Consider the following 72,089-nt stretch of genomic DNA (forward strand, 5'->3'; position numbering starts at 1 on the left):
TATAGAACCGAGGTGGCAAGTGACTTTTTGTGGCTGGCTAGTAGCTTGCAACTTGACATTTGCATCTGTGTTTTTGTGTGTGTGTTTGTCTCATTACAGCCTGATATTCTGAACTGACACATTTCGAGTTGAACACTGAATTTGTGACCCCAAAATATTATTTTAATTGAAGTGAGAAAAAATGACAAAACATGACACTTTTTTGACTATTCACAAAAAAGATTTATTAAGAAAGTGATTTATTTAATTTCATCTATAATTAACTGAAAGGAAAACGTTGGATTCTGTTGGAGGCCCTTACGAAACAGCTCTGGGACTTTCCTAAAAAGATATAAGACAAAACAAGTTAGAACATCTGGTGGAAGAACCTCTGGCAGAAGCCAGTTTTTCATGTTAGAAACATTCCACCAGTAGACCTTGGTTTGGTAAATGCATGAATAGTCATTTTTGATTTAAAACCACAGGAAATGGCTCACCTTCAAGTGAAAGCGTATTCCTAACATACATTCACCCCCCCCCCCCCCCCCCCCGATGATGCCGGAGGCCTCAAGGGGTTCTTACCAGGTTTTATGGGGGATGGAGTAGTGGATCTTGGATGGAAGAAACCCATTGAAGGGAGAGGTGTAGGCTCCCATGTTGTCAAAGATTAGCCAGTCGCCTACTTTCTGTTCCGGCAGCTCCACGCCATCCGAAATCTTATCCACACAATCACAGGTAGGCCCCCAGAGGCTGCTGACATGTACTGGCTGACAAGTGGAGGGCTTCTGCAGAGGAGACATGATGTGTCTGGGTCAGGTAGATGAACAAGGAACAGGAGCCAGACTGACCCAGGTAAGTACCAAATAAACAGGCTGCTTTATTCCTCCTAGTTACAGCATAGCAGGTTAGAGGGGGAAGAAAAGGTTACATGCATTCACTCTAGCAGGTTAGAGGTGGGAGAGAAGGTTACATGCATCCACTCTGGCAGGTTTGAGTTGGGAGAGAAGGTTTCCGGCATCCACTCTGGCAGGTTAGATGTGGGAGAGAAGGTTACATGCATCCACTCTAGCAGGTTAGAGGTGGGAGAGAAGGTTACATGCATCCACGCTGGCAGGTTAGAGGTGGGAGAGAAGATCACATGCATTCACTCTGGCACGTTTGAGGTTGGAGAGAAGGTTGCATGTATCCACTCTAGCAGGTTAGAGGTGGGAGAGAAGGTTGCATACATCCACTCAAGCAGGATAGAGGTGGGAGAGAAGGTTACATGCATCCACGCTGGCAGGTTAGAGGTGGGAGGGAAGGTTACATGCATCCATTGTAGCAGGTTAGATGTGGGAGAGAAGGATGCATGCATCCACTCTAGCAGGTTAGAGGTGGGAGAGAAGGTGACATGCATCCACTCAAGCAGGATAGAGGTGGGAGAGAAGGTTACATGCATCCACCCTAGCAGGTTAGAGGTGGGAGAGAAGGTTACGTGCATCCAACTGGCAGGTTAGAGGTGCGAGAGAAGGTTACATTCATCCACTGTAGCAGGTTAGAGGTGGGAGAGATGGTTACATGCATCCACTCTAGCAGGTTAGATGTGGGAGAAGGTTACCTGCATCCACTCTAGTAGGTTAGATGTGGGAGAGAAGGTTACATGCATCCACTCTAGCAGGTTAGAGGTGGGAGAGAAGGTTACGTGCATCCATTCTGGCAGGTTAGAGGTGGGAGAGACGGTTACATGCATCCAGTCGAGCAGGTTAGATGTGGGAGAAGGTTACCTGCATCCACTCTAGCAAGTTAGATGTGGGATAGAAGGTTACATGCATCCACTCTAGTAGGATAGATGTGGGAGAGAAGGTTACATGCATCCACTCTAGCAGGTTAGAGGTGGGAGAGAAGGTTATGTGCATTCACTCTGGCAGGTTAGAGGTGGGAGAGAAGGCTACATTCATCCACTCTAGCAGGTTAGAGGTGGGAGAGACGGTTACATGTATCCACTCGAGCAGGTTTGATATGGGAGAGAAGGTTGCATGCATCCACTCTAGCAGGTTAGATAAGGGAGAGAAGGTTACATGCATCCACTCTAGCAAGTTAGAGGTCCAGAGAAGGTTGCATGCATCCACTCTAGCAGTTTAGATGTGGGAGAGAAGGTTACATGCATCCACTCCAGCAGGTTAGAGGTGGGAGAGGTTACATGCATACACTCTAGCAGGTTAGATGTGGGAGAGAAGGTTACATGCATCCACTCCAGCAGGTTAGAGGTGGGAGAGGTTACATGCATACACTCTAGTAGGTTAGATGTGGGGGAGAAGTTACATGCATCCACTCTAGCAGGTTAGAGGTGGGAGAGAAGGTTATGTGCATCCACACTGGCAGGTTAGAGGTGGGAGAGAAGGTTGCATGCATCCACTCTAGCAGGTTCGATGTGGGATAGAAGGTTACGTGCATCCACTCTAGTAGGTTAGTTGTGGGAGAGAAGGTTACATGCATCCACTCTAGCAGGTTAGAGGTGGGAGAGAAGGTTATATGCATCTGCATCCACTCAAGCAGGTTATGTGTGGGAGAGAAGGTTACATGCATCCACTCTAGCAGGTTAGAGGTGGGAGTGAAGGTTACATGCATCCACTCTAGCAGGTTAGATGTGGGAGAGAAGGTTGCATGCATCCGCTCTAGCTGGTTAGAGGTGGGAGAGAAGGTTACATGCATCCAATCTAGCAGGTTAGAGGGGGGAGAGAAGGTTGCATGCATCCACTCTAGCAGGTTAGAGGTGGGAGAAGGTTACATGCATCCACTCTAGCAGGTTAGACGTGGGATAGAAGGTAACATGCATCCACTCTAGCAGGTTAGACGTGGGAGAGAAGGTTGCATGCATCCACTCCAGCAGGTAAGAGGTGGGAGAGAAGGTTGCATGCATCCACTCTAGCAGGTTAGAGGTGGGAGAGGAGGTGAAATGCATCCACTCCAGCAGGTTAGAGGTGGGAGAGAAGGTTGCATGCATCCACTCTAGCAGGTTAGAGGTGTGTGTGAAGGTTACATGCATCCACTCTAGCAGGTTAGAGGTGGGAGAGAAGGTTGCATGCATCCACTCTAGCACGTTAGAGGTGGGAGAGAAGGTTACGTGCATCCACTCTGGCAGGTTAGAGGTGGGATAGAAGGTTATATGCATCCACTCTAGTAGGTTAGATGTGGGAGAGATTGTTACATGCATCCACTCTAGCAGGTTAGAGGTGGGAGAGAAGGTTATGTGCATCCATACTGGCAGGTTAGCGGTGGGAGAGAAGGTTGCATGCATCCACTCTAGCAGGTTAGAGGTGGGAGAGAAGGTTATATGCATCTGCATCCACTCTAGCAGGTTATGTGTGGGAGAGAAGGTTACATGCATCCACTCTAGCAGGTTAGAGGTGGGAGTGAAGGTTACATGCATCCACTCTAGCAGGTTAGATGTGGGAGAGAAGGTTGCATGCATCCGCTCTAGCTGGTTAGAGGTGGGAGAGAAGGTTACATGCATCCAATCTAGCAGGTTAGAGGTGGGAGAAGGTTACATGCATCCATTCTAGCAGGTTAGACGTGGGATAGAAGGTAACATGCATCCACTCTAGCAGGTTAGACGTGGGAGAGAAGGTTACATGCATCCACTCTAGCAGGCTAAAGGTGGGAGAGAAGGTTGCATGCATCCACTCCAGCAGGTTAGAGGTGGGAGAGAAGGTTGCATGCATCCACCCTAGCAGGTTAGAGGTGGGAGAGGAGGTGAAATGCATCCACTCCAGCAGGTTAGAGGTGGGAGAGAAGGTTGCATGCATCCACTCTAGCAGGTTAGAGGTGGGAGAGGAGGTGAAATGCATCCACTCTAGCAGGTTAGATGTGGGAGAGAAGGTTGCATGCATCCGCTCTAGCTGGTTAGATGTGGGAGAGAAGGTTACATGCATCCACTCTAGAGGTTAGAGGTGGGAGAGAAGGTTACATGCATCCAATCTAGCAGGTTAGAGGGGGAGAGAAGGTTGCATGCATCCACTCTAGCAGGTTAGAGGTGGGAGAAGGTTACATGCATCCACTCTAGCAGGTTAGACATGGGATAGAAGGTAACATGCATCCACTCTAGCAGGTTAGACGTGGGAGAGAAGGTTACATGCATCCACTCTAGCAGGTTGAAGGTGGGAGAGAAGGTTGCATGCATCCACTCCAGCAGGTTAGAGGTGGGAGAGAAGGTTGCATGCATCCACTCTAGCAGGTTAGAGGTGGGAGAGGAGGTGAAATGCATCCACTCTAGCAGGTTAGAGGTGGGAGAGAAGGTTGCATGCATCCATTCTAGCAAGTTAGAGGTGGGAGGGAAGGTTACATGCATCCACTCCAGCAGGTTAGTGGTGGGAGAGAAGGTTGCATGCATCCACTCTAGCAGGTTAGAGATGGGAGAGAAGGTGACATGCATCCACTCTATCAGGTTAGAGGTGGGAGAAGGTAACATGCATCCACTTTAGCAGGTTAGTCGTGGGATCAAAGGTTACATGCATCCACTCTAGCAGGTTAGAGGTCGGAGACAAGGTTACGTGCATCCACTCTGGCAGGTTAGAGGTGGGAGAGAAGGTTTTATGCATCCACTCTAGCAGGTTAGAGGTGGGAGAAAAGGTGACATTCATCCACTCTAGCAGGTTAGAGGTGGAAGAGAAGGTTACATGCATCCACTCTAGCAGGTTAGAGGTGGGAGGGAAGGTTACATGCATGCACTCTAGCAGGTTAGAGGTCGGAGACAAGGTTACGTGCATCCACTCTGGCAGGTTAGAGGTGGGAGAGAAGGTTACATGCATCCACTATAGCAGGTTAGATGTGGGAGAGAAGGTTGCATGCATCCACTCTAGCAGGTTAGAGGTGGGAGAGGAGGTGAAATGCATCCACTCCAGCAGGTTAGAGGTGGGAGAGAAGGTTGCATGCATCCACTCTAGCAGGTTAGAGGTGGGAGAGGAGGTGAAATGCATCCACTCCAGCAGGTTAGAGGTGGGAGAGAAGGTTGCATGCATCCACTCTAGCAGGTTAGAGGTGGGAGAGGAGGTGAAATGCATCCACTCTAGCAGGTTAGATGTGGGAGAGAAGGTTGCATGCATCCGCTCTAGCTGGTTAGATGTGGGAGAGAAGGTTACATGCATCCACTCTAGAGGTTAGAGGTGGGAGAGAAGGTTACATGCATCCAATCTAGCGGGTTAGAGGGGGAGAGAAGGTTGCATGCATCCGCTCTAGCAGGTTAGAGGTGGGAGAAGGTTACATGCATCCACTCTAGCAGGTTAGACATGGGATAGAAGGTAACATGCATCCACTCTAGCAGGTTAGACGTGGGAGAGAAGGTTACATGCATCCACTCTAGCAGGTTGAAGGTGGGAGAGAAGGTTGCATGCATCCACTCCAGCAGGTTAGAGGTGGGAGAGAAGGTTGCATGCATCCACTCTAGCAGGTTAGAGGTGGGAGAGGAGGTGTAATGCATCCACTCTAGCAGGTTAGAGGTGGGAGAGAAGGTTGCATGCATCCATTCTAGCAAGTTAGAGGTGGGAGGGAAGGTTACATGCATCCACTCCAGCAGGTTAGTGGTGGGAGAGAAGGTTGCATGCATCCACTCTAGCAGGTTAGAGATGGGAGAGAAGGTGACATGCATCCACTCTATCAGGTTAGAGGTGGGAGAAGGTAACATGCATCCACTCTAGCAGGTTAGTCGTGGGATCGAAGGTTACATGCATCCACTCTAGCAGGTTAGAGGTTGGAGACAAGGTTACGTGCATCCACTCTGGCAGGTTAGAGGTGGGAGAGAAGGTTTTATGCATCCACTCTAGCAGGTTAGAGGTGGGAGAGAAGGTGACATTCATCCACTCTAGCAGGTTAGAGGTGGAAGAGAAGGTTACATGCATCCACTCTAGCAGGTTAGAGGTGGGAGGGAAGGTTACATGCATGCACTCTAGCAGGTTAGACGTGGGAGAGAAGGCTACATGCATCCACTCTAGCAGGTTAGAGGTGGGAGAGAAGGTTACATGCATCCACTATAGCAGGTTAGATGTGGGAGAGAAGGTTGCATGCATCCACTCTAGCAGGTTAGAGGTGGGAGAGGAGGTGAAATGCATCCACTCTAGCAGGTTAGAGGTGGGAGAGAAGGTTGCATGCATCCACTCTAGCAGGTTAGAGGTGGGAGAGGAGCTGAAATGCATCCACTCTAGCAGGTTAGATGTGGGAGAGAAGGTTGCATGCATCCGCTCTAGCTGGTTAGATGTGGGAGAGAAGGTTACATGCATCCACTCTAGAGGTTAGAGGTGGGAGAGAAGGTTACATGCATCCAATCTAGCAGGTTAGAGGGGGAGAGAAGGTTGCATGCATCCACTCTAGCAGGTTAGAGGTGGGTGAAGGTTACATGCATCCACTCTAGCAGGTTAGACGTGGGATAGAAGGTAACATGCATCCACTCTAGCAGGTTAGATGTGGGAGAGAAGGTTACATGCATCCACTCTAGCAGGTTAAAGGTGGGAGAAAAGGTTGCATGCATCCACTCCAGCAGGTTAGAGGTGGGAGAGAAGGTTGCATGCATCCACTCTAGCAGGTTAGAGGTGGGAGAGGAGGTGAAATGCATCCACTCTAGCAGGTTAGAGGTGGGAGAGAAGGTTGCATGCATCCATTCTAGCAAGTTAGAGGTGGGAGGGAAGGTTACATGCATCCACTCCAGAAGGTTAGAGGTGGGAGAGAAGGTTGCATGCATCCACTCTAGCAGGTTAGAGATGGGAGAGAAGGTGACATGCATCCACTCTATCAGGTTAGAGGTGGGAGAAGGTAACATGCATCCACTCTAGCAGGTTAGTCGTGGGATCGAAGGTTATATGCATCCACTCTAGCAGGTTAGAGGTCAGAGACAAGGTTACGTGCATCCACTCTGGCAGGTTAGAGGTGGGAGAGAAGGTTTTATGCATCCACTCTAGCAGGTTAGAGGTGGGAGAGAAGGTGACATTCATCCACTCTAGCAGGTTAGAGGTGGAAGAGAAGGTTACATGCATCCACTCTAGCAGGTTAGAGGTGGGAGGGAAGGTTACATGCATGCACTCTAGCAGGTTAGACATGGGATAGAAGGTTACATGCATCCACTCTAGTAGGTTAGATGTGGGAGAAAAGGCTACATGCATCCACTCTCGCAGGTTAGAGGTGGGAGAGAAGGTTATGTGCAACCACACTGGCAGGTTAGAGGTGGGAGAGAAGGGTACATGCATCCACATAGCAGGTTAGATGTGGGAGAGAAGGTTGCATGCATCCACTCTAGCAGGTTAGAGGTGGGAGAAAAGGTTACATGCATCTACTCTAGCAGGTTAGAGGTGGGAGAAGGTAACAGGCATGCACTCTAGCAGGTTAGACGTGGGATAGAAGGTTACATGAATCCACTCTAGTCGGTTAGATGTGGGAGAGAAGGTTACATGCATCCACTCTAGCAGGTTAGAGGTGGGAGAGAAGGTTATGTGCATCCACTCTGGCAGGTTAGAGGTGGAGAGAAGGTTGCATGCATCCACTCCAGCAGGTTAGAGGTGGGAGAGAAGGTTGCATGCATCCACTCTAGCAGGTTAGAGGTGGGAGAGAAGGTGAAATGCATCCACTCTAGCAGGTTAGAGGTGGGAGAGAAGGTTGCATGCATCCACTCTAGCAGGTTAGAGGTGGGAGAGAAGGTTACATGCATCCACTCTAGCAGGTTAGAGGTGGGAGAGAAGGTTGCATGCATCCACTCCAGCAGGTTAGAGATGGGAGAGAAGGTGACATGCATCCACTCTAGCAGGTTAGAGGTGGGAGAAGGTAACATGCATCCACTCTAGCAGGTTAGACGTGGGATAGAAGGTTACATGCATCCAATCTTGTAGGTTAGAGGTGGGAGACAAGGTTACGTGCATACACTCTGGCAGGTTAGAGGTGGGAGAGAAGGTTACATGCATCTACTCTAGCAGGTTAGAGGTGGGAGGGAAGGTTACATGCATCCACTCTAGCAGGTTAGAGGTGGGAGAGAAGGTTACATGCATCCACTCTAGCAGGTTAGAGGTGGGAGAGAAGGTTGCATGCATATACTCTAGCAGGTTAGAGGTGGGAGAGAAGGTTACATGCATCCACTCTAGCAGGTTAAAGGCGGGAGAGAAGGTTGCATGCATCCACTCCAGCAGGTTAGAGATGGGAGAGAAAGTGACATGCATCCACTCTAGCAGGTTAGAGATGGGAGAAGGTAACATGCATCCACTCTAGCAGGTTCGACATGGGATAGAAGGTTACATGCATCCAATCTTGTAGGTTAGATGTGGGAGAGAAGGTTACATGCATCCACTCTAGCAGGTTAGAGGTGGGAGACAAGGTTACATGCATACACTCTGGCAGGTTAGAGGTGGGAGAGAAGGTTGCATGCATCCACTGTAGCAGGTTAGAGGTGGGAGAGAAGGTGACATGCATCCACTCTAGCAGGTTAGATGTGGGAGAGAAAGTTACATGCATCCACTCTAGCAGGTTAGAGATGGAAGAGAAGGTTACATGCATCCACTCTAACAGGTTAGAGGTGGGAGAGAAGGTTACATGCATCCACTCTAGCAGATTAGAGGTGGGAGAAGGTTATATGCATCCACACCAGCAGGTTAGAGGTGGGAGAGAAGGTTACATGCATGCACTCTAGCAGGTTAGACGTGGGATAGAAGGTTACATGCATCCACTCTAGCAGTTTAGAGGTGGAAGAGAAGGTTACATGCATCCACTCTAACAGGTTAGAGGTGGGAGAGAAGGTTACATGCATCCACTCTAGCAGGTTAGAGGTGGAAGAGAAAGTTACATGCATCCACTCTAACAGGTTAGAGGTGGGAGAGAAGGTTACATGCATCCACTCTAGCAGGTTAGAGGTGATCCACTCTAGCAGGTTAGAGGTGGGAGAGAAGGTTACATGCATCCACTCTAGCAGGTTAGAGGTGGGAGAGAAGGTTGCATGCATACACTCTAGCAGGTTAGAGGTGGGGAAGGTTACATGCATCCACTCTAGCAGGTTAGAGGTGGGAGAGAAGGTTACATGCATGCACTCTAGCAGGTTAGACGTGGGATAGAAGGTTACATGCATCCACTCTAGCAGGTTAGAGGTGGGAGAGAAGGTGACATGCATCCACTCTAGCAGGTTAGAGGTGGGAGACAAGGTTACATGCATCCACTCTAGCAGGTTAGAGGTGTGTGAGAAGGTTACATGCATCCACTCTAGCAGGTTAGAGGTGGGAGAGAAGGTTGCATGCATCCACTATAGTTCCCATCTATGCTTCCAGGTCTTTAACTGACTTTCCTTGAACCTCCAGGTCTCCCTTGTTCCACATACCTCATAGCATTCTACGAGGCCTCTCACTGCACACATACATACACATACACTTAGGTCACCACACGATCTCAGCTTTTAGCTACTTGCACATAGTGCGTAGTGAGGCAAAGTCTGATGGTACAGGCTGGGTGATGGGGCAGGGCAGTGCATGAGGACCAGGTACCATTAGCCATTCTCTGATGCAGTCTTTGAACGAGGTACGTGAAGGTGCCCCAGGATCGCCATTACATTAGGCTGAAGCCGGATTTCTGACCCTGTAACACCTGCGAGGAAGTCCAATGCCTGCGGCTGGCTACGGAGGGTCCCGGGTGCTGTCACCCGCTGTGATGTTGGACCCAGTGGAGATTCAATGGGGGAACCCCTAGACCTCAACGACCAATCCATATGTAAAGGATAAGAGCTGTCACAACAAAGACACCAAACCCCTAAAACAAGAGCAGGATAGGGACCCTCACCCCATAATGTGGTGGGGCACAGAAACGTAGAGCCGCCGTGTATGTGATTCAGGAAATAGCCACTCAAGTCCGGGTATCTGGAACTCATTCCTAAAACCCCATTTATTCACTATAAAACATAACACAGATACATGAAGAGATGGCTAATCACCATCATTTGGCATCTTATGATAACCAAAGCTGGCCTATTTATTTATTTATGGTAGAAGGGGCCTTATGTAAAGAGAAAAGTTCTACATGCTCGGATAAATTTTCTCACCACCAACCCTCTCCCCAAGAAGAGCTATCCATGAATTCATTCACATTAAATCACCGAGACTCAGACTCCAGCTCCAGCTCCATACATTTAATTTTAATATGATATCTTCAAACGGATTAAGAACAAACGATGCCACATAACCAATCATGATCCAAAGACTATAAATTAATGATCAACGTTCTTTGCTTTCAGGGATCTTAATCGACGGGCGCTTGGTCTTGTTAATAAGTCTCTAGCTGAGATGCCTGGTGATGATTTACAGGTAGAGATGGAAACATCAGAAACCAAACCTAGGATCTAGTGGGGGTCCCACAGGAGGCAGACTCTAAATGCATGGTCTGGTGGAGAAACAGCAGCAAAGAAGTGCCCACTGGCCTGACCCTGGACTGCCTGCCATGAGGTGAGGCGACCTTTGGTGTGTGCAGAGGGAAAGGCCATATGTGAGCGTAAGACCTCGCGGCAGCACAGCTCTGTTGGGAGCAGTGTGAATTTAGACTCCTGGCTGCACAGTCGCGGGAGGATAGTTAAGGGGCAATGCGCTCACCTTGGAAGCAGGATGACGCAGAGCAACATAGGTTCAAACCCCGGGTCCGTGCTTAGAAACCTCTGGGTATTAAGCGTGTTATAAATAACCAATTACAATTACAGATCTCCCAGGTGGTGCCAAAACCATGCTCTGATTACTGAATCTGATCCAGAGCTGTTTTTGATAATGCACCGTGGGACCTAGGGCCAATTTTAAAATGGGATAATTAAGACTACAAGTCCCAGAAAGCAAAAGAAAAAATAGGACTAAATGCACTACTCACACAACGTATGGGTAGAAGAGTTATGGCTGCCCCACGCCAGACAGGTGCCTGTAAAAAAGATAAGCATGCTCTACTGGCGGATGGAAGGCCTTGCAGAAGTGTACTGCTGCTGCATGGCTTCAGGTGGCACCCTCTGTAGCGTGCTAGACCCCACCCCCCCTCAAACTGAATGCGTATAACTTGTCAGGCTGATCAATTGTTCTAGTATTGCAAAAATCAGAATTGTAGTGCTTTGAAGGCCAAACAGGCACATTGTAGGGAAATATATATATTTATAGGGTCAGAATGCCTTACGCAGCACAGGTTATCTCAGGTCCTATACATATATTCTGAGTATCAAAAATATAGGCTGAAAACTGACCAGAGAATTAGTACTGCTTAAAAAGCAGAGTGGTCAGCCATTTCAATTGGGACAAGGTCAGGCAGATTTTAAAACGGTTGCTAGAAATACAAAATGGTAGAATTTCACAAAGCCATGCTGAAATAGTTAAATAATGTTCTCATAGCAGTTCATTGAAAGTTCACTGCTCAATGCTAACCAAGAAAGACATGCCCAGACATGTTTTGTGGAACTAATGAGTGGCACTCAAGCCAACCAACCCTGGACAGGAGAAGGGTTCGCCTTTAGTTATCAGACCCAATCGGACTGCATTGTGTAATAAATTATAAAATTACATCAGCCTTGAAACAGTATATAAGGAACTGATGTTAAAGAGAGTGCTGGGTGCTGTTGGGGTTTCTGCTGTCTGATTCCTGGTATCCTGTGAAGCAATAAAAGATGTTGTTGAAATCCAGCCTGAGTGCCTGCCTACCTCCCTGCTTGGTGTCCAGTCTATGTTCCCCGGTCCAGAGGTGCCAAAAGCTCAGAGAGGGCATTGGGCCCTTCTCTTCATTTGGCTGAACACGATGGAGACCCTGAGGATTGTCCTTCCAGGATCAAAGAATCATCCAGACAAAGGCACATGCTGACAGACATGGACCCTGGCAAGAATGGAAGGGTAAGTAAATGAATCTGCAGTGTGCCCCCATCCTTGCCAGGGGGGGGTCTTCTATGGCTGTTGGCATGTGTGATGATGGCGGGCATGCATTGGCACCTGTGGATTGGGGTATGTGTATGGGGAATGGGGTAAAGAGGGGGAGAATTAAAGAAATATTATTAAGGTGTCATTAAAAAGTAGGAAATATTTGTGTGTGTGCTTGCACCTTTTTCTGCGCCAATAGTTTCTTTCTCATTTCACCATTTTGTGTTCCCAGTTTGGGTAAATAAAGATTCCAATCCAGCATGTGCATAGGATATTTTTTATTTGTGGTTATTTTTGCCCTTTTGGATGACATGTGTTTCAGTCAGCTTCCCTGGCTCTTGCCCATCCAGCTGGGAAGCTGCCTGTTGGCGAAGACCTTCAAGAGTAGGACACTCTCTTTGACCTCTGCTGCAGTCTGCCCTACAGAGCCCACCTTCTGCCAGTAAAGACTGCAGTTCAGGATGGTCTGCAGGATCCAGATCTCCAACATGAGCAAGGTCCTCTTCCAGCTCTGATTCCTCAGCAGCTGAATCAACCAGACAAGGTTGCTCCTCACACTCAGCCTCAGCTGGTGGAGGGATCACAGGTGTGATCTTGGACAGTCCTCTCTGGGATGTCCTTGTTGGTAGCACAGGAGTGCTGCCTGGTTTCTTTTTAGAGGTTCTAGGTTTCATCTTTTCCTCTTTCTTTTTGGAAATTGCGGACAGTAAGTCCTGTGGACTGGGAGTTATAGTTTCCTCTATAATCTCCTCTGGAGATCCCCTTAAGGGCATTCCTTGTCTGCTCCTGTTTCCTTTTGCTGGGAGGCCTGGGGGTGCTTGATACAACTCTGAGAGTTTTGAAGTCATTCCCTAACAGGACTCTTCCAGGTACTTCACTCTGCACACTTCCAGGTATCTTGAGAGTCATGTCATTGCACTCGATTGGAGCTTGTAACGATGGAAGCATTTGGACAGGGCCTCCAGCATGCTTAGTTAAGATTTTGGTGCCCTAGCAACATCCTCAATCTTGAAAAAAGATTCCTCAACCACAGTTATGCTGGCCCCAGTGTCTCTGATGGCAGGGGTCTCCCGACCATTCACAAGAACACTGTCTTTATAATACTCTTTAGTATTATCTGGGATAGAGTTGTACACATCTAAATTCTGTTGTTCCCACAGACCCAGGGACACCGACGAAACACTGGCTGAGACATTCATGGGTTCCTCAGCCAGTAAGTGAATGTTTCCACTTGCTATTGGTACTTCATCCACAGGGGAGAAGGCTTAGGAGACAGTGTGGGCTCCTGATGTTTTACCCTTGCATCTGGGATCCCCTTTCACATGGTCAGTTGGCCCACAAGCATAACATTTTCCAAATGTATTGATGAATGGGAGTTTGTTCTGACACCCTTCTGGTTTGTCTCCAGTAGGTCCACTAGCCTGATTCGGTTTTCCCTATGGCTTATCCTTGTATGTTTGTGGCCATCTTTTGGATTGGAGGTATTAGAATTCTCTTTACTGTCTTTCTTGTGCTGCTTCCCCTCATCCTTCTTCTGGGTTGCCCCAGAGTCCTTGTGAATAGCCCTGTTGGCAACCCACAAGTCAGCAGCCCTTGCTAACTTGTTAGGATCAATTTCCTTAGAGTTAGCCAAGTGCTGTCTCAGCTCAGGAGAGTAGGCATCATAAATAGACTCCAACATAAACAGATTTCTCATACATTCATAAGTGTTAACTCTGTAAACCTTAACCCACTCATCTGAGTTGTTCAAACGTTCAGTCACCCAGGTAACCCAAGGGGTACCATCATGCTTTTGAGGGTTCTAAACCACTTAGGATACTGAGAAGGGGTCTTCCCAAATCTAGCTATCACAGTTGCGTACTCCTTTTTGCCTATATCCCCTAACTCCGTTACCACATCAGTTGCAACAGGGGGTAGTCTAGAAAAAGCCAAGGGATCAGCTGATTCCCTGTAATGTCTTGAATCCCATGGTTATACTCAAAAGAAGCCAAACAATCCAAAATATCAAGCTTAACCTCATACATACTTACTGCATCTTCGGGCATGCAAGGACTATTGGGACTGGAAGACCTAGAGGACTCTGGGAGAGAACCAGTTTCAATAGACAACTTTTTCATTTCTAATGCATGGATCAGTTCCATTTCCCTGAGCCTAAGCTCTTGATGCTTTGTTTCAGTTTGAGCTTGGATCCTTTTAAATTCTTACTCCAGTCTCATCTTTTCAAGTGAGACAAATTCAGGACATAAATTTGAACCTGATGGGGTCCCTGTGGTCAAAGGTTGAGGCCTGTGAGCAGGTAGAGGTAAGACAGGGCCTGCATTCCGAGACCCTTCTGCCTCATCCACAATATTAGAGCTGGGCTCCGACATATTATCATCCTCATCAACATTTTCCACATTTGCTGCAGGGGGGTGGAGGGGGTTTCAGACCCACTCCCCAGACTTCGGTATTCTAACAACTTTTCTATCAATTCAACCTTTTGCCTTTTACAGTGAGACTCCTAGCTTTACACATATCTCTCAATTGATCAACAGTTAAAGTAACTTGGGTCTCCTGTCTGTAGCTTTCCATATCAGTCATGATAAAACAATTGCTTCTCTAGTGTTGCTTAGACTTGTTAAGATTATATGAACAAAAGTAAAAGTAGCACTCTAAATGTAACAAGTATACTTTATCCCCCCGCTGTACCCCAGTGTTAGGCAGAATCACCTGCAGTACCCTTGTGGAACACTACAGGAAATTAGGACTACAAGTGTAAGCACAATTTCACCTTTGGCACAAGCCTGTACTACACAGTAAAGTGGTAGCGATGGCTGAGCAGCCAGACTTATCTCAAGAGTTTAAGTGAGCAGTAGAACAAGTTACACATAGAACCAATATTTCAGTGATTCAAATATACACTTACTCAAGGTTTCTTGGTAAAAGAATATACATTTATTTACACATTGACCTAGAAAACATTACACTAGCACAAGCAGCTCAATAGATTAGCTCCAAAATGAAGTGGGAGCAAAATGGCACTTCAAATACTTAGAAAAGGGAGGAAAAGATAAGGTTATAAGAATAGGCAGCCCAAATACATTAATAGGCAGGGCAAAGGGTTTCAGTTAAATACAACCAGCAATTCTTCTCAACAAGCCTGGGCCAAAGTTAATGGTTCAGAGTCTTTTGTCTAGGAGAGCACAGTTGTGGTATATAACGGTTAAGTCTCTGCCACGGATTTTCAAAGGATTTGGCTAGGCAAAACGTTTGACGAATGTTTAGAGAAGGACGAACCTTCGAAGTTGAGGAAAGTTTCACGCACTTTCTCGATGGCCGAAAATATTTCCGGACCGTGTTTGCACAGTACCTTTTTAAACGGAGAAAGCTGTAGCAGAGGCAGTTGTTCCTGGCAGGTCCAAGCAGGTCTCGCAGTTCCTGAGCTTCAGTCGTGGGTGCAAGAAGGAGAACGTTGAGAGGTTACTGCACTGCCCAGGGATGAAGCCAAATCTCTAGAAAGACGTCGCTTTAAGGTGTGAGTGCCTTAAAGACCACTAACTGGTTTCCTTCCCACTGTCTATCCAGTTTTCAAGCAGCACTCTGCTGAAAATTCGACCAGGAGGGGACCGTGTCCAGGTGGCTTGCGAGTTGGTTGTTCCCACCAAACTCAAGGGAAGAAGTTAACCTTGAAGGGCTTCTCTGTCGATTGGAGTTTCAGGCAATTCAGACCTGCAGCAGGGCTTCACCGGTTGTCCAGGAGTTGCAGCAGTCCTCTTCCTTCAGCTCATCTTCGGTTCTTTCGTTCCAGTGATTGACTCTTCTTTCCAAGTCCCAGAGACCTGCTTTTAAACAGTTTCCCCCCATTCATTCAGCCTGGCTGTCACTCACGCAGCAGGGTGCTGTCCTTGCCGGACAGTCAGACAGAGTGCATTCAGGTCTCCTAGGAGACTAAGCACAGGGTGTTTCAGGCACCTCCCTCACATTCTGTCCACCCAGACACTCTGGCACAGAAGAGGGCTTCAATACAGAAGCCCGCCAAAGGGCACAAACAAAAGAATGACTTTTCCTAAAAGAAATGGCGAAAAAAGTTGACCGGAGTCTGTTTTTACAGATAGGTTTTAGGCGCCATATTGAAAAACATGGTTACCCTTGATTTTGGGCTACCGTTGTTAGCGGTCGCGAAAAATCGTGGCAGTTGATCTAAACCACTGCCACCAGCCATTTAGAGCAGGAAAAGGTAACATGTTACTGTTACATGAGTGTTTTGAAGATAAGCAACCCCTCCAGCACTCTATAGGAAGATAGCGTGTGCTGTGTCAGTAAATTTAAAAAGGCTAGTAAAGCCAATTTACCTTTACAGGCTCTGGGAGGCAGTAGTCAGTCCCAGAGAAGGTATTTAAACCTTGGGGAGCCTGAAAGACACCCCTGTGCCACTGCACTGAAGATGCTGTGTGACACACATAAAAAGATGATGCCACTGGAGTTGTTTTAAGACTCCATAACCAAAGAACACAAAAGAAAACACACACAAAATATATGGAAGAGTGGGAAAGAAATGGCTCACACTCTTCCCAGGTAAAACATGAAATCCCAGAAATCCAGCAAAGTTGCTGGGGGGTCTCAAAAGGTAAGGGAAATTAGCACATTCTTGAGAATTCTCCCTAACATGCGGGTAAAGTATAACAGAACCCTGAACTGTAAACAGCTGTCCTAGGGCTTCATTTACTATTTTTTATAAACATTCTGCCTTTTGCAGTGCAGCCCATAGCATACAGCTGAGCCCCATGAAGAACTCAGCTGTCGCATAGTCACTGGTATAGCAGCCATCTTTGTGCCTGAACAAAATGCCTTGCCTGGTTTTATTTTGTTTTAAACTAGTCATCTCTGCTAGTAATTGCATAGTCACCTAATTTCTAACTAATATTCATATGCAATGTAATGCTCTTTATTTTCGTGTTTGCAAAGACTATGGGCTTCCGAAGGGCCTTCCACCCCACAGTGCTTGGAGGCCATAACAATGGCAGTAGGCGCTATACAAAAATAAACAACAGAACATACCATGTATCCAAGGCAACTAGAGAAGTGGCTACATTTATCCAAGATGCAGAACCAGTGTAGGCATGCTTTCTACCACAGAACGCTGCAGAGACGGTGGTCACCTTTATCCAAGATGACCTGGGACTACAACCAGTTCAGGCATGCTTCCCACCCCTGCATGGCCCAGAAGTTGTAGTCATAGGTATCCAAGATGACCAGGGATCAGAAACAGTGCACGCATGTTTTCCACCACTGCATGGTGTAGAAGTGGTGGTCACATGTATCTAAGGTGATCAGAGACAGGAATGGCTGCATGTCATAGAGGTGGTGGTCAAATATATCTAAGGTAACCAGAGACTAAAACCAGTCCCGGCATGCCTTCCACCACTGTATGGCATAGAGGTGGTGGACACCTGTATCCAAGATGACCAGGGACTACAACCAGTTCAGGCATGCTTCCGACCACTGCATGACATAGAGGTAGTGCCCACATGTACCCAAGATGATAAGAGACTGGAACCAGTGCAGGCATAGAGGTGGTGGTCACCTGTATCCAAGATGACCAGGGACTACAACCAGTTCAGGTATGCTTCCCACCACTGCATGGCCCAGAAGTGGTAGTCATAGGTATCCAAGATGACCAGGTATAAGAAACAGTGCAGGCACGTTTTCCACCACTGCATGGCGTAGAGGTGGTGGTCACATGTATCTAAGGTGACCAGAGACTAGAACTACTGCATGGCATAGAGGTGGTGTTCACATGTATCTAAGGTGACCAGAGACTAGAACCAGTGCAGGCAAAGAGGTGGTGGTCACCTGTTTCCAAGATGACCAGAGATTATAAACAGTGCAGGCATGTCTTCCACACTGCACGGCGTAGAGGTGGTGGGCACCTGTTTCCAAGATGACCAGAGATTATAAACAATGCAGGGATGCTTTCCACCACTGCATGGCCCAGAAGTGGCAGTCATAGGTATCCAAGATGACCAGGGATCAGAACCAGTGCAGGCATGTTTTCCACCACTGTATGGCATAGAGGTGGTGGTCACATGTATCTAAGATGACCATAGTCTAGAACCAGTGCAGGCATAGAGGTGGTGGTCACCTGTTTCCAAGATTACCGTAGACTAAAACAGTGCAGGCATGTCTTCCACACTGCATGGCGTAGAGGTGGTGGTCACCTGTTTCCAAGATGACCATGGACTAAAAACAGTGCAGGCATGCCTTCCACACTGCATGGCCTAGAGGTGGTGGTCACCTGTTTCCAAGATGACCATAGACAAGAAACAGTGCAGGCATGCCTTCCACACTGCATGGCCTAGAGGTGGTGGTCACCTGTTTCCAAGATGACCAGAGACTAGAAACAGTGCAGGCATGCCTTCCACACTGCATGACGTAGAGGTTGTGGTCACCTGTTTCAAAGATGACCAGAGACTAGAAACAGTGCAGGCATGCCTTCCACACTGCATGGCGTAGAGGTGGTGGTCACCTGTTTCCAAGATGACCAGAGACTAGAACCAGCGCAGGCATGCCTTCCACACTGCATGGCGTAGAGGTGGTGGTCACCTGTTTCCAAGAGACCAGAGACTAGAAACAGTGCAGGAATGCTTCCTACCACTGCATGACGTAGAGGTACTGGCCACATGTACCCACGATGACAAGAGACTAGAACCATTGCAGGCATAGAGATGGTGATCACCTGTTTCCAAGATGACCAGAGACTAGAAACAGTGCAGGCATGCCTTCCACACTGCATGGCGTAGAGGTGGTGGTCACCTGTTTCCAAGATGACCAGAGACTAGAAACAGTGCAGGCATGCCTTCCACACTGCATGGCCTAGAGGTGGTGGTCACCTGTTTCCAAGATGACCAGAGACTAGAAACAGTGCAGGCATGCCTTCCACACTGCATGACGTAGAGGTTGTGGTCACCTATTTCCAAGATGACCAGAGACTAGAAACAGTGCAGGCATGCCTTCCACACTGCATGGCGTAGAGGTGGTGGTCACCTGTTTCCAAGAGACCAGAAACTAGAAACAGTGCAGGAATGCTTCCTACCACTGCATGACGTAGAGGTACTGGCCACATGTACCCAAGATGACAAGAGACTAGAACCATTGCAGGCATCGAGATGGCGGTCACCTGTATCCAAGATGACCAGGGACTACAACCAGTTCAGGCATGCTTCCCACCACTGCATGGCCCAGAAGTGACAGTTATAGGTATCCAAGATGACCAGGGATCAGAAACAGTGCAGGCATGTTTTCCACCACTGCATGGCGTAGAGGTGGTGGTCACATGTATCTAAGGCGACCAGAGACTAGAACTAGTGCAGGCATAGAGGTTTTGGTCACCTGTTTCCAAGATGACCAGAGATTATAAATAGTGCAGGGATGCTTTCCACCACTGCATGGCCCAGAAGTGGTAGTCATAGGTATCCAAGATGACCAGGGATCAGAACCAGTGCAGGCATGTTTTCCACCACTGTATGGCATAGAGGTGGTGGTCACATGTATCTAAGATGACCATAGACTCGAACCAGTGCAGGCATAGAGGTGGTGGTCACCTGTTTCCAAGATGACCAGAGACTAGAAACAGTGCAGGCATGCCTTCCACACTGCATGGCCTAGAGGTGGTGGTCACCTGTTTCCAAGATGACCAGAGACTAGAAACAGTGCAGGCATGCCTTCCACACTGCATGACGTAGAGGTGGTGGTCACCTGTTTCCAAGATGACCAGAGACTAGAAACAGTGCAGGCATACCTTCCACATGGCATGGCCTAGAGGTGGTGGTCACCTGTTTCCAAGATGACCAGAGACTAGAAACAGTGCAGGCATGCCTTCCACACTGCATGGCCTAGAGGTGGTGGTCACCTGTTTCCAAGATGACCATAGACAAGAAACAGTGCAGGCATGCCTTCCACACTGCATGGCCTAGAGGTGGTGGTCACCTGTTTCCAAGATGACCAGAGACTAGAAACAGTGCAGGCATGCCTTCCACACTGCATGGCCTAGAGGTGGTGGTCACCTGTTTCCAAGATGACCAGAGACTAGAAACAGTGCAGGCATGCCTTCCACACTGCATGGCCTAGAGGTGGTGGTCACCTGTTTCCAAGATGACCAGAGACTAGAAACAGTGCAGGCATGCCTTCCACACTGCATGGCCTAGAGGTGGTGGTCACCTGTTTCCAAGATGACCAGAGACTAGAAACAGTGCAGGCATACCTTCCACACTGCATGGCGTAGAGGTGGTGGTCACCTGTTTCTAAGATGACCAGAGACTAGAACCAGTGCAGGCATGCCTTCCACACTGCATGGCCTAGAGGTGGTGGTCACCTGTTTCCAAGATGACCAGAGACTAGAAACAGTGCAGGCATGCCTTCCACACTGCATGGCCTAGAGGTGGTGGTCACCTGTTTCCAAGATGACCAGAGACTAGAAACAGTGCAGGCATGCCTTCCACACTGCATGGCCTAGAGGTGGTGGTCACCTGTTTCCAAGATGACCAGAGACTAGAAACAGTGCAGGCATGCCTTCCACACTGCATGGCCTAGAGGTGGTGGTCACCTGTTTCCAAGATGACCAGAGACTAGAAACAGTGCAGGCATGCCTTCCACACTGCATGGCCTAGAGGTGGTGGTCACCTGTTTCCAAGATGACCAGAGACTAGAAACAGTGCAGGCATACCTTCCACACTGCATGGCGTAGAGGTGGTGGTCACCTGTTTCTAAGATGACCAGAGACTAGAACCAGTGCAGGTATGCTTTCCAGTTTCCACCACTGCATGGCATAGTTACATATGGCATTTACATGTGCGTGCAAGCGTTTATTTTGGATTATTTTACAAGCAAGGATACATGAAAAGATTTATTTAGGATTTTTTTCCAACTTGTATCTCTGTAAAAACAATCCAGTAACATTGACATTATTTTTCCAACATTTAAATGCAGTAAAATGTGTGTCTAACTACTTTCCACGTTGGTTGCAGTTATTCAGCATTTTAATCTGTTTAAACATTCCACAGAGTTTAGGTTTTATTTATTTTGCATTTTATTGGCGCAAATTCCAAGTCCAACTGCACTTAACTAATTTCTCCAGTAAATAATGCCCAGTCGCTAACGTTCAGGGTATACCAATTTGCCGCAATAGGTAGAAGAAATGGCTAACACCTCGGCCGTCCCATCTCCCATCGCGCCACCTGTCACTGGACGGTGGCTGCCTGTCTCCTGCCTGCCACCCGGTACAGCTGTACCCCTCCTCTATGCCCCTCTGTGGTATACCTCCGGCTGTATATCTGTTCTGTTGTTACCTCTGAAAAGTGTTCCGTTATGCATCTGTTTTGTTGTATACCTCTGTAAAGCGCTCTGCTGTTTCTTCAAACTCAGTCAGCGCTTAATAAATTCAATAATAATCAAATCGGATGTAGTCAGACTGCATTCTGTTCAAATGAAATTGGTATGCATTAAATTAGAAAAGATGTTTTTGATTTAAAAAATAAGACTGCACAAATCTCATATAACACAGTTACAGTTCTTTTTATTTAATATTTGTCATTTTCTTTTCATGAAACATATTTGACAGAAGTTAACATTTCTTTTACTGAACATCCTGGCTACTTAGACACATTAATAGCACAGTTCTTCTTAAAGCAGGTTTTTTGACTCCCCACTTTCATTTAAAAAGATGTCAGTAGTAGAATGCACAATGAAGTAATGATGACCACACTTTGTCTTTGCAAGCTGTGTGGGTTTCCTTAGCCAATTAAATGAATCCGCTGCTTCTTAATCGAGGTCATATCGATTTGGCAGAGCTATGATATATGTTTCACTCTCTACTTGCACCCGGTTGCAGGCATTAGTTATGGTACCTATTGGCCCAGCATCCACCACGTCACCCTCTTCTACAGTCCACAACTGTCCAATGCTTTGAATCATTCAGAAATTCTCGATCAAGGCAACATTTTATATTACTGAATCCACTTCAAGCTGGTTTCCCTTTCTATAGGATACAGCACTGGTTGACATCTAAGATTGTTGTTCTCTGTATATGAAAGGAAATGTAATTGAGCTTTAATGATATGACCCATACATGTGACATTCAGATCATTGGCAGCAAACCACTGATATTTATATTGATTTTTTTTTTATATTGCGCTCGTACACAAATGTTTCATAGCGTGACCAGACAGAGGAGGGTAACAGGGGAGAACAAAACAACAATCTTACTAGTCCTGGTGACATTGAGAACGTGCAAGTGCATGGGAGAGGGGGAGGGGAAATGTGCATGGGAGAGGGGAGTGGAAAGTGCAGAAAGGAGAAAAACAGATACATAATCATAAATAAATAAATAAATAAATGCAACAAACCATGGTAGTTCAACCAGCAAGTGGCAAGTGCTGAGTTTAAGGCAGCAGATAGGATAATGTCTGATAAGTGCAGGAAGAAAAAAGGGGGGCTGTATGGGTACAGATACAGACCCCAGTGCGAGGGGTGGCCTGTAGGCAGTGTGGGAGCGTGTGCAAGTACCTGGGCCCAGAAGACAGAGGGTAGGCCAGGTGCACAGTGCCGAGAGAGAACTGATCATCAGGGGAGAGGGGGCGAAGGCAGTAGCAAAGAGGAAGGTCTTGAGGTGCTTCCGGAAGCGGAGATGGTGCTCCTCAAATTTCTGAGTGGCAGGGAGGCTGTTCCAGAGGGAGGCACCAGCCGAAGACAGAGATGTACCGCGAGCTCATTTCTTTGAAAAACAACTGATCCTGGGGGAGTTAGAGGTAGAGGAGTGAAGAGCTTGAGAGGGGAGGTATTTCAGGAGGGATAGCTGAAAGTATTTCGGACCCAGCACCAGAAAGCCTTGTGGACAATGTCAAGGGTTTTGAATTTAGTCCTTGCATCCACTGGGAGCCAATGGAGAGATTTCAGAGCTGGAGAGATACGATCACACCCATCTTGAATGGCAGTTAGGTGATGAGAGAAGACGAGGAGGTGGCCTGAATAGCCTGTCTCTACCTCCAAACAATACATACTATGGATGGTACTCTTAAATAATTTACATTTCTTAAGCAGATGTAAGTAAACCAAGCAGAAAATACATAATAAGTTGCTCTTTTGCATATGGACCACGTTTCTTTTGACTACCAGATGTCATTGTATCGGTAAGTATGTTTCGGCTGTAAACAAGTAAAACATGCAAACTAAAATATAGGCAGCTATTGCAGAAATGCGGGAGGTGCTACGATGCAGGGGGATGGAGATGTGAAAACGCCTTGCAGCTTGCCTCTAGTCTCTTGCTCTGCCTGTGCAGACTATTATCGTCTCAGAATTGCAAGGGCCATGGGCGACTGTTGTTATTCCCCCTTGTTCCTACCCTCCTTGAGGGTTTTGAAACACTTTCCTGTGTATAGATTTGGGTGACAGATGCTACTGCTTTTTATAGTGGCAGATAATTTATGTGACACTAAGGCAATTAATGTGTCTGTGTGGTGGGCGGGTTAGCAATACATTTGAGTGATGGTCTCAGATCAAGCCACTGACCGGACCACTACATGACTCTGCCCTGCACTCTGGCTGGGACAGGCCTTAGGTGAACCACCAGTGGAGGCAAGTGGCAGAGCGTGCCGCCATCACACAGAATCTGCCTATCAGACTGAGGGGGGTATCAATCTCCATGTCATTCAGTGTTCACCCTGCACTGCAGGAGTAAATATGTACTGCCCGGGCTACTGCTGCAGAGTAGTGGCAACGGTTTCCCACCAGCTCTGTGTGACTAAAATTCTTTGAAGTTAGGTAATTGAATTTGGTGTTAACTTTGGTGTTAACTCACCATTACTACAATTGTACATTTTAAACATTCGAGCATCTTTGCATGTTGTGCTGTTTGATGGGTTGCGCATTTTCGAATGCTCCAGTGGTGCCAATAATGTAGGTTTTGTAATTTCCTGTGATGTCATTGGTATGCTAAATAATATTTTTGAAACTTGAAAAATCCGACATGTTTTTGGTCACAGAATGTTGGCACGTATTTATATTTCAAGAATACAGTTTATCCAAGCACAGTTATAAAAAAAAAAAACAAATGGGCTATACTTAACCCCGTTTGGGATTTTCCTTCCAATCTAGTCTTTCCTCTCTGCATATCTTGGACCTGCTTGGCTTTCCCAACTTCATTTTGGCTATACATTGGTTTGCCTTCCAATCTAGTCTTTCCTCTCTGCCTATCTTGGACCTGCTTGGCTTTCCCATCCCAGTCTTTCCTTAATTCCATTTGTGCTATACATTGGTTTGCCTTCCAATCTAGTCTTTCCTCTCTGCCTATCTTGGACCTGCATGGCTTTCCCATCCCAGTCTTTCCTTAACTCCATTTGGGCTCTACATTGGCTTTCCTTTCCATCTAGTCTTTCCTCTCTGCCTATCTTGGACCTGCTTGGCTTTTCCATCCCAGTCTTTCCTTCACTCCATTTGGCCAATACATTGGCTTTCCTTTCCATCTAGTCTTTCCTCTCTGCCTATCTTGTTCCTGCTTGGTTTTTCCATCCCAGTCTTTCCTTAACTCCATTTGGGCTATACATTGGTTTTCCTTTCAATCTAGTCTTTCCTCTCTTCCTGTCTTGGACCTGCTTGGCTTTCCCATCCCAGTCTTTCCTCAACTCCATTTGGGCTATACATTGGCTTTGCCTTCCAATCTAGTCTTTCCTCTCTGCCTGTCTTGGACCTGCTTGGCTTTCCCATCCCAGTCTTTCCTCAACTCGATTTGGGCTATACATTGGCTTACCTTCCAATAAAGTCTTTCCTCTCTGCCTGTCTTGGACCTGCTTGGCTTTCCCATCCCAGTCTTTCCTCAACTCCATTTGGGCTATACATCGGCTTTCCTTTCCATCTAGTCTTTCCTCTCTGCCTGTCTTGGACCTGCTTGGCTTTCCCATCCCAGTCTTTCCTTAACTCCATTTGGGCTATACATCGGTTTGCCTTCCAATCTAGTCTTTCCTCTCTGCCTGTCTTGGACCTGCTTGGCTTTCCCATCCCAGTCTTTCCTCAACTCCATTTGGGCTATACATCGGTTTGCCTTCCAATCTAGTCTTTCCTCTCTGCCTGTCTTGGACCTGCTTGGCTTTCCCATCCCAGTCTTTCCTCAACTCCATTTGGGCTATACATCGGCTTCCCTTTCCATCTAGTCTTTCCTCTCTGCCTGTCTTGGACCTGCTTGGCTTTCCCATCCCAGTCTATCCTCAACTCCATTTGGGCTATACATCGGTTTGCCTTTCAATTTAGTCTTTCCTCTCTGCCTGTCTTGGACCTGCTTGGCTTTCCCATCCCAGTCTATCCTCAACTCCATTTGTGCTATACAGTGGTTTGCCTTCCAATCTAGTATTTCCTCTCTGCCTATCTTGGACCTGCATGGCTTTCCCATCCCAGTCTTTCCTTAACTCCATTTGGGCTATACATTGGCTTTCCTTTCCATCTAGTCTTTCCTCTCTGCCTATCTTGGACCTGCTTGGCTTTTCCATCCCAGTCTTTCCTTCAGTCCATTTGGCCAATACATTGGCTTTCCTTTCCATCTAGTCTTTCCTCTCTGCCTGTCTTGGACCTGCTTGGTTTTTCCATCCCAGTCTTTCCTTAACTCCATTTGGGCTATACATTGGTTTGCCTTTCAATCTAGTCTTTCCTCTCTTCCTGTCTTGGACCTGCTTGGCTTTCCCATCCCAGTCTTTCCTTAACTCCATTTGGGCTATACATTGGCTTTGCCTTCCAATCTAGTCTTTCCTCTCTGCCTGTCTTGGACCTGCTTGGCTTTCCCATCCCAGTCTTTCCTCAACTCGATTTGGGCTATACATTGGCTTACCTTCCAATAAAGTCTTTCCTCTCTGCCTGTCTTGGACCTGCTTGGCTTTCCCATCCCAGTCTTTCCTCAACTCCATTTGGGCTATACATCGGCTTTCCTTTCCATCTAGTCTTTCCTCTCTGCCTGTCTTGGACCTGCTTGGATTTCCCATCCCAGTCTTTCCTTAACTTCATTTGGGCTATACATTGGTTTGCCTTCCAATCTAGTCTTTTCTCTCCGCCTGTCTTGGACCTGCTTGGCTTTCCCATCCCAGTCTTTCCTCAACTCCATTTGGGCTATACATCGGTTTGCCTTCCAATCTAGTCTTTCCTCTCTGCCTGTCTTGGACCTGCTTGGCTTTCCCATCCCAGTCTTTCCTCAACTCCATTTGGGCTATACATCGGCTTCCCTTTCCATCTAGTCTTACCTCTCTGCCTGTCTTCGACCAGCTTGGCTTTCCCATCCCAGTCTATCCTCAACTCCATTTGGGCTATACATCGGTTTGCCTTTCAATCTAGTCTTTCCTCTCTGCCTGTCTTGGACCTGCTTGGCTTCCCCAACTCCATTTGGGCTATACATCGGTTTGCCTTCTAATCTAGTCTTTCCTCTGTGCCTATCTTGGACCTGCTTGGCTTTCCCATCCCAGTCTATCCTCAATTCCATTTGGGCTATACATCGGTTTGCCTTTCAATCTAGTCTTTCCTCTCTGCCTGTCTTGGACCTGCTTGGCTTTCCCATCCCAGTCTTTCCTCAACTCCATTTGGGCTATACATTTGTTTGCCTTATAATCTAGTCTTTCCTCTGTGCCTGTCTTCGACCTGCTTGGCTTTCCATATGGGCTATACATTGGCTTTCCTTTCCATCTAGTCTTTCCTCTTTGCCTATCTTGGACCTGTTTGGCCTTCCGATCCCAGTCTTTCTTTTATGTCCAGCATGAACCAGCTTTCCATCCATTCCCCATTCCATGCTGCCTGCATCACAGTCGTTCCTCTCTGCTCACATACCTGCTTTGGGGCCCGGGGTCGGGGAATCGGAATTGCTGGACGGTTTGGAGATCGAGAGCGAGCTGATTGAGGTAAGCCATGCAGCTGTATCTTTTTATAGGCCAGGCGCTTTGTTCTTAAGTGTGGGTGGGGGGTGGGGTGCGTTTGGTAGCCGGAGACCGCCACGCCACCCGCACTCGTTGCATACACGCACTGCAGCAGATCGAGCCACCGACAGTAGCCCTGTGCTTATTCCTTGTAATTGCTCTGATAATGTGCCATGAGTTGATCTCCCCCGCTTCACAGCACTCTAGCGCGGCTGTGCCACCGTGTCAGCGTTCGTGCTGCGCGCTTTTGTGTGTATGCGCTGTGTATGCGCGGTGGCGCACGAGAAGTCGCAGATTGCTGGCAGTGGCCGTGGGAGCTGAGCTGGGGCCCCTCTGATACATCGGGGTGCTGGCTGGGGGGCTGGCCACTCCTGCCCCCATTGCCACTCCTGCCCCGCTCGGACAATCCTGCTCGCCCCCAGCCACTCCTGCCCCCCTTGCCACTCCTGCCCCGCTCGGACAATCCTGCTCTCCCCCAGCCACTCTTGCCACCCCTGCCCTCCTTGCCACTCCTACCCCCCTCCGGACACTCCTGCTGTCCCCAGCCACTCCTTCTCTCCCACAGCCACTCCTGCTTCCCCCCAGCCACTCCTGCTCTCCCCCTGGACACTCCTGCTCGCACTATCGTGCCTCTAAGCGCTCATCAGTTGCCACTTCATAGCCAACCCTCCCGATTTAGGCGGGAGACTCCCGATTTTGATGTAAAAATATTTAAGTCTCCTGCATAAAATACCTGTAGCCCCAAAGCATTCCTATGGGAAAGTATACGCCTCCCGACTTCCCTGTGGAAATCTCCCTCCCAGCTGTATGTAGGAGCCATCTCTTGAGTCAACGAAGAACCCCCACATTTCAACGGCCTGGAACCCCTTTATTGCGCCCATAGGTGGGTGCAGCTTATTTATCATTTTCCAGCGTAACTGCTTGATTTGCCTACTATTATTATTATTGAGAAATATTCCCAGCTACAAATATTCACCCACTACTTGGATGTGTTCTTTCCCAATTCCCCACCTAAACTAGCAGGAGCTGATCTTTATTATGGAGCAGCATATGTATGTTATATGTATTTTCCATTCATTGTCAGCACTATAAGCAGACCCCGTATTCTGCAGCCACTGTAGGCGGATCTGGGTCTAGTCCATTCGGACTAAACCCGCCGCATCACCCGGGAGCGTAAGGAGAGACACCCCAGCTGTGGCTGAAACGCTGTGTAGCAAATGTGAACCTCAAGTCTCTGAAAGCACAGTTCTGTTTGCTAAAAATCTCAAAATCATAATGTTAGTATATTTGGATAAACCCTTTTTCAATCCAATTTGACACTGGAGCAATACTTATTCTATTTCCTCTTGATTTAATTTAGCAATTAAAATATATGCAATAATCTTGCTGGCAATGTCCAAAAGTGCTTCCAGATGGTAGTTTGCAGGGTTCGGCTGCTCTCCCTTTTCTTGTATAGGGACATACATACTGTCTCTCTTTTGATTTGAATTTGCAGGGTTCGGCTGCTCTCCCTTTTCTTTGCTCTCCCTTTTCTTGTATAGGAACTCATATGATGTCTCTCTATCAGAAAGTAAATTGCATGGGTCAGCCGCTCTCCCTTTTCTTGTATAGGGAATTGCATGCTCTCTGGCTATCAGATGGTAGTTTGCAGGTTACTGCCGCTTCTCCCTTCAGTCTGCTGCCTTAGGTCTAGTCAATTTCCCTTGGTCACACCTATTGGATACCTGAGCCAGATTTTGTAAATCTTGTAAATAATTATGATTTCTGTATTGTCTTTGCCCATATGTATGTTAAAAGTCTATGTCATAATCTCTATGTTGTTCAGATTTCCCACCGTTGCCTTACACGAGGAAGGCTTCTGTTTAAAGATGGCCGCCCTGCCTCCACCACGAAATGGCCCAGTCAGCCCACTGTGGCTTTGATTGGCTGCAGCTGTTCTGAAATCAGCTAACCACACACCGGAGGCGAGAGCCGGCCATCCTCCCAAAAGGCCTGCGAATGCAAGGCCACCGCCTGTCCCAGCCTGTCCTGCGCCATCCAGACCGTCGGCCAGTCACGCTGTCTCAACAGCCTCTCACTGAATAAGTACGTGAGCATTACTAATCTATACAGTGTGCCACGGCCTCCCTTAATGCCCACCCGCACCCTGTGAGCCTAGGAAGCCTTGTGACGCTAAGCCCACCCCCAACTAACATTCCCACTGAAGACTCACTCCGCCCTCAAGCTGAGAAACGCCGCCACGTACACGCCAAAAAACGTAGCCCTATGCAACCCTATGCTCCTGCATGCCTCTCACTGTGCTCCATGTGCCCCATGTATTACTCTGTTAACGCCTTTCTTCTGCACTGCCAGTGTACTGCGACAATCACCACTGCATGATAACACTCGTGCACGGCCTCTGGTGCCAGAACCTCTGACCTAGCCTACCTGTCTCCTTATTAGAATTCTATCTTGCAGATCTGAACGACCGCCCAATATCATCATCACCATGTGGTGGGCTTTGCATTAGCAACTCTCCATTGCATGGTCTACTCGTTGTGCTTATAGCGGCCGAGATGCCCACTGTGAGCTGCAAAGTACAGTGGTATTCCTACTTCACTAGCTAAAGCTGCATTTAGAATTTAGATTGCTTGACCTCCAGCTTCCCTAGTACTACTGCATTTAGGTTGTGTGAGACCCCGCTGATTCCAACTTTATCCACGTGCTTTTAACTATGTTGTGACCCTCGCATTCAGGTGAAACACTGCCCCAGACACCTTCTTATGCACTCCACTGTGTCTCCTGCTGTGTTGGTATCTTCACATCTAGGTGAAACACTGCCCTAGCTATCTTATGCATTCAAACCTAGTTGCTACTAGCACATCTTGGCAACACTAAGCACATCTCTTCCCAATGGAGCTGCCTCTCCTTGCCTCACAGCCAAATTACACTGCTCTACCCAGGTGTCACACATACGCACATCGCCCCAACCAGTGTTAACTAAGCTTACTCCCGGTCACCCCATATTCTTGCCACTACCACTGAGCATGTGTCCACTAATTACTAACTAGCTTGCCTGTATCCTGATCCTTATCAACTTGGCGTCACAGCCTTGCGCGACTCCTCAGTGACACACATCGAGACAGTCAACCATGCCTAATACCAAGCCCTTATACCCAGACATAAATGACTCTCAACCACTGCAATTCACCAGCCTCCCTCGTCCTACGATCGATAGGAACCTAGGACTCGGAGCCAAATTAGCCAAAATGTATGAGCCCCTCGCCCGCTCATTGCCTGCCCCTCAGTATTCCAAAACTCTTCCTATATCTACCACGAAAAAATCCAACTTGCCCCTGAACTCTAACATCAGACCTCCAATCAGCTCCCCCGCTCAAGGTACTCCTGATTTAACACAGGACAAGTACATCACTACCATTACAAACACAACCAGCCCCAAAATAAAGGGAGCCTTGATCAATGCCAGATCGCTAGTAGCTCACGCTACAGAAATTGCCGACCTGATCCTGAAGGAAGACCTTGACCTCCTTGCCATTACTGAGACCTTGCTACACCCAGCAGCAGGTCCCATGCTTATGTTGGCAGTCCCAGATAACTACTCTATCCTGAGACAAGATCGTACCAATTCCAGAGGAGGAGGTGTTGCCATCATTCACACATACAGTCTTACCTTGAGACTAGCAACACCAATCAATGTCCTATCTTGCGAAACACTCTCAGTCAAAGTCCCACTTACCAACACCCAAACTCTCAACATCCATTTGATCTACTGCCCGCCAGGCCCCATTGGCACCTTTGACGAAGATATTAACACTATCCTCTCCAGTAACCTTACAAGCTCTACCCAAGTCCTCACCTTGGGCGACTTTAATATGGGTTACAATGATCCTGAAGACCATTCCCCCAGCACTAAAGTCAACACTCTTTCGGAACTAGGTTTCCCGCAAAGAAGTATGTCACCTACACATTCCAAAGGCAGAACACTCGATTGGGTAGCCGATAAACTGTCTAGCAAACATTACTGATATCTCACCACTAGTCTGGACCGACCACCACCTGGTCTCGTTCCTGCTTTCGACTGACAGGACCCCCCCCCACCCACTATCAGGGCCATGCCCACCCTCACAAGAAACAATAAGAATATGACAGCAGAAAGACTCATCCCGAGCCTACTTCCTACACTTCATACACTCCCAGACAACCTGGACCCAGAGAACCTGGTTGAAGAATATAATAAGATCATGGCCACCTCACTGGACCTAATTGCCCCCCTTAAACTGAGACCAAGCAAACCGAATACGCACCATTCCTCAAAAATGTAAGGCAGCAAAAAAGTAACTGTGAGGCCACTTGGAAAAAATCCCCCTCAGCCGCAAATAAACTCAAACTCTCAAAATTAGCCACACTCTATAAAAAGAAATTTACCTGGCTAAACGCACCTCATGACTCGCATATCCCATGCGAAATCAAACATGAAGGAACTATTCTCCATCCTGAGTAAGTAGAAACCCCCATAGTACCTCCTGACACCTGTACTAAAGACAGAAATTGGTGCTCAGAAATCCAAAGCGCCCTAGCAAACAAAATTGTGACCCTCCAAAGTAAAATCGCCCGTAAAAGGTATCCCTCAATGACACCCTCCCTTCAAAAATACCAGACAAGCCTATGCCCACAGATCTCACTCGCTTTAACTTCTCTAAAGTCACGATTCTTGAAGTAGAAAAAATCATCCTGTCTCTGAAATCCTCCAACTGTCAGGGAGACCTGTGCCCGGCACAGCTCAAGGATGCAGCCCGTGACCTCTTCCCCCTTCATCACGAAACGAATTAATGCCTCCTTCACCACTGGCTCAATCCGAAACAATCCTGGGTACTTCCACTGTTAAAAAAACCCACACTTGATCCAGCTATGCCCACAAATTACAGACCTATAACAACCGTTCCCTTTCTACTAATAATCCTGCACAAGGTTGCCTATGTACAAATTCTGAAGTTTCTGGAAGAACACCATCTACTAGGCTCCAGACAATCAGGGTTCCGTTCTCAACATGGGACTGAAACTGCTCTCATTGACCTGAAAGCTCAGATCGACACGCTTAGAGACAACAGCCAAGTCGCCCTACTCCTCCTCCTCGATCTGTCCGCAGCTTTCGACCCGGTCGATCACTCTGTCCTTTGCACACATCTCCACACTTCTGCTCATTTCTCTGCTGAGGCCATCACCTGGATTACCTCTTTCCTCAATGGTAGAACCATGAGGGTCTTCTCACCCACTGCGGCAGCAGACCCCATAACCATCTCTTGCGGTGTCCCACAGGGCTCCTGTGTCTCGCCCACATTGTACAGTATATTTACCAAGCCCCTTTTCGATGATTTGGATCATCTCGGTATCACCTACACTAACTATGCAGATGATACCCAGATCCTCCTGCGCTTTCTGGAGATTATGGAAAGGATTTGGCCTTGCTAAATAGTGTGTACATCATCATCCAGGCATGGATGGCCACACATGGACTACGCCTGAATGGTGATAAAATGGAACTTATCATCCTAGGCACTACGTCCAGTTTAAAGAAACTTGGTCCCGCCTATAACTCTTGCATGATCGATGGTAACAACATCGAGGTCTGCAAAGAGGTCAAAACTTTGGGCTTTTACCTGGACTCGAATTTCTCTTTCAGAAGACAGGTGAGCTCACTGGCTTCCTCCACGGCCTATACGTGTAAATTAATACGCACAGCAATACTACTACGCTTTTCTTTCTTTACTGCGTTACCTTTTTACGCGGTAACAGTAAAAGCTACATGTTGGCTCTAACCCTAAACCCGCCGGGCAATATAGTTAGGACCTTTACCCCGGTCGTGTTTTTCGCCATTTTCTTTACTAAGGGTTCCTTCTCGAGTCTTCCTTCATGAGTTTCACTCACCTTTGGTTTTTCTTTGTTTGCCGTTTTTGGCGGGCTTCTGAACAGAAGCCCTGCCAAAGGCGCCTGGAAGTCTAGTGTAGGCAGGATGTGAGGGAGGGGTTTGACACCCCCTGCCCTTGGTTCCATTGGGAACCAATTTGCACTTTGGCGACCCCCACCCACCATTGGCTATTGAACCCACGCCCCACCCACCCTCCCTATACACTTGGAACCCCCAGACCAGCCCCCCACCCACCATCTGCTCTTGGACCCTCCATAACGCCCACCCTCCCTCTGCTCTTGGACCCTCCCTACCTCCGACCCGCCCTCCCTCTGCTCTTGGACCCTACCTCCCACACTCCCTCTGCTCTTGGACCCCCACCATCACCCTGCTCTTCGAACCCCCCCACCCACCATCACCCTGCTCTTTGGACCCACCCACCATTGCCCTGCTCCTTGAACCCCCCCACCCTCCACCGGCTCTTGGACCTTCGCCCCACCCTTCCTCCCTCCCTCTGCTGTTGGACCCTGTTCCCACCCACCCTCTGCTGCTCTTGGGGACCCCCTGCCACCCTCTGCTGCTCTTGGGGACCCTCACTCACCCACTGCGCTTGGACGCCCACCCACCCTCTACTCATGGACCCCCGACACCCCACTCACCCACCCTCTGCTTTTGGACCCCCCTACCCCTTCTTTGCTTTCCCAAGGAGATTCAAACAGACCAGGAACAAAACTTTATGAGCCAACAGATCGTAGAGATAAAAGAATTACTTATCGCCACTCTGAGAACCTCAGTTTACCACCCCCAGACATACGGATAAGTGGAGGGATTTAATAAAACCATTAAGACAATTCTAAGGAAGTAATGGGAAAGACTGGTTCGCAGGATACCCTGGGCCCTATTCGCAGTAAGAAAAGCCTCCTCAGACATCTACTGGATTCTCTCCGTTTGAATTACTCGACTGTAGGGAGCCCCGATATGTTTTAGACATGCTCATAGAAACCTGGGAAGAAAGAACAGAAGCACCAACTCCTCTGTCCCAGGCTGCCACCTGACTAAGGGATCATATGACCCTAGTAAATACCCAGAGGTTTCTAAGCGCGGACCCGGGGATCGAACCTGTGTTGCTCCGTGTCATCTTGCTTCCAAGGTGAGTATGTTGCCCCTAAGCTATCCTCCCAAGACATAAAGCTATTCTAAGCTATCCTCCTGAGAAAAAAACTAGTCTCAGTGGCACGGGCCCTAAGAGGTGCACAGGTACATGTTGCCCAACCAGACAAAAGACCCACCTCTATGATATATAAACTATGAAAAGAATGGAAGGAAAATCCCATGGCCTCCACATCCTCCATTCTAGCGTGTTTGGTACCAGAGGAAGTTGGTAACACAGACCTTATTCCACAGAATCTCCCAAAGGAGAAACATAGAGACTGGGTGATATTGTTAGTTCTTTCCCATATGTATTTTGCAAAAAGCTTGTAGGGCACGTACCATTATATCAGAACCCCAAAGGGAAAGGTCGTCCATATAAAACCCTATCCACTCCCAGAATCTAGGAAAATGATAGTTTCCACGAAAGTATCTAAAGAGACAACATTATAGAGCCCTCTTCTAGTCCCTGACCCTTCCCGATCCCTTTGGCAACAAAACCCAACCACTCATGGTGGTTTCGTATTGACTTCCGATAGGTTAACACCATTTCTCCTTTTGACGCTTACCCCATGCCATGGATCGATGATGTAATCAATAAACTGGGTAGTGCAGAGTGCCTCTCTACCTTAAACTTGACAAAACCCGCCATGACTGACTGACAGGTTGGCCATTTCTTAGACTATAGCGACCACACACCACCACATTGTAATATTCCTGGCTGTGGGCTAGTGGTTCACGCCTTTATTAATTTATGTGCCATGTGATGTGGGAATGTATGTGTTAATCCTTTCCATGATATTAAGGGTGCCTTACTCTATCCATTTAGGTCAGTGTCCATAAGACATTTCAGAAGAAGTTCGGGATTTCATACTCTGAAAAGTGCTTTTTTTGCTTTTTCACATTTTCTTTTTAAAACAAGAAATATGTATTTATCACATATGGAACACTAATCCTGTTTTTCCTTTTCTTTCAAAAAGGGCAACAAAGCAGGAAGCATGGAAAACAGTGAAATGGTTTTAAAAGATTGTGTTTATTAAAAATAGTTTCCCCTGATAGCTGGGTCTTGGAAATGTTTCTTGATCATGACAAGCACTACCAGCCTCGAGTCTCTTCATGTGGGAAAAATATTTCACAGACTTAAGACATTTGACAACAAAAAAAGGTGCAATTATTGATTTTGGAGGAAACTTTTAGTTCCTATTTCCAGTCAGTACTGTCTGTGTCCACTACACTGATGAGAGGCTAATAAGAATGGCTGCCACTTTAAAGTAGAGGCTGGGCATTTTAGTGCATTGAACCACATGCAGTAAGAAAAGGTGCTCAACACCAGCTTTGGATTTGATGCTTCAGAATCAATGGCGCCCCTCCTGTGGTGCTGATGTTCCAGTGGCAGCTGCTAAGGATTAAAGCCCCAAACCACAAAAACCACAAGTCTAGAAACTGCGCTGGACAGGGAAAGGTTGCAAGCACAAGCTTTTTATTTTCAGACTTGCCTGTTCTGGCCGAGGATTGAGGTTCTTTATTGACATTCATGTGTACAAAAATGCACCTGACTTGCTGAGGCCACCCGAGAGATTAAGACGTTATGTAGATAGTTTGAATTGGACAGAAATTGCTTTTTAAAAAATAACACCCTCACAATGGAGTTACCCTTTGAATTTTCTGAATGTGATACAACTTTCAATGAAACTGGTTATTTATGGCAACATCAGAGATTTCTCACCGAAGAGAAAGAACATAAACGTTTTGAATGTTACAAGGCTTCTACAGAAACAAATAATCTATTGATTAATCAGACTGGAGGGAAACCATATGCATGTTCTGAATGTGATAAGGCTTTCAAGAGAAAGAGCGAACTATTGAGTCATCAGAGACATCACACTGGGGGGAAACCATATGCATGTTCTGAATGTGATAAGGCTTTCAAGAGAAAGAGCGAACTATTGAGTCATCAGAGAAATCACACCGGCGAGAAACCATATGCATGTTCTGAATGTGATAAGGCTTTCAAGAGAAAGAGCGAACTATTGAGTCATCAGAGACATCACACCGGCGAGAAACCATATGAATGTTCTGAATGTGATAAGGCTTTCAAGAAAAGGGGTCATCTATTGATTCATCAGAGAATTCACACCGGCGAGAAACCATATACATGTTCTGAATGTGATAAGGCTTTCAAGCAAAGGGGTCATCTATTGATTCATCAGAGAAATCACACCGGCGAGAAACCATATACATGTTCTGAATGTGATAAGGCTTTCAAGAGAAAGAGCGAACTATTGAGTCATCAGAGACATCACACTGGGGAGAAACCATATGCATGTTCTGAATGTGATAAGGCTTTCAAGAAAAGGTGTAATCTTTTGAGTCATCAGAGAAGTCACACTGGGGAGAAACCACATGCATGTTCTGAATGTGATGAGGCTTTCAAGCGAAATGATCAACTTGTGCTACATTTGATGAATCACACTGGGGTGAAACCATATGCATGTTCTGAATGTGTTAAGGCTTTCAAGACAAAGAGTGAACTATTGAGTCATCAGAGACATCACACTGGGGGGAAACCATATGCATGTTCTGAATGTGATAAGGCGTTCAAGAAAAGGGGTAATCTTTTGAGTCATCAGAGAATTCACACTGGGGAGAAACCACATGCATGTTCTGAATGTGATGAGGCTTTCAAGCGAAATGATCAACTTGTGCTACATTTGATGAATCACACTGGGGTGAAACCATATGCATGTTCTGAATGTGTTAAGGCTTTCAAGACAAAGAGTGAACTATTGAGTCATCAGAGAAGTCACACTGGGGAGAAACCATATGCATGTTCTGAATGTGATGAGGCTTTCAAGCGAAATGATCAACTTGTGCTACATTTGATGAATCACACTGGGGTGAAACCATATGCATGTTCTGAATGTGTTAAGGCTTTCAAGACAAAGAGTGAACTATTGAGTCATCAGAGAAGTCACACTGGGGGGAAACCATATGCATGTTCTGAATGTGATGAGGCTTTCAAGCGAAATGATCATCTTGTGCTACATTTGATGAATCACACTGGGGTGAAACCATATGCATGTTCTGAATGTGATAAGGCTTTCAAGAAAAGGGGTAATCTTTTGAGTCATCAGAGAAGTCACACTGGGGGGAAACCATATGCATGTTCTGAATGTGATGAGGCTTTCAAGCAAAGGTGTAATATTTTGAGTCATCAGAGAAGTCACACTGGGGGGAAACCATATGCATGTTCTGAATGTGATGAGGCTTTCAAGCAAAATGATCAACTTGTGCTATATTTGATGAATCACACTGGGGTGAAACCATATGCATGTTCTGAATGTGATAAGGCTTTCAAGCAAAAGAGTGAACTATTGAGTCATTGAGTCATTGGAGAAGTCACACTGGGGTGAAACCATATGCATGTTCTGAATTTGATGCGGCTTTCAAGTGAAATAATCAACTTGTGCTACATTTGAGAAATCACACTGAGAAACCAGAATGCAATGTCTTTCAAGCAATAAGGTGAACTAGGGATGCACCAGAGAAATCACACTTACATGTTATCAATGTGATAACGCTCACGGGATGAGCCATAGACATGTTCTGAATGAAGACTTTCAAGGAATTCCGTGAACTGTGGTGACATTGGAAATTCATAAAATAAAATAATTGATAACCCACCATTGAAGTCTCAAAATGTGTTTGAAGCAGAGCATATTATCTCACTGTAAGATCAAACTGCCAGTTATTTTATTTCAAAATATTTTTATTGGCATTTTAAGATATACATTACATCAGTGACAATTTCCCTTCCAACTGATTATCTCCGCCATTCTGCAATTTTAATACATATTCAATTATTTCCTGGAAGGAAACATCCCTCAGGACAAAATAACAACATTAACTAAACATAAACTGTCTTCATGTTCAACGATTATGGAGTCTGTAGCACCTTATGTCAAGTTGGTGGCCTGTCCATGTCCCTGTAGGTGGGAGACGGGTGGGGTTGGCATTCTTTCCCTTTGAGACTCGTCACCCCCTTCTCTTTATTGTGAGCTATGCATTTTTTGCGGCTGAGCGCCATTCATCACATTTCTAGGCCTCATGGGGGCATGTCGTCGGATGGTAGGAACATGTCTCTCACCACAGCTTTCCATGCCTCAAACTTAGCGTTGGTGTCCCCATCACCCCCCACAGTCCCCGATCCCCAGGCTTCTGTCTCTGCAGCCGTCCATCGCTCCATTTCCCTTTTCCATCGCATGTATTGTGGGCCTTTTTTGGACTTCCATGACATTGCCACCTCCCTTTTTGCTAGTATGCATGCCATATCCATCACCCGGACAATATGTTTTATCTTGCTTAGCCTGGGGCATGTGCCCAGCAGACATTACTTCATTGTCCATTCATATCGGTCCTTGTCCATTCATATCGGGTTACTCCGCCCTTCTCACGTGCTTGTTTAACGTTGGTCCAAAGACTGCCCACTTTTGCACACTCCCCCAAAACATGTGTATCAGGCCTGCTTCATCACTAGTGCACCATGGGCAGTGTGCCTCTGCCTGCCGTTTGAAGCTTGCTACCCTTTTTGGGGTCATGTACGATCTGTATAGCACGTTTGCTTGGATTAGCCTGAACCTGGCGTTTCTGGACACTGACTTTGGGAATTTCAGTGCTCTCTCCCACTCATTGTCTGATAACCCCTCACCGATGTCCGTCTCCCATTTGGTCCTTAACGTGGCTCCGCGGGGGTTGGGCCTCTCGTTTAGCTGCGCATAGATTCTCGACACTGGCCTCCACCCGTCGCTCAGGTTGTACATTTCTGTCACTAGGGGGGTCGTTGCTGGTTCCTCTGGCCAGCCTTCCCATCTCTCCTTAGCCTCGTGTCTGAGTTTCTGATACCATAAGAACTGTCCCATTGGTAGACCCTCCATCTCGTGCAGTGATTCCAGATCCCTAAATTCTCCCTCCTCGTACATGTCTCCCCAGGCGTATATACCCAATCCCTCCCATTGCCTAAGTATGTAAATCACGGCTGGAGTCGTTCTCATGTTCGCCATTATTGGCGGATCAGGGGAATAGGGGTTCTTTAGATGTGTGATGGTCTTGACTCGTTCCCATACCAGTCTACCCAGTTTGACCAGTAAAGGAGCTCCTCCGGCATGATCCGGGGGTGCCCATATTATCTCCTTTAGGTACATGGGTTTGACAAGCTCACTCAGTAGGCCGGTTTCATTGGTGACCTCATCTGATAGCCATTTAGTGACGTGGCTGAGTTGGGCCGCCAAGTAGTACCTTTCAAAATCCAGGAGTTGTATGCCCCCCTTATCATAGGGGAGGGTTAAAACATTCAATGTGAGTCTATGGCGTGTTTTTCCCCATATGAAGTCTCTGATCTGAGCTTCTAGCTTTCGGAAGAAAGGTGGTCTGATGTAGTGGCAGATGGTTTGGAAGAAATATAAGTAACGTGGCAATATAATCATTTTTGCTATCGATGCCCTTCCCATCATTGAGAGCGGTAACCTTGACCAAAATTTCATTGAGTTGTGGAGCCCTTGCGATACCGCCTGTGTGTTCTGCTCATGTGTGAGTTCAGGTGTGTGTCGGATCTTGACCCCCAAGTATTTAAACATGTCCTGCTGCCATCTTATCCCAACCTGCGGTAGGCTGTCTATTTCCACCCCCCTCAGGCCTGCCAGTGGGAACATACAGGATTTTTGTCTGCTCAAGTGTATCCCGGAGTACCGTGCAAAGTTATCCAGTACTTCCAAAATTGTAGGGGCATTATTTTTTGGGTCTGTTAGGTAAATTAGGACATCATCCGCATATAGCGAGATAACGTGAAACCCCCCCCTCGCCTACTCTTATTCCAGCATCCCAGAAGTTTCCTTATATAGATAGCGATTGGCTCCAACCCCAGTATATAGAGCATGGGGGAGAGGGGACAGCCCTGTCTGGTGCCTCTTTGTATTTCCCAGGCTTCCGATACGCACTTGCCCGTTTTCACTCTAGCTTTGGGATTGTTATATAATATCTTGACCCCGCGCACAAATCCCTCCCCGAATCCGAACTCCCTTAGCACCTCTATCAACCACTCCCAGTAGATGGAGTCGAATGCCTTTATGGTGTCCAATGACATCACTGCCATCTTTTCCTGGCCTTCCGCTGTGTGTGCTAAAATGTGCTGTAGCCGTCGCAAATTGGCAGTTGTGTTGCGGCCGGGCACAAAGCCATTCTGGTCCTCGTGAACCAGACTGCCTATCACTTTGGACAATTTGTTGGCCAGGATGGTGGTCAGTATCTTACTGTCATAATTCAGCATTGCTATAGGTCTATAAGAGTCGCAATCTTCAGTTGGTTTTTGTGGTTTGGGTATTGGGACTATAAGAGTCTCCCTCATGGTCTTGGGTAAGGTTCCTGTCTCATAAGCTTCTTGAAATATCTCATGTAGTAATGGGACCAGTGTTGTCTCGTATGTTTTGTAGAACTCCGGGGGGAGCCCGTCTGTCCCTGGAGTCTTGCATGTGGACAGGGCTCTAATTTCTACTGAAATGTCCTGTGGGCTGAGGGCCTCTTCCAGTGAGTCGCGCTGTTGATCATTCAGTTTAGGAAGTCCTATCTCTTCTAGGGTGTCTTTTATATCTGTCAGCGGGACTTGGGTGCCATGTGCGTATAATGTAGAGTAAAAGTCAGCAAATGTGGTGTTGATCGAATGCTGGGTTGTTCTCCTTAGACCTGTCTTGTCTTTTATCGCGGTCACTGGGTGTTGTGGGTGTTCTCGCCTACAAAGCCAAGCCAGTAACCTGCCTGGCTTGTCGCCTTGTATGTGTGCCCTGGTAGTGGGTGCTGTGTAGTCAAAATTTGCTAGTCGTCCCCACGACTGCTGACAGTTTGTCCGTGCCTCCTGCAAATGTTCCTCCTCCTCCCTAGTGCCAGAGCTGTTAGTTTCTCCCAGCCTTATTTCTTCCTCCCTTTCCTCCAGCTCCCTCCTCAGCATTTTCCTGACACCCGCTGTCCCGGCTATAACCTCTCCCCTCGTTACTACATTTAGGGCCTCCCATACCGTGCTCCAGCGCTTTACACTACCACTGTTGTTGGTGACATATTCTACCAGTTTGTCTCCCAGCTCCTCCTTAAATATTGGGTCCGTCAGAGCCTCTGTGGGCATTCGCCATAGGGGTTCTAGGGCCCTTCAAAGCCCAGTGCATTAACAGGGGGGGAGTGGTCCGAAATCGATCTACCCAAGTATTGTATTGATTCCCCCTGAGCCAGGTGCATTTTGTCTATAAACATGTAATTGATTCTTGTGTAGAGATTGTGTGGGGAGGAATAATGTGAGTATCCTCTGTCTGTGGGATGGAGATCCCTCCAGACGTCTGCCAGGTCTAGCTGTTCCAGCAGGTTGCTTAGCACCCTAGAGGTTCTATCCGATTGCTTCTGCGGGGGTTCAGATCTATCTAGGTCCACGTCCCTCACACAGTTAAGATCCCCTCCCCATATGTACAGGTCATCCCTGTGCCCCGCCAGTTTCATCTGCAGCCTAGCTAGGTAAGACGGAATGCCGTGGTTTGGAAGATATTTATTTATTTATTCGTATTTGTTAAGCGCACAGAATCAGCCCTGAGGCATCGTGGCGCTGGTTACAGAATAGCGCTGGTTACAGGAAAAGCACGTCTTAGTTACAGCATAGAGGCATACAGGCATACAAGTTTGGGCAGTAGCAATATTTAGCAATGTGTGCCTGATTGGCTGTAGGTAGAGGAAATTTAGTTAAAGAGAGAGGTTTTGAGTTTTTTTCTAAACGCTGTGAGGGAGCCTTCTGCTCTTAGGGCGTGGGGGAGATTGTTCCAAAGTTTTGGTGCTATGTAGGGGAAACCCTGCCCTCCTGCTGTAATCTTGTTGATGCGTGGTACAGTGAGTTGGTTAGTGTAGCACAGTCTGGTAGGTCTGGATGAGGTCGGTCTGAGAATGGTGTCTGAGAGATATGATGGTGCATATGTGTTGACTATGCAGATCTCTACCTGCTCCAGCACTCCCACAGCATCAGATACCTCCCCTCCGGATCTACTTCAGTTCTTGTCGTCTGGAAGGGCACCGCTGGGTTGATCCAAGTATACACCCCCCCTAGCAAATTTGGAATATGGGGCCCCCTGACCTTGTCCTCCCCAGTGCTCCTTCACCCTTGCCTGGTCCTCCACCGAGAGATGAGTCTCTTGGAGCAGTGCAATGTCTACTTTTTTCCTGCGCAGGTATGACCTGATCCTAATCCGGCGTAGATATGACCCCAACCCTCTCACGTTCCAGGTTAGTATTCTGAGTTGCATTGCCATATTTAGGGCACTTCCTCCCGGGGCTTCGTTTCCCCCCTGCCTCCTCACCTTCCGTCTTGCATCTTGAATGTCTAGGCCACCCCTCCTTATTCCTCGTTCTGCATGAAGATTGTGGTGTTGAACTAGAACTGCTGCAACAATGAATGCAGCTTAAACCAACAACTCTATGAACTGGCAGTCCGACAAACAAGCAGTTCGGACTGCGTAACTGCAAACTGCCCCCAGCAGTTACAGTGAGCCTGTAGCACTCAGGGGCTCCCACGCTTTCTGAGCCTCTCCTGGCTTTCCGGCATGGGCGGTGTGCAGGAGTGTGACCTGCACGTGTCTCGTAGGGGTGGGCCATTGGCCTGTTTGCCATTGACTTGGTCGTGTGTGATGTCTTGCTCTTCTGCCCAATATTGATATCCGAGTATTACGGTCGTAGTTGCCGGTGGATCAACCAATTCATGCCTCATGTGCAAGATCAGCGGTCTATGTTGTCGGTTGATGCTTCTTGTTACATCTATTATTCAGCTTGAGACAGTTTTTCGCCATCGTCCGCTAAGTTATTGTGTTCAAGCCACATATTTGCCGCGGCCGGAGTTTCCAAGAAAATTGCTTTCCCTTTATAGAGGACCTTGAGTCGAGAAGGGTAAGGCAACATATATTTGAGGTTAAGTTTGCGCAGCCTCGCCTTAATCGGTATAAATGAGTTCCTGGCATATTGTACTGCAGGGGTGTAATCCGGGTACATGGCAATTGTAGAGTCCTGCCTCTTGATTTCTCCACCCTCTCTGGAATATCTCAGTATTATCTCCCTGTTGCGGAAGTTTAGGATTTTGGCAATAATCGGTCGTGGGTATGAGCCTGGAGGTGGATGCTTCTGAAGAGACCTGTGGGCGCGTTCCACCGAAAAAACCCTTGCGAAAGCCTCCCTGCCCCAATTTCTTGTTGCAACATCGTTTCTATGAATTCTGTAGGGTTCGGGCCTTCCATGTCCTCGGGAACCCCTAGAATCCTGATGTTGTTGCGCCGAGCCCGACCTTCTGCATCCTCGGATCGTGTTTCCAGTCTCGACACTTTTTGTTCCAATTCCTGGACTCGCTTCTTCAGATCCGCAGTGTTTTCAACATTAACCTGTAGAGTGGTCTCATTGACATTTACTCTTTCTGTCAAGTTGCGTGCGTCTTGGCGCATGAGTTGCATGTCCACTTTTATTTCATGAAACCTGCTTTCAGTGGAGGTGCGGAGCTCTGCGATGGCTTGAAGGACTTGCGTGTTATCAGGTACCACACCTGTGTGTGCTGGCTCACCCGTAGTGGGTTCGGGCAGCTGAGGCTGTTTAGGTCTGACCGTTGTGTAAGTGTCCATTATTGTGTTTTTGAGTTTAGCTTTAGATGGAGACATCACGTCTCGCAGGGCCGGTGTGCCTGCCGCCTTGTTCCGCGGGTATCTGTGTGAATGCTGGACAGCTGTGTTGGGCCGGCTATAAAACCACTCCTCGAGTGCGTCCCTCACCTATGCCAAGTTGGGTTTTAGCTTTACGTGCTACCGCCAGCGGCGGCCCAAGGGGTGTCCCCGGCAATGTTGGGTCCCCGGTTGCGGCCCAGCACAGATGTAAACTCTGCGGCACCACCGTTCCTAGGTGCAGGCAGGTCCAGAGAGTCACCGGCCAAGGGTGCGTGCATTGGATCCCCCCTAGGCCGGGCGTAGCAGGGACCGCAGGCCGCCTATCTCTTGTGGGGAGCTTCCGCGGCTGTAGAACAGACCTCGGTCTGCCAGCTGGGCCAACTAAGGTAGTCCGGGGCCTGATCCAGCCGTTGGGCCCTCTGCCTGTCTGCCACAAAAAGGGAACAGGGGCGCTTCCTCTTAGCCCGGCTCCGGCTTTTGAGTTTTATATTTTCTCCTGTGGCTATCCTTGCCGCCGCAGGGGGGGGGGGGGGATGTGGGGCCGCTACTCACGGGTTACTGACATCGGAATCTGTCGACATGCTCCACAGTGCGGGGCCTCTCCTGGCTCCTCTAGTCTCTCGCACGGAGCCCGTGCTCCGTTCCCTAAGACCCAGCCCTATGCCGCAGTGGAAGTGCGGTGGAAGGGGACTCTCCCTCTCCGTCCCCAGGTCACTGCTGTCTGGGTCCTCCGGTGTCCGTCGAAGGGCTACGGGTGGCGTTCCGATGGCGGTCCGTGGGTCCCAGCGCCGCTCGGCCCCACAGGCCCCCCCCCAGACAACAAGCCGTCCTCAGTGCAGGATCCTTTCCCCCCACTTCCGCTGTATCAGGCGCACGACGCTGGCGCCAGAGGCTCTGCGCTGGGGCCGCTCAGAAACCCGGTCCGCCGGTTCTCTGTGTTTCGCGCTCAGTTGAGTTCAGCGCTGGAGGCCGCCATCTTGGGCGCGCTGGGGGGGAGCCTCTTCCAACAGTTAGTTTTTCCCTTTGCAGGCTCCGATTTCTCCCGAAAATGAGGTCGAGTGCAGCAAATGGGTTCCCCTACACTCGACCAGGTTTGTAGCCTCGTACACTCTCGATTAAGCACCGTAACATCTGTTGATTCAGGATCATGGGCAGGAGCTCAGGCGAACACCGACCTCACTCCATGCGCGTAGCCACGCCCCCCAAACTGCCAGTTATTACAAACATTCGTGAGTGATGAAAGACTAAAACAGAAGCAAGCCTACATGTGCATAGGTTTCACACTTCAGGTATATACTCGGGGTAGAGGGGACTATATTACATTGTGCAAAATACTATTACTATAAAATTCTTTTCAACCTTTCACTCGCAACAGGGTAAGTAATGTAATCATTCAAATCGGCGCACATCAAGCCACTACTCAAGGACACGGGAGGAGACGTGGAAGACCTCTCCAACTAAAGACCAATTTCAACATTCCCTACCCAGCAAAATAACTAGAAATCTACATCTACAAACTAACACAAGAACACGTTGAAAATCACCTGCTGCTGGACCAGGTGCAAGTCGGCTTTAGACCCACGAGGGGAACAAAACTCTGCCCTAATTCTACTCGACCTCTCTGCATCTTTCAACACAGTCAACCATGACATCCTCATCAAGAGAATAGAAGAAATGGGAATAACAGACTTAGCCCTACTCTGGATAAAATAACTCCTAACAAATAGAACGGAAACTGTCTGGATAAAACCCTTCAAATCTGCTCCATGGGACACTGACTGTGGAGTACCACAAGGATCTTCCTTATCCCCACTGTTCTCCAACATCTAGCTGGCTCTGCTAATCAAGATAAAAAAACACAACCTTACGTGCTACAACTACGCAGACGACACCCATCTATAAAAAATCGAAGATGCATAAGAAGAGAACACAGCGCTGGGAGAATACTCAAAGAACTGACTGGATTAACACAAATAGCCTAAAACGCAACCCAGGCAAGACAGAAATCATGATTGTATCCAAAAACCGGGAAAATAACACATATATCCCATGGCGCACAGAATTAGGAACAGCACCCACACCATCGCAAATAGTCTAAAACCTGGGAATCCTAACGGACAATGCACTAACATTAGAACCACAAGTAATTGAAATAATAAAGAAATGTTTTTTCCTTCTACACTTGGTAAAAAGAATCCTACCATTCCTGTCTTTCACCCATAAAACACTGAGAATCATTGCCCACATCAGGTCAATAATTGACTACGCCAACAGCCTCTACCTCGGAAATGCAGGACACCTACTGAAGAAACTGCAACATATCCAAAACGCAGCAGCCAGACTCCTCCTCAAACTATCACGAAGAGAACACATCATCCCAGCAATAAAAGTGTTACACTGGCTTCCAGTCAAACAACGAATCCCATTCAAAACAATGTGCATAACGCACAGAGCAATCCACGGCAAAGGAGCAGAATTCCTACAAAAGAAAATAACAATTTACCAACCAACTCGAACACTCATCATGCAATGATATCCGCCTTGAACCCAAACCTTACAAAAAGAAAAAGCTATGGGGATCCTCCTTCTCTCACCTGGCAGCAAAAACCTGTTACACCCTCCTGAAAGACATGCGAAATGCAAATGACCACCTAAAATTCAGGAAACTACTCAAAACCTGGCTCTTTGCCACCGAAACGAAATGAATCTGGTACCTCCAAAGACATGCCCCCTTACCGAGCTAAATCCAAAGGACGGGACCACTGCTAGAGACTAAGAAGGATGACATACTAACACTCGACAGGAAAGGGATTACTTAGAACCCATAGGGAGGGGGCCACCCCCTAGGAACAAAGGGAGACAATGCAAGACAGAGCACACTCACGACCAATGAAATAACTGATAACAGTAGCAATCTCAAACCTGGGAGGGAGGCCCGCACCTCTTGTCCCTCACCAAGGAGCACTGGACAGCCTCAGATAAAGGCTGCCACCGCCTCGCTCAGAGCAGGGCTAATGAACCACAGGGGAATGCTACAAAACACAGCAAGACCATAGAAAGAAACACAAGACAGACGCCCCAAAGCATGAGATAACCCCCCCTAACACAACTGCTAAAACCTCATCTCTTGGCACATGCCTCTCAAACGCTAAACAAACACAACCACTCTCCTGCACCACAAACCGCAAGCACTTCACTGCACTGCAATAAAACAAACCACACATAGTATCACACAACAGTACCTGGGAGCCCACGGATCTGAAAACCGCACCCATGTTCAGCGAACGGCACTAACCAAACTGAAGCTGTCAAGAGAACACCACTAATCTCACTCTACCTTTATCCTGCTGCACCCACCAACCGATCCTACCCCCTTAACTCTCAGGTACGCCAGAGCACCAGGAGACCACTCTGGCATTGATAGTGTGTGGTATAAATATCCTTTTTTTTCTGTTGGTGTTTGAGGTAAGCGTGTGCCTGATAGGGCACTGGAATCTTTTGCCGGCTTGTAGGGGTTAATGTTTTCCTGAAACACTCTGTGCTCAGTTGATTCTCCTTGCATCGCCTGCTTCCTGACCCAGGCCTATTCCCTCCTCCCACCCTCCCCTGATTGGCTAATCACTGCTGTTAAAACACCATCCCAGGGCAGCCCTTTGCCCCGTGCAGCACCAGCGGCTAAGGGCCACAGGACAAAGGGTGGCTCCTACTGCAGCGGCTCCAGACAGTGCCTGCAGGTGTCAGCAAGGGAGGCCAGTGGCCAGCCATCAACCAGCAGTGACCATCAAGGTAGGTGTGGCCTTGGTGGGGAGTAGAGCAATCACTGCTCCGGAGGCCCTGCTCTACCTACCCTCAGAACATAGCACACCAGGCTGTTAATACCAACCAGCTTCACAACTAGTTAGGATTGTGATTATTACCCGAGTCACAACTAGAGAGGACTGTGACCACTGGCCAGCGCCATATTAAGCTAGACCTGTGAATATTGGCCTGCGCCACATTGAGCTAGACCTGTGAATATTGGCCTGTGCCACATTGAGCTAGACCTGTGAATATTAGCCGACGCCATATTGAAATCGAGTTGTGATGATTGGCCTGCGCCACATTGAGATAAAACTGTGAATATTGGCATGCGCCAAATTCAAATAGAGCTGGGAGTATTAGTCTGCATCGCACTCAGAGAGAATTGTTAATTCTGCCTTGAATCACATCTAGAAGTGCCACATTAAAATAGTACTGTGAATATTAGCCTGCACCGCACTCAGAGAGAATTGTGAACATTTCCTTGTGTCACATCTGGAGGGGACTGTGACCATAGGCCTCTGCCACATCAAGAAAGAACTGTGAAACATAGACCCCTCTCCAGTTGTTCCTAGTGCTCTCTCACGTTATCTAGGTGTCCCAAATCTTGGTGCTTGATCACTGCCTGCCGTTCTGTGAAGCCTAGCCCTTTCTTTTGTCATCTTGGTGTCAGGAATTGAGTTGTTCAATTATTACTTGCCATTTGTCGAAACTTAGATCCCTCTCCCACCCTCTGATACTAAATCTAAGAGTACTCTCTCATTGTAAACCTCCTGTTAAACTTAGTCTCCCACTATCTTGTCATCTCAAAGCTCTCTGGGTATTCTATCAGTACCTGCCATAATTGAGTCCTAGGCCCCTCCCCGACACCCAAGAACAACCAGCAGCCATTAAAAGCTAGTAATTACAACCAAAATCACTACCCTAGTTAACCTGCACCCCATAGCCCCCCATAACCAACTGTGCCACACGTCCAATGCCTAGTACTCCCTTACTCCCTTGGACAGTCCTCCCATAGAAAGAGGAATACCCTAACCCAACCAATTGAACAGACAGACTCCCTTGGAGAGCATCCAGGCATTGCAACATAAGAGGATACAACTCAATATTATCCTAGCACAAGACACGACAGGTGGGCAACTGACCCTATAAACTCAATACCCAGATCAACTCCTACCACAGAGGAACCAAAATGTCCCGATGCAGAATTGGACACTGAAAAAGAGAGCAGGAACATGGAACAACTAATATGGATACACAAACTCAACCACCTCCAGTAGAAGCCGCCTTGAATACAGAACACACCCCGTCAAATAATACAATCAACAGAACAAACATTGTAGGAGAAAAATCCTTATACCTTACACCGTACCTCGCAACAACCTCAGAACCTCTATACTTTAACGGCACCGTCATCTCCAGACAGGCAAAGAATTCCCCCAAACAAACGAAAAAAAGATGGGACGACCCAAGAAGAGAATGGGATGATTCCAACCCCCTTACTCCATATATCACAAGAACAGAAGGGCATTACCGATATCTACATCAACCCACATGAGATGATGAGGCAGTATGATATGATATGATATGGCATTTGTAACGCGCCTATACACAAGTGTTTCAAGGCGCGACGAGGCAGGGAGGGGGGAAACAAGGGCAGGACAGACAACGATCCTACTAGGCCAGGTGTCATTCAGATCGCGCAAGTGCAGGGGTAGGGGGAAGGGAAAAGTGCAAGGGGAAGGGGATGGGGGAAGTGCAGTACAAGAAAAGGGCCAGCTGATGGCAAGTGCAGGGTAAGTGCAGACAAGTGCTGGGAAGGGGGGGCTGTAGGGATACAGAGACAGTCCCGCAGTGCAGGGGTTGCTAGGGAGGCAGTGCAAGTGGAGAGTGGCTGGGCCCAGGACCGAGGTCGGTGTGAGTGGCCAAGTTGCAGATTCAGTGCAGTTTCAGTGAAGAATTAGCAGGGGAGAGGGAGAGAGAAAGCAGAAGCAAAGAGGAAGGTTTTGAGGTGCTTCCGGAACCGGAGATGGTTCTCCTCAAATTTCAGAGAGGCAGGAAGGCTGTTCCAGAGAGCGGCCCCTGCCGCGGAGAGAGATCTACCACCAGCTCGTTGCTTCGAGAAGCGGCTGACCCTGAGGGAGTTGGAGACGGATGAGCGAAGGGCTCGGGAAGGAAGATATTTAGGAAGAGAGAGTTGAAGGTATTTAGGCCCCAGACCCCAGAAGGCCTTGTGGACAATGCAGAGGGTTTTGAACTTTATCCTCGCAGCCACTGGGAGCCAGTGTAGAGATTTCAGTCCTGGAGAGATACGGTCCCTGGGCTTGAGGCCAAGGACAAGTCTCGCAGTTCTGTTCTGGATGAGTTGCAGAGGGCGGAGAGTGGAGGCTGGCAGATTAAGGTAGAGGCTGTTACAGTAGTCCAGCTTTGAGAGAACCAGGGCTCGGGAGACAGTGAGCTTCCGGGGGAAGGAGGGGAAGGGAAGAATACCTCTGAGGAGGTGCAGCTGGTAGTGTGACTTCTTAGAGACGTCAGATATATGAGGAGAGATGGAGAGTGTGGAGTCGAAGATGACCCCGAGGTTTTTTACCTTGCAGGTAGGAGCAGGAAGAGGGCCAAGAGAGGCCGGCCAGAGAGCTGCAGGGAAGGAGGGAGTGGGTGTGCCGATGAGTAGAATCTCAGTCTTACTGGCAATAAGGCAGAGGTCATTGGCGGCACACCATTCCTGGATAGCAGACAGACAGTCAGAGATGAGGGAAGGAGAGGAGGAGGCCGAGAGTAGCCTGAAAATGAGCTGGGTATCGTCCGCATAGCACTGAAAGTTGGGGCAGAGAGCAGCGATGCGGTGGGCAAGGAGTGCCAGATACTGGTTGAACAGCCAGGGAGAGAGATTGGAACCCTGGGGGACACCACAGGTGGAGAAAAAGATGTCAGAGAGGAAGGACCCCAGTTGGACCTGGGAGGGACGATTGGAGAGGAAAGATGTCAGCCACACCAGAGCCTGATCAGTGATACCCAGGTTATCACGGAGACGGATGAGCAGGATGGCATGGTTGACAGTGTCAAAGGCAGAAGAGAGATCGAGCAGAATGAGAACACTCGGAGTGTTGGAGTCGAGGTTCAAGAGCAAGTCTACAACCCAACTATCAATCTAATTGACCGATTCAATGATGAAGCAGCCTCCACAGAACCTCAACCAACCGGCGTCAACCCAAAAGCACACCAATTGAACACCCACAAATCAAAACGGGGAACAAATGAACCAAACCACACCAAAAAGATCCACGGCAGTCTTATCAATGCAAGGTCAATGTCCAAACATGCACTGAAATCTACGACCTCCTATCTGATGGAGGTATCGACATCATATTCGTAAATGAAACATGGCTAGATGACAACTACAAGATCACTCTCAACAACTACCTGACTGATAACTTTAAGTGTGTCAAAGGAAAACCAAAAGAGGTGGCGGACTGGCAATAATCCACAAGGAACACCTGGAAATTAAACTGGAAGACCCATTAAACATCAATTAAATGCTAAACTCTAATCCTCTGCCGATCGACAAACCCCAGAACAAACCTGAAATTCATACAGGTATACAGACCACCAATATATGATGCAACCTTACCAACTGAAAGATCGATGAGCTAGAATTTTACCAAAGAAGATTCACAAAGATATCAGGATGGAAGGGTAAGGATGATATATCAATAACACCTTGGCCTACAAAGTAAACACAAGCAGCAATGGACCACCGACAGGAAATAGATAGGAAGGGAGTGGGTGATTGTAAAAGTACAGCACCGATACCAGAGTGGAGGACAATACAATCAACAATCTGGTATACAAAGGTCTAAAATAACACAGCTGGGAACTTGCCACACCGTCACTCCTAACAATTCGATGCACAGGAAATAAGAGAAAGAAAATGCCTGTTCCATAGGACAACCGGATAAATAGAACAAGAATTATAGGGACTAAGAGACATATAACCCACTAACCCAAAACCTCACATTTCTGCATACATAACTCACACAAAAATCCACACAACCACCTTCTCCCACAGCAAACCTCATGCACTTCACCACACCGGAATAACAAACACAAGTTGCATGTACAGCACATGAGGACTCGCATCGATCCGATAGTCACACCCAAGCACAGTGCACGGTGAAAACCAAACTGAAGTTGCCAACAGGACATCCACCTTTCTCGCTTTCCTACTCTCTCTTCACTCAAATAATACCCCCCCACCTTCTTGTTCGCATATGCGCCTGGTGACCAATTCCCCCCTCTGCAACTAATCCAGAACAGGACTGCGAGACTTGTCCTTGGCCTCAAGCCCAGTGATCGGATCTCTCCAGCCCTGAAATCCCTCCATTGCCTCCCAGTGGCTGGAAGTATCAAGTTCAAGACCCTCTGCAATGTCCACAAGGCCTTCCGTGTAGTTTGGGTTGCACTAGTGACATCTTCGTGACACATATGCTGCTTTCCAGAAATGAGCTGATTGATACTCATGTGTATCAAATTCTATTTTTTATTCCTGTGTATTTTTTTTATATTTGGAGATATGCATTCAATGCAGCTTGTTCTAAAGCCCCTGAATACATTTGTTTTTAGTGCATTTCTCACAAAAATATTGAACATTTTCGCTCTTTGCATCACTGATGACAGAGAGAAAAATGTTTTTTCTCTGAGGGAAACACTTAGAGTGCTGAAAATTAATCTCGGATCTCACTAGTACCATGCCATTGCAGCAAACATTTAATACATTTTTGAGGCTCCAAAGGGGGAAGAACTCAAAATGTTACCCGACACAGAGTTCCATGGCATCGGACCATAGAAGCCCTATGAGGCAAACAGAGCAAAAGATACATATGCAGGGACATTCCATCTACTCCATTGGGGGGTTCTGAGTTGTACTGCAATATATGGCGCTTTGGCCAAGATGTCACTTTTTTCAAAAAGTTGAATGCCCATTACAGGAAGGCGGCACATGTGATGGACAAACATCACTCAGAAAGGGTGACTCCCAGAATTCCTGACCTTCGACACAAGTCCGGAAAGAAAGTTGTGTTTTGTTTTAGGACACCCCCGTTCATTTGAACCTCACTTAATTTAAAAATATTAAGGGGTGGATTTTTTCAGAGAGCATCATTGTTTCTCTGGCCTCAGGTCTAGTGCTTTTAAACAAGACCTTTTTTATAAAAATCGTCAAATGTATGAATTTACTGCAAACTTTTATTTTCACTGAAAAAAATTAAAAATAGTGAGATTATTTGTAAAAAAAAGTGATTTGACATGTTTTTTCCACCAGACTTCATTTATTTTGCTCAGAATCATGTTAGGCTTTAGGCCAGTATGTTTTTATGATTTTCCATCTATCATCAACAAAATCCTTTCGAGGGCGCAAGCATCCCATGTGATGCTCTCTGAAATCAATGCACCCTCATATTTCTTTACAAACAAAGTGGGGTTCAAATGGACAGGGGTGTAAACCATTAAAAAACACAACTTCTTCTTCTGGGCTTGAGTCGAAGGTCAGACTATTAGGTTCACCTTGGATTCATATGTGTAGTTTGGGTTGCACTCGTGACATCTCTGTTACACATGTGCTGCTTTCCTGAAAGAGCTGATACACATGTGTATCCATTTTATGTGTATTCCTGTGCAGTCTTTTAACCTTTGGAGATATACATCAATGCAGCTTGTTCTAAAGCCAATGAATAGAGTATTTCTTGCATTTAGTGCATTTGTCAATTTTGCAATTTAAATTCAGCAAACAAGTAATACATTTTTGAGGCTCCAAGGGGAACAAACTCAAAATGTTACCCGACACCGAGTTCCATGGCATCGGACCAAAAAAGCCCTTCGACACAAAAAGTTGATTTTTTTTTCCTATGCACATTTGTAGATATACATTAAATGCAGCGTGTTCTAATTCCCCTGAATACAGTCTTTTTTGTGGACAGGTTAACAGTTGCGTTGGGAGCACCAGGGACCATGGGTTGCCGCGCCCTCCATCTCTGTTAGCGGTGCACTAGCAGCCAGTCGGTGGAAACTTGTAGAAAGGCCCGTGCTTGTGGTGCCTATTGTGTGTATCAAGCGAGACAGCGCCCCCATGTTCAGGACCACCACGGGCACAACTCAGGCCACAGTACTTAGCTATTGGGGCTACACCATGTGCACACTTTGCACCAAATGCACACTGGCCCTTCCCGCAACAGCCACCTAGGACCGTTGAGGGAAGGGTCCCACGGGCACCATTGTCCGCATGACGTAGACTGCCAAGCAGCAACCCACCTTCAACACTGTATCTATCAGCGCAGACATTGGGCACAAGCTATTGTCAACCATATACACCTTTCCCTCATCCTTACGTACTTACCTCTGAGAACTACTTAACTGGGCGGACCTAAGCCCTCACCAACGCAACTACCCAGTAATTAACTGACTTGCCTGCACCAAGCAGGACCCAAGACAATCTCTCCTCATTACCTACCAGGTGAGAGCCTAGCCAACTGACTCAACCAACCTATTACCAACACCACACATTATTTCCAATTAAGCTCACGGAAATATTTTCTTTTCTCTCCCCCCTATGTATGAAATACTGTTCACTGAATACTATATTGAATAATTTGTTTCAAAATGTATCAACCAATCTGATATGATATGATATTTTATTTCTATCACGCTCGTACACAAGTGTTTCAGAGCGCGACAAGGTAAGTGAGGGGAAACAGGGGAGAACAAAACAACGATCTTACTGGGCCCAGTGACATTGAGAATGCGCAAGTGCATGGGAGAGGGGGAGGGGAAAGGTGCATGGAAGGGGGGAGGAGTGGAAAGTGCGAAGCAGAGAAGAAACAGATAAATAACAATAAATAAATAATAGAGGCAACAAACAGTCGTAGTGCAGCCAGCAATTTGCAAGTGCTAGGTTTAAGGCAGCAGACAGGGTAGGTCTTATAAGTACAGGAAGAAAAAGAGGGGGGCTGTATGGGTACAGATACAGACCCCAGTGCAAGGGGTGGCCCGGGGGCAGTGCGGGAGGGTGGCAGGGTGAGCAGGTACCTGGGCCCGAAGGACAGAGGGTGGCCAGGTGCACGGTGCCAAGATAAATATGAAACTGTGTATATATCACCTTCACTGGGAATTGACTCACCACCACGTAATGAGTCCGAATGCAAAATGTCACATAATGTCAACATAATCACGAATGGTGAATGCACGATCTGGGGACCACATACTCACCAAATTTGTATCCAACCTCTATGTATTAAAAACTATAAAATGGTAGCCTAGAAAAAGACCTGTTAGGTCGAAACACGTGTCAGCACCACTTGCTATACCATCAATTGATGAATTCAAGAGAATAAAATATTGGAAGAAATGAAAACCACTAACTTTGTGGAACTGCATTTGTCATGCGCCGAATGAGCAATGGAGTAAATCCCAGCATACCAAACAGCACACGTGCCGAATGAGTGGAAACCATAACAATTCTTGCAGTCTTTTTTGTGCATTTCTCGTAAACATTTTGAACATTCCCGCACTTTGCCTCATTGTGACACAGAGATAAAAATGTGTTTTTCTTGGTGAAGGAAACACTTGGAGTGCTGAAAGTTAATCTGTGAGTTCACCAGTGCAGGGCAGGGGAAGCCAGACACCACACTACATACACACAGACAGGGCGGGGGAAGCCAGCCACCACACTACAGACACACAGGAGAGGGGAAGCCAGCCATTACACTACAGACACACAGACAGGGCAGGGGAAGCCAGACACCACACTACAGACACACAGGAGAGGGCAAGACAGCCATTACACTACAGACACACAGACAGGGCAGGGGAAGCCAGACACCACACTACAGACACACAGGAGAGGGCAAGACAGCCATTACACTACAGACACACAGACAGGGCAGGGGAAGCCAGACACCACACTACAGACACACAGACCGGGCAGAGGAAGCTGGACACCACACCACAGACACACAGACTGCACTGGAAGCCAGACGCCACATTACAGACACACATACACTGCAGGGGAAGCCAGACGCCACACTACAGACACAAAGACAGGACAGGGAAAGCCAGCCATCACACTACAGACACACAGACAGGGCAGGGGAAGCCATACACCACACTTCAGACACACACGCAGGACAGGGGAAGCCATACACCACACTACAGACACACAGACAGGGCAGGGAAAGCAAGACACCACACTACAAACACACAGACACTGCAGGGGAAGCCAGAAACCACACTACAGACACACAGACAGGAGAGGGGAAGCCAGTCACCACACTACAGACACACAGACAGGGCAGGGGAAGCCAGAAACCACAATACAGACAGGACAGGGGAAGCAAGACACAACACCACAGACACAAAGACCGCAGGGGAAGCCAGAGACCACACTACAGACACACAGCCAGGGCAGGCGAAGCCAGTCACCACACTACAGACACACAGATAGGGCAGGGGAAGCCAGAAACCACAATACAGACTGGGCAGGGGAAGCAAGACACAACACCACAGACATAAATACTGCAGGGGAAGCCAGACACCAGACTACAGACACACAGACAGGGCAGGCGGAAGCCAGACACCACACTACAGACACACAGACAGGGCAGGGGAACCCAGACACCACAATACAGTCCTATTGTGAATGGCTGAAACTTGTACACATGAGAACATTGGACGTTTCTTCTTGTTCATAACTACATCACAAAGAATCTTCGGATTTAAAGTGTGAGCAAGTTTTGAGCAGTAATTTCTGGTTCCCTATAAATGGATAAAGGGGAATATCAGAGGTTTTTTGGTTGTGCTCAGAGTCTGAAGGCAGAGGTTAGTTTTCGCACCTCAGCGGGTTGGACCTTCATCCTTGAGTATAGGAGTTTTGGGCCTTTGTCCTGCTTTTCTAATTATTTTTACTCTCTCCATAATTTGTGTTGTGTGTGTAGGTTGCCAAACGTGCATTCACCAATAGCCATTGGCTAGTAACAATTGACACTTGGTGAGTAAGAAATGATGTGCCGAGTATATGTATAGAACCGAGGTGGCAAGTGACTTTTTGTGGCTGGCTAGTAGCTTGCAACTTGACATTTGCATCTGTGTTTTTGTGTGTGTGTTTGTCTCATTACAGCCTGATATTCTGAACTGACACATTTCGAGTTGAACACTGAATTTGTGACCCCAAAATATTATTTTAATTGAAGTGAGAAGAAATGACAAAACATGACACTTTTTTGACTATTCACAAAAAAGATTTATTAAGAAAGTGATTTATTTAATTTCATCTATAATTAACTGAAAGGAAAACGTTGGATTCTGTTGGAGGCCCTTACGAAACAGCTCTGGGACTTTCCTAAAAAGATATAAGACAAAACAAGTTAGAACACCTGGTGGAAGAACCTCTGGCAGAAGCCAGTTTTTCATGTTAGAAACATTCCACCAGTAGACCTTGGTTTGGTAAATGCATGAATAGTCATTTTTGATTTACAACGACAGGAAATGGCTCACCTTCAAGTGAAAGCGTATTCCTAACATACATTCACCCCCCCCCCCCCACCCCCCGATGATGCCAGAGGCCTCAAGGGGTTCTTACCAGGTTTCATGGGGGATGGAGTAGTGGATATTGGATGGAAGAAACCCATTGAAGGGAGAGGTGTAGGCTCCCATGTTGTCAAAGATTAGCCAGTCGCCTACTTTCTGTTCCGGCAGCTCCACGCCATCCGAAATCTTATCCACACAATCACAGGTAGGCCCCCAGAGGCTGCTGACATGTACTGGCTGACAAGTGGGGGGGCTTCTGCAGAGGAGACATGATGTGTCTGGGTCAGGTAGATGAACAAGGAACAGGAGCCAGACTGACCCAGGTAAGTACCAAATAAACAGGCTGCTTTATTCCTCCTAGTTACAGCATAGCAGGTTAGAGGGGGAAGAAAAGGTTACATGCATTCACTCTAGCAGGTTAGAGGTGGGAGAGAAGGTTACATGCATCCACTCTGGCAGGTTTGAGTTGGGAGAGAAGGTTTCCGGCATCCACTCTGGCAGGTTAGATGTGGGAGAGAAGGTTACATGCATCCACTCTAGCAGGTTAGAGGTGGGAGAGAAGGTTACATGCATCCACGCTGGCAGGTTAGAGGTGGGAGAGAAGATCACATGCATTCACTCTGGCACGTTTGAGGTTGGAGAGAAGGTTGCATGTATCCACTCTAGCAGGTTAGAGGTGGGAGAGAAGGTTGCATACATCCACTCAAGCAGGATAGAGGTGGGAGAGAAGGTTACATGCATCCACGCTGGCAGGTTAGAGGTGGGAGGGAAGGTTACATGCATCCATTGTAGCAGGTTAGATGTGGGAGAGAAGGATGCATGCATCCACTCTAGCAGGTTAGAGGTGGGAGAGAAGGTGACATGCATCCACTCAAGCAGGATAGAGGTGGGAGAGAAGGTTACATGCATCCACCCTAGCAGGTTAGAGGTGGGAGAGAAGGTTACGTGCATCCAACTGGCAGGTTAGAGGTGGGAAAGAAGGTTACATTCATCCACTGTAGCAGGTTAGAGGTGGGAGAGATGGTTACATGCATCCAACTGGCAGGTTAGAGGTGGGAAAGAAGGTTACATTCATCCACTGTAGCAGGTTAGAGGTGGGAGAGATGGTTACATGCATCCACTCTAGCAGGTTAGATGTGGGAGAAGGTTACCTGCATCCACTCTAGTAGGTTAGATGTGGGAGAGAAGGTTACATGCATCCACTCTAGCAGGTTAGAGGTGGGAGAGAAGGTTACGTGCATCCATTCTGGCAGGTTAGAGGTGGGAGAGACGGTTACATGCATCCAGTCGAGCAGGTTAGATGTGGGAGAAGGTTACCTGCATCCACTCTAGCAAGTTAGATGTGGGATAGAAGGTTACATGCATCCACTCTAGTAGGATAGATGTGGGAGAGAAGGTTACATGCATCCACTCTAGCAGGTTAGAGGTGGGAGAGAAGGTTATGTGCATTCACTCTGGCAGGTTAGAGGTGGGAGAGAAGGCTACATTCATCCACTCTAGCAGGCTAGAGGTGGAAGAGACGGTTACATGTATCCACTCGAGCAGGTTTGATATGGGTTAGAAGGTTGCATGCATCCACTCTAGCAGGTTAGATATGGGAGAGAAGGTTACATGCATCCACTCTAGCAAGTTAGAGGTCCAGAGAAGATTGCATGCATCCACTCTAGCAGTTTAGATGTGGGAGAGAAGGTTACATGCATCCACTCCAGCAGGTTAGAGGTGGGAGAGGTTACATGCATACACTCTAGCAGGTTAGATGTGGGAGAGAAGGTTACATGCATCCACTTTAGCAGGTTAGAGGTGGGAGAGAAGGTTATGTGCATCCACACTGGCAGGTTAGAGGTGGGAGAGAAGGTTGCATGCATCCACTCTAGCAGGTTCGATGTGGGATAGAAGGTTACGTGCATCCACTCTAGCAGGTTAGAGGTGGGAGAGAAGGTTACATGCATCCACGCTGGCAGGTTAGAGGTGGGAGAGAAGATCACATGCATTCACTCTGGCACGTTTGAGGTTGGAGAGAAGGTTGCATGTATCCACTCTAGCAGGTTAGAGGTGGGAGAGAAGGTTACATGCATCCACTCTAGCAGGTTAGAGGTGGGAGAGAAGGTTACATGCATCCACGCTGGCAGGTTAGAGGTGGGAGAGAAGATCACATGCATTCACTCTGGCACGTTTGAGGTTGGAGAGAAGGTTGCATGTATCCACTCTAGCAGGTTAGAGGTGGGAGAGAAGGTTGCATACATCCCCTCAAGCAGGATAGAGGTGGGAGAGAAGGTTACATGCATCCACGCTGGCAGGTTAGAGGTGGGAGGGAAGGTTACATGCATCCATTGTAGCAGGTTAGATGTGGGAGAGAAGGATGCATGCATCCACTCTAGCAGGTTAGAGGTGGGAGAGAAGGTGACATGCATCCACTCAAGCAGGATAGAGGTGGGAGAGAAGGTTACATGCATCCACCCTAGCAGGTTAGAGGTGGGAGAGAAGGTTATGTGCATCCAACTGGCAGGTTAGAGGTGGGAGAGAAGGTTACATTCATCCACTGTAGCAGGTTAGAGGTGGGAGAGATGGTTACATGCATCCACTCCAGCAGGTTAGATGTGGGAGAAGGTTACCTGCATCCACTCTAGTAGGTTAGATGTGGGAGAGAAGGTTACATGCATCCACTCTAGCAGGTTAGAGGTGGGAGAGAAGGTTACGTGCATCCATTCTGGCAGGTTAGAGGTGGGAGAGACGGTTACATGCATCCAGTCGAGCAGGTTAGATGTGGGAGAAGGTTACCTGCATCCACTCTAGCAAGTTAGATGTGGGATAGAAGGTTACATGCATCCACTCTAGTAGGATAGATGTGGGAGAGAAGGTTACATGCATCCACTCTAGCAGGTTAGAGGTGGGAGAGAAGGTTATGTGCATTCACTCTGGCAGGTTAGAGGTGGGAGAGAAGGCTACATTCATCCACTCTAGCAGGCTAGAGGTGGGAGAGACGGTTACATGTATCCACTCGAGCAGGTTTGATATGGGAGAGAAGGTTGCATGCATCCACTCTAGCAGGTTAGATATGGGAGAGAAGGTTACATGCATCCACTCTAGCAAGTTAGAGGTCCAGAGAAGATTGCATGCATCCACTCTAGCAGTTTAGATGTGGGAGAGAAGGTTACATGCATCCACTCCAGCAGGTTAGAGGTGGGAGAGGTTACATGCATACACTCTAGCAGGTTAGATGTGGGAGAGAAGGTTACATGCATCCACTTTAGCAGGTTAGAGGTGGGAGAGAAGGTTATGTGCATCCACACTGGCAGGTTAGAGGTGGGAGAGAAGGTTGCATGCATCCACTCTAGCAGGTTCGATGTGGGATAGAAGGTTACGTGCATCCACTCCAGTAGGTTAGTTGTGGGAGAGAAGGTTACATGCATCCACTCTAGCAGGTTAGAGGTGGGAGAGAAGGTTATATGCATCTGCATCCACTCAAGCAGGTTATGTGTGGGAGAGAAGGTTACATGCATCCACTCTAGCAGGTTAGAGGTGGGAGTGAAGGTTACATGCATCTACTCTAGCAGGTTAGATGTGGGAGAGAAGGTTGCATGCATCCGCTCTAGCTGGTTAGAGGTGGGAGAGAAGGTTACATGCATCCAATCTAGCAGGTTAGAGGGGGAGAGAAGGTTGCATGCATCCACTCTAGCAGGTTAGAGGTGGGAGAAGGTTACATGCATCCACTCTAGCAGGTTAGACGTGGGATAGAAGGTAACATGCATCCACTCTAGCAGGTTAGACGTGGGAGAGAAGGTTGCATGCATCCACTCCAGCAGGTTAGAGGTGGGAGAGAAGGTTGCATGCATCCACTCTAGCAGGTTAGAGGTGTGTGAGAAGGTTACATGCATCCACTCTAGCAGGTTAGAGGTGGGAGAGAAGGTTGCATGCATCCACTCTAGCAGGTTAGAGGTGGGAGAGAAGGTTATGTGCATCCACTCTGGCAGGTTAGAGGTGGGATAGAAGGTTATATGCATCCACTCTAGTAGGTTAGATGTGGGAGAGATTGTTACATGCATCCACTCTAGCAGGTTAGAGGTGGGAGTGAAGGTTACATGCCTCCACTCTAGCAGGTTAGATGTGGGAGAGAAGGTTGCATGCATCCGCTCTAGCTGGTTAGAGGTGGGAGAGAAGGTTACATGCATCCAATCTAGCAGGTTAGAGGTGGGAGAAGGTTACATGCATCCATTCTACGAGGTTAGACGTGGGATAGAAGGTAACATGCATCCACTCTAGCAGGTTAGACATGGGAGAGAAGGTTAAATGCATCCACTCTAGCAGGTTAAAGGTGGGAGAGAAGGTTGCATGCATCCACTCCAGCAGGTTAGAGGTGGGAGAGAAGGTTGCATGCATCCACTCTAGCAGGTTAGAGGTGGGAGAGGAGGTGAAATGCATCCACTCCAGCAGGTTAGAGGTGGGAGAGAAGGTTGCATGCATCCACTCTAGCAGGTTAGAGGTGGGAGAGGAGGTGAAATGCATCCACTCTAGCAGGTTAGATGTGGGAGAGAAGGTTGCATGCATCCGCTCTAGCTGGTTAGATGTGGGAGAGAAGGTTACATGCATCCACTCTAGAGGTTAGAGGTGGGAGAGAAGGTTACATGCATCCAATCTAGCAGGTTAGAGGGGGAGAGAAGGTTGCATGCATCCACTCTAGCAGGTTAGAGGTGGGAGAAGGTTACATGCATCCACTCTAGCAGGTTAGACATGGGATAGAAGGTAACATGCATCCACTCTAGCAGGTTAGACGTGGGAGAGAAGGTTACATGCATCCACTCTAGCAGGTTGAAGGTGGGAGAGAAGGTTGCATGCATCCACTCCAGCAGGTTAGAGGTGGGAGAGAAGGTTGCATGCATCCACTCTAGCAGGATAGAGGTGGGAGAGGAGGTGAAATGCATCCACTCTAGCAGGTTAGAGGTGGGAGAGAAGGTTGCATGCATCCATTCTAGCAAGTTAGAGGTGGGAGGGAAGGTTACATGCATCCACTCCAGCAGGTTAGTGGTGGGAGAGAAGGTTGCATGCATCCACTCTAGCAGGTTAGAGATGGGAGAGAAGGTGACATGCATCCACTCTATCAGGTTAGAGGTGGGAGAAGGTAACATGCATCCACTCTAGCAGGTTAGTCGTGGGATCGAAGGTTACATGCATCCACTCTAGCAGGTTAGAGGTCGGAGACAAAGTTACGTGCATCCACTCTGGCAGGTTAGAGGTGGGAGAGAAGGTTTTATGCATCCACTCTAGCAGGTTAGAGGTGGGAGAGAAGGTGACATTCATCCACTCTAGCAGGTTAGAGGTGGAAGAGAAGGTTACATGCATCCACTCTAGCAGGTTAGAGGTGGGAGGGAAGGTTACATGCATGCACTCTAGCAGGTTAGACGTGGGATAGAAGGTTACATGCATCCACTCTAGTAGGTTAGATGTGGGAGAGAAGGCTACATGCATCCACTCTAGCAGGTTAGAGGTGGGAGAGAAGGTTATGTGCAACCACACTGGCAGGTTAGAGGTGGGAGAGAAGGTTACATGCATCCACTATAGCAGGTTAGATGTGGGAGAGAAGGTTGCATGCATCCACTCTAGCAGGTTAGAGGTGGGAGAGGAGGTGAAATGCATCCACTTCAGCAGGTTAGAGGTGGGAGCGAAGGTTGCATGCATCCACTCTAGCAGGTTAGAGGTGGGAGAGGAGGTGAAATGCATCCACTCTAGCAGGTTAGATGTGGGAGAGAAGGTTGCATGCATCCGCTCTAGCTGGTTAGATGTGGGAGAGAAGGTTACATGCATCCACTCTAGAGGTTAGAGGTGGGAGAGAAGGTTACATGCATCCAATCTAGCAGGTTAGAGGGGGAGAGAAGGTTGCATGCATCCACTCTAGCAGGTTAGAGGTGGGAGAAGGTTACATGCATCCACTCTAGCAGGTTAGACGTGGGATAGAAGGTAACATGCATCCACTCTAGCAGGTTAGACGTGGGAGAGAAGGTTACATGCATCCACTCTAGCAGGTTAAAGGTGGGAGAGAAGGTTGCATGCATCCACTCCAGCAGGTTAGAGGTGGGAGAGAAGGTTGCATGCATCCACTCTAGCAGGTTAGGGGTGGGAGAGGAGGTGAAATGCATCCACTCTAGCAGGTTAGAGGTGGGAGAGAAGGTTGCATGCATCCATTCTAGCAAGTTAGAGGTGGGAGGGAAGGTTACATGCATCCACTCCAGCAGGTTAGAGGTGGGAGAGAAGGTTGCATGCATCCACTCTAGCAGGTTAGAGATGGGAGAGAAGGTGACATGCATCCACTCTATCAAGTTAGAGGTGGGAGAAGGTAACATGCATCCACTGTAGCAGGTTAGTCGTGGGATCGAAGGTTACATGCATCCACTCTAGCAAGTTAGAGGTCGGAGACAAGGTTACGTGCATCCACTCTGGTAGGTTAGAGGTGGGAGAGAAGGTTTTATGCATCCACTCTAGCAGGTTAGAGGTGGGAGAGAAGGTGACATTCATCCACTCTAGCAGGTTAGAGGTGGGAGTGAAGGTTACATGCCTCCACTCTAGCAGGTTAGATGTGGGAGAGAAGGTTGCATGCATCCGCTCTAGCTGGTTAGAGGTGGGAGAGAAGGTTACATGCATCCAATCTAGCAGGTTAGAGGTGGGAGAAGGTTACATGCATCCATTCTAGGAGGTTAGACGTGGGATAGAAGGTAACATGCATCCACTCTAGCAGGTTAGACGTGGGAGAGAAGGTTAAATGCATCCACTCTAGCAGGTTAAAGGTGGGAGAGAAGGTTGCATGCATCCACTCCAGCAGGTTAGAGGTGGGAGAGAAGGTTGCATGCATCCACTCTAGCAGGTTAGAGGTGGGAGAGGAGGTGAAATGCATCCACTCCAGCAGGTTAGAGGTGGGAGAGAAGGTTGCATGCATCCACTCTAGCAGGTTAGAGGTGGGAGAGGAGGTGAAATGCATCCACTCTAGCAGGTTAGATGTGGGAGAGAAGGTTGCATGCATCCGCTCTAGCTGGTTAGATGTGGGAGAGAAGGTTACATGCATCCACTCTAGAGGTTAGAGGTGGGAGAGAAGGTTACATGCATCCAATCTAGCAGGTTAGAGGGGGAGAGAAGGTTGCATGCATCCACTCTAGCAGGTTAGAGGTGGGAGAAGGTTACATGCATCCACTCTAGCAGGTTAGACATGGGATAGAAGGTAACATGGATCCACTCTAGCAGGTTAGACGTGGGAGAGAAGGTTACAGGCATCCACTCTAGCAGGTTGAAGGTGGGAGAGAAGGTTGCATGCATCCACTCCAGCAGGTTAGAGGTGGGAGAGAAGGTTGCATGCATCCACTCTAGCAGGTTAGAGGTGGGAGAGGAGGTGAAATGCATCCACTCTAGCAGGTTAGAGGTGGGAGAGAAGGTTGCATGCATCCATTCTAGCAAGTTAGAGGTGGGAGGGAAGGTTACATGCATCCACTCCAGGAGGTTAGTGGTGGGAGAGAAGGTTGCATGCATCCACTCTAGCAGGTTAGAGATGGAAGAGAAGGTGACATGCATCCACTCTATCAGGTTAGAGGTGGGAGAAGGTAACATGCATCCACTCTAGCAGGTTAGTCGTGGGATCGAAGGTTACATGCATCCACTCTAGCAGGTTAGAGGTCGGAGACAAGGTTACGTGCATCCACTCTGGCAGGTTAGAGGTGGCAGAGAAGGTTTTATGCATCCACTCCTGCAGGTTAGAGGTGGGAGAGAAGGTGACATTCATCCACTCTAGCAGGTTAGAGGTGGAAGAGAAGGTTACATGCATCCACTCTAGCAGGTTAGAGGTGGGAGGGAAGGTTACATGCATGCACTCTAGCAGGTTAGACGTGGGATAGAAGGTTACATGCATCCACTCTAGTAGGTTAGATGTGGGAGAGAAGGCTACATGCATCCACTCTAGCAGGTTAGAGGTGGGAGAGAAGGTTATGTGCAACCACACTGGCAGGTTAGAGGTGGGAGAGAAGGTTACATGCATCCACTATAGCAGGTTAGATGTGGGAGAGAAGGTTGCATGCATCCACTCTAGCAGGTTAGAGGTGGGAGAGGAGGTGAAATGCATCCACTTCAGCAGGTTAGAGGTGGGAGAGAAGGTTGCATGCATCCACTCTAGCAGGTTAGAGGTGGGAGAGGAGGTGAAATGCATCCACTCTAGCAGGTTAGATGTGGGAGAGAAGGTTGCATGCATCCGCTCTAGCTGGTTAGATGTGGGAGAGAAGGTTACATGCATCCACTCTAGAGGTTAGAGGTGGGAGAGAAGGTTACATGCATCCAATCTAGCAGGTTAGAGGGGGAGAGAAGGTTGCATGCATCCACTCTAGCAGGTTAGAGGTGGGAGAAGGTTACATGCATCCACTCTAGCAGGTTAGACTTGCGATAGAAGGTAACATGCATCCACTCTAGCAGGTTAGACGTGGGAGAGAAGGTTACATGCATCCACTCTAGCAGGTTAAAGGTGGGAGAGAAGGTTGCATGCATCCACTCCAGCAGGTTAGAGGTGGGAGAGAAGGTTGCATGCATCCACTCTAGCAGGTTAGAGGTGGGAGAGGAGGTGAAATGCATCCACTCTAGCAGGTTAGAGGTGGGAGAGAAGGTTGCATGCATCCATTCTAGCAAGTTAGAGGTGGGAGGGAAGGTTACATGCATCCACTCCAGCAGGTTAGAGGTGGGAGAGAAGGTTGCATGCATCCACTCTAGCAGGTTAGAGATGGGAGAGAAGGTGACATGCATCCACTCTATCAGGTTAGAGGTGGGAGAAGGTAACATGCATCCACTCTAGCAGGTTAGTCGTGGGATCGAAGGTTACATGCATCCACTCTAGCAGGTTAGAGGTCGGAGACAAGGTTACGTGCATCCACTCTGGCAGGTTAGAGGTGGGAGAGAAGGTTTTATGCATCCACTCTAGCAGGTTAGAGGTGGGAGAGAAGGTGACATTCATCCACTCTAGCAGGTTAGAGATGGAAGAGAAGGTTACATGCATCCACTCTAGCAGGTTAGAGGTGGTAGGGAAGGTTACATGCATGCACTCTAGCAGGTTAGACGTGGGCTAGAAGGTTACATGCATCCACTCTAGTAGGTTAGATGTGGGAGAAAAGGCTACATGCATCCACTCTAGCAGGTTAGAGGTGGGAGAGAAGGTTATGTACAATCACACTGGCAGGTTAGAGGTGGGAGAGAAGGGTACATGCATCCACTATAGCAGGTTAGATGTGGGAGAGAAGGTTGCATGCATCCACTCTAGCAGGTTAGAGGTGGGAGAAAAGGTTACATGCATCTACTCTAGCAGGTTAGAGGTGGGAGAAGGTAACATGCATGCACTCTAGCAGGTTAGACGTGGGATAGAAGGTTACATGAATCCACTCTAGTTGGTTAGATGTGGGAGAGAAGGTTACATGCATCCACTCTAGCAGGTTAGAGGTGGGAGAGAAGGTTATGTGCATCCACTCTGGCAGGTTAGAGGTGGAGAGAAGGTTGCATGCATCCACTCCAGCAGGTTAGAGGTGGGAGAGAAGGTTGCATGCATCCACTCTAGCAGGTTAGAGGTGGCAGAGAAGGTGAAATGCATCCACTCTAGCAGGTTAGAGGTGGGAGAGAAGGTTACATGCATCCACTCTAGCAGGTTAGAGGTGGGAGAGAAGGTTGCATGCATCCACTCCAGCAGGTTAGAGATGGGAGAGAAGGTGACATGCATCCACTCTAGCAGGTTAGAGGTGGGAGAAGGTAACATGCATCCACTCTAGCAGGTTAGACGTGGGATAGAAGGTTACATGCATCCAATCTTGTAGGTTAGAGGTGGGAGACAAGGTTACGTGCATACACTCTGGCAGGTTAGAGGTGGGAGAGAAGGTTACATGCATCTACTCTAGCAGGTTAGAGGTGGGAGGGAAGGTTACATGCATCCACTCTAGCAGGTTAGAGGTGGGAGAGAAGGTTACATGGATCCACTCTAGCAGGTTAGAGGTGGGAGAGAAGGTTGCATGCATATACTCTAGCAGGTTAGAGGTGGGAGAGAAGGTTACATGCATCCACTCTAGCAGGTTAAAGGTGGGAGAGAAGGTTGCATGCATCCACTCCAGCAGGTTAGAGATGGGAGAGAAAGTGACATGCATCCACTCTAGCAGGTTAGAGATGGGAGAAGGTAACATGCATCCACTCTAACAGGTTAGAGGTGGGAGAGAAGGTTACATGCATCCACTCTAGCAGGTTAGAGGTGGGAGGGAAGGTTACATGCATCCACTCTAGCAGGTTAGAGGTGGGAGAGAAGGTTACATGCATCCACTCTAGCAGGTTAGAGGTGGGAGAGAAGGTTGCATGCATACAAACTAGCAGATTAGAGGTGGGAGAAGGTTATATGCATCCACTCTAGCAGGTTAGATGTGGGATATAAGGTTGCATGCATCCACTCTAGCAGGTTAGAGGTGGGAGAGAAGGTTGCATGCATCCACTCTAGCAGGTTAGATGTGGGAGAGAAGGTTGCATGCATCCACTCTAGCAGGTTTGAGGTGGGAGAGAAGGTTACTTGCATCCACTCTAGCAGGTTTGAGGTGGGAGAGAAGGTTACATGCATCCACTCTAGCAGGTTAGATGTGGGAGAGAAGGTTGCATGCATCCACTCTAGCAGGTTAGAGGTGGGAGAGAAGGTTACATGCATCCAATCTTGCAGGCTAGAGGTGGTAGAGAAGGTTACATGCATCCACTCTAGCAGGTTAGAGGTGGGAGAGAAGGTTGCATGCATCCACTCTAGCAGGTTTGAGGTGGGAGAGAAGGTTACATGCATCCACTCTAGCAGGTTAGATGTGGGACAGAAGGTTACATGCATCCACTCTAGCAGGTTAGATGTGGGAGAGAAGGTTACATGCATCCACTCTAGCAGGTTAGAGGTGGGAGAGAAGGTTGCATGCATCCACTCTAGCAGGTTAGAGGTGGGAGAGAAGGTTACATGCATCCACTCTAGCAGGTCAGAGGTGGGAGAGAATGTTGCATGCATCCACTCTAGCAGGTTTGAGGTGGGAGAGAAGGTTACATGCATCCACTCTAGCAGGTTAGAGGTGGGAGAGAAGGTTACATGCATCCACTCTAGCAGGTTAGAGGTGGGTGAGAAGGTTACATGCATCCACTCTAGCAGGTTAGAGTTGGGAGAGAAGGTTGCATGCATCCACTCTGGTTCCCATCTATGCTTCCAGGTCTTTAACTGACTGTCCTGGAACCTCCAGGTCTCCCTTGTTCCACATACCTCATAGCATTCTACAAGGCCTCTCACTGCACACATACAGACACATACACTCAAGTCACCACAAGATCTCAGCTTTTAGCTACTTGCGCATAGTTCGTAGTGAGGCACAGTCTGATGGTGCAGGCTGGGTGATGGGGCAGGGCAGAGCATGAGGGCCGGGTACCATTAGCCATTCTCTGATGCAGTCTTTGAACGAGGTAGATGAAGGTGCCCCAGGATCACCATTACATTAGGCTGAAGCCGGATTTCTGACCCTGTAGCATCTGTAAGGAAGTCCAATGCCTGCGGCTGGCTACGGAGGGTCCCGGGTGCTGTCACCCGCTGTGATGGTGGACCCAGTGGAGATTCATTGGGGGAACCCCTAGACTACGTCGACCTATCCATGTCTAAAGGATAAGAACTGTCACAACAAAGACACCAAACCCCTAAAACAAGAGCAGGATAGGGACCCCCCACCCCATAATGTGTTGGGGCACAGAAACGTAGAGCCGCCGTGTATGTGATTCAGGAAATAGCCACTCAAGTCCGAGTATCTGTAACTCATTCCTAAAACCCCATTTATTCACTGTAAAACATACCACAGACACATGAAGAGATGGCTAATCACCAGCATTTGGCATCTTATGATAACCAAAGCTGGCCTACGTGCTCGGATACATTTTCTCACCACCAACCCCCTCCCCAAGATGAGCTATCCATGAATTCATTCACATTAAATCACCGAGATTCAGACTCCAGCTCCATACATTTAATTTTAATATGATATCTTCAAACGGATTAAGAACAAACGATGCCACATAACCAATCATGATCAAAAGACTATAAATTAATGATCAACGTTCTTTGCTTTGAGGGATCTTAATCCACGGGCGCTTGGTCTTGTTAATAAGTCTCTAGCTGAGATGTCTGGTGATGATTTACAGGTAGAGATGGATACATCAGAAACCAAACCTAAGATCTAGTGGGGGTCCCACAGGAGGCAGACACTAAATGCATGGTCTGGTGGAGAAACAGCAGCAAAGAAGTGCCCACTGGCCTGACCCTGGACTGCCTGCCATGAGGTGAGGAGACCTTTGGTGTGTGCAGAGGGAAAGGCCATATGTGAGCGGAAGAGCTCGCGGCAGCACAGCTCTGTTGGGAGCAGTGTGAATTTAGGCTCCTGGCTGCACAGTCGCAGGAGGATAGTTCAGGGGCAATGCGCTCACCTTGGAAGCAGGATGACACGGATCAACATAGGTTCAAACCCCGGGTCCGTGCTTAGAAACCTCTGGGTATTAAGCGTGTTATAAATAACCAATTACAATTACAGATCTCCTAGGTGGTGCCAAAACCATGCTCTGATTACTGAACCTGATCCAGACCTGTTTTTGATAACGCACTGTGGGACCTAGGGCCGATTTTAAAATGGGATAATTAAGACTACAAGTCCCAGAAAGCAAAAGAAAAAATAGGACTAAATGCACTACTCACACAACGTATGGGTAGAAGAGTTATGGCTGCCCCACGCCAGACAGGTGCCTGTAAAAAAGATAAGCATGCTCTACTGCCGGATGGAAGGCCTTGCAGAAGTGTACTGCTGCTGCATGGCTTCAGATGGCACCCTGCTGCAGCGCATGCTGCATGGCTTCAAGTGGCACCCTGCTGTAGCATGCTAGACCCCACCCCCCCTCAAACTGAATGCGTATAACTTGTCAGCTGATCAATTGTTCTAGTATTGCAAAAATTGTAGTGCTTTGAATGCAAAAAAGGCACATTGTAGGGCAATATAGAAGCAATAAAGAAGCAAAGCCGGAGGGTCCAGCTTTCAACACTTAGCACCCAAAAACGGGAACGCACTCCCCACCGCTCTAAGTAACGAAAACTCATACGATGCCTTCCGCAGATTACTTAAAACCACGCTGTTTAACTAACCCCTCCTCCCCCGCCCCACTTATCCAACTGCTCTACCACAACTGTATGTAAACAATCACTACTGTATTAAAACTGCTTATATCATCTGCATGTATCTATATATACAGTATGTATGCCTGTAACAAGTAAGACTACGTTCAGCGCCACGATGCCCCAGGGCAGATGTGCGCTATATAAATCCAAAAAAAAAAATAAAAAAATAAATATATATATTTATAGGGTCAGAATGCCTTACGCAGCACAGGGTATCTCAGGTCCTATACATATATTCTGAGTATCAAAAATCTAGGCTGAAAACTGACCAGAAAATGAGCACTGCTTAAAAAGTAGAGTGGTCAGCCATTTTGATTGGGACAAGGTCAGGCAGATTTTAAAATGGTTGCTAGAAATACAAAATGGTAGAATTTCACAAAGTCATGCTGAAATAGTTAAATAATGTTCTCATAGCAGTTCATTCTAACCCCCACGCTTTCCTTTACTTTCATGGGCCTCTTCATAACCCATAGACACTATCCTGACCACATCCCAAATCTCGCTCTTTCTGTATGATTTTTGGATATTATACTTTCTGTTCTATTGTGGTCACAATCAGGACTTTTTCGAAAACATAAAAATCAATGTAGGTGTTCAAAATTGGTACACTTTATTTTGTACATTATGGATAAAGGATTTGAAAAAGGCAGAGAGTAATTCCAAAGAGGCAGTGGCCACAAGTATCCAATATGAACAGAGATTAGAACCAGCACAGGCTGGATTTCCACCCCTGCATGACACAGAGGCATTGGCCACATGTATCCAATATGAAATGGTATTAGTACAGCACAGTCTGGCTTTCCACCCTTGCATGACACAGAGACAGCGATCACATGTATACAATATGAACATAGATTAGAACCTTCACAGTCTAGACTTCCACCCCTGCATGATACAGAGGCAGTGGCCACATGTATCCAATATGAACAGAGATTAGAACCAGCTCAAGCTGGACTTCTATCCCTGCATGACACAGAGGCAGGGGCCACTTGTATCCAATATGAACAGAGATTAGAACCAGCTCAAGCTGGACTTCTATCCCTGCATGACACAGAGGCAGGGGCCACATGAACAGAGATTAGAACCAGCGCAGGCTGGCCTTCCACCCCTGCATGACACAGAGGCAGTGGTCACATGAACAGAGATAACAGCCAGCACAGGCTGGAATTCCACACGTGCATGACACAGAATCAGTGGCCACATGAAAGAGATTAGAAATAGTGCAGGCTGGCCTTCCCCCCTGCATGACACAGTGGCAGTGGCCACATGAACAGAGATAATAGCCTGCACAGTCTGGCTTTCCACCGCTGAATGACAAAGAGGCCGTGGCCACTTGTTTCCAATATGAACAGAGATTAGAACCGCACACGCTGGCTTTCCACCCCTGCATGACACATAGGCAGTGGTCACATGTATCCAATATGAGCAGAGATTAGAAGCAGCACAGGCTGCATTTCCAACACTGCATGAAACAGAGGCAGTGGTCACATGAACAGATATTAGAGCCAGCACAGGTTGGCCTTCCATCCCTGCATGACACAGAGGCAGTGGCCACATGAACAGAGATTAGAGCCAGCACAGGCTGGACTTTTGCCCCTGCATGAAACAGAGGCAGTGGTCACATGTATCCAATATGAACAGAGATTACAACCAGCGCAGGATGGACTACCACCCCTGCATGAAACAGAGGCAGTGGTCACATGTATCCAATATGAACAGAGATTAGAGCCAGCACAGGCTTGACGTCCACCCCTGATTGACACAGAGGCAGTGGCCACATGTATCCAATATGAACATAGGCTAGATCCGGCACAGTCTGGCTATCCACCCCTGCATGACACAGAGACAGCGGCCACATGTATCAATATAAACATATATTAGTACCAGCACAGTCTGGATTTCCATGCCTGCATGACACAGAGGCAGTGGCCACATGTATCCAGTATGAACAGAGATTAGAACCATTCCAGGCTGGCC

The 72,089-nt window shown here is 47.8% G+C and overlaps 1 protein-coding gene and 1 long non-coding RNA gene across 2 annotated transcripts; one reads left to right on the plus strand and one right to left on the minus strand.

The window, feature by feature from the left end:
* Positions 1-216: 216 nt before the first annotated feature.
* Positions 217-26,803, minus strand: LOC138503013 (uncharacterized). The gene is made up of 3 exons (XR_011279563.1): positions 26,670-26,803; positions 562-764; positions 217-321 (listed from the first exon to the last, which is right to left on the minus strand). It is a non-coding gene; the product is annotated as an uncharacterized lncRNA (long non-coding RNA).
* Positions 26,626-37,492, plus strand: LOC138503012 (zinc finger protein 268-like). The gene is made up of 2 exons (XM_069622444.1): positions 26,626-26,740; positions 34,790-37,492. The coding sequence occupies exon 2, from the start codon at positions 35,453-35,455 to the stop codon at positions 37,193-37,195; it is 1,743 nt and encodes a 580-aa protein (XP_069478545.1). The 5' UTR covers positions 26,626-26,740; positions 34,790-35,452; the 3' UTR covers positions 37,196-37,492.
* The last annotated feature ends 34,597 nt before the right edge of the window (positions 37,493-72,089 follow it).

The sequence above is a fragment of the Ambystoma mexicanum genome, chromosome 11 (assembly GCF_040938575.1).
Source record: "Ambystoma mexicanum isolate Mex_15411 chromosome 11, UKY_AmexF1_1, whole genome shotgun sequence".
Lineage (NCBI taxonomy): Eukaryota > Metazoa > Chordata > Amphibia > Caudata > Ambystomatidae > Ambystoma > Ambystoma mexicanum.

What these genes read in the sequence shown, in the direction of transcription:
- LOC138503012 (XM_069622444.1), top strand. Translation starts at nt 35,453, where the DNA reads ATGGAGTTACCCTTTGAATTTTCTGAATGTGATACAACTTTCAATGAA.